Here is a 72089-nt window from a genome sequence, read left to right as displayed (position 1 = left end):
ATCTACTACCTGATATTAATACACTAATGTTAGTTTTTGGATCACCCATTGTTACGTATAGACTTACAACTTCAAAATAAAAGCATAAACTTAAAAGTAATATATATAGAACATGAAAAATTGCTAGTATGATTTATTTGTAAATACAGATATAGGGGGTTTACTGTTTTATAATGGTCTATGAATTTCTCACCTAAGAGACAATGACTACTGAGGGCAAGGATTTTTGCCTTATACATTTTTGTATCCCCAGCACCCAACACAGTTCACAGTATAATTTTTAAAATACGTTTAATTAGTATATACTTAATATGCTACTATTAATATATATGTAAGCATTTAATATCTTTCATATAGTATAATTCATATTCTATACAATATACATGTAGTGTATTTCATGTAAAATATGTTAAAACATATCTGTTGGGTTAATAAATGTAAAAATGACATGTTTCATGAATCAAACAAACAGTGGAGATGGAGGTATATGAAGTTCCAGGAACAGGTATGGACTCTATCTTCCCAGGACGACAAGGCTTGGTTCTCAGACATTCCCTGTCTCCAACCTCTCCTATCCTCTCGGAATTGCTTACCTTGCTCAACTCATCGCGCTAAGGCATTGAAAGCACAAGTCAAATGAGATCTGAGGGTGGTAGGACCCAAACCATCATTAACTGTTAGAAATTTACCCCTACTAAGTGAATGAATTAATGTAAAAATGAACAAGTGATCATGAAGGAATGTTCCCAGCAGCACTGTATCACTAACCAGTGACTTAACGTGGCTGGTACTAATTCTGGAGAAATTGCTATTGCTATGCGTTGAACTGTCATCCTCAAAATTTGTATGTTGAAGCCCTAACCTTCAATGTAATGGTATTTGGAAATGGGGGTCTTTAGGAGATAATTAGGTCTTGAGGATGCAGCCTTCAGGATGGGATTAGGGCCCTTATAAGAAAAAAAACACGAGAGATCTCTCACATGGCAGAGTGGCTCTGCAAGCCAGGAAGAGGGCTTCACCAGAAACCAGATTGGTCGGCGCTTGGATCTTAGACTGCTCCGCCTCCAGAACTGTGACAAATAAATGTGTGTTAATTAAGGTCCCCAGTCTAAGCTATTTTGTTAAAGTAGCCCAAGGAGACTAAGATAGATACCTAGCAGAACCCAGAGAGAATGACTAGTTTCGTTGAGGATGCAACTAGTTGAGGCCTAGATCTTGACATATGTTTCAAAGGAGGGGGGTGATCATATTTGGTCCTGAATATTCCACAATGAAAGAATGACATACAGAGAAATAGAGAAGGAGAATCTCAAAAAATAAAAGCAATGTGATTTATTGTTTATATATTATACACACATAGGTATGCATTTGTATGCATATGTGTATATTGTGTGTGTGCGCGTGTGTGTGTGTGTGTATGTAGGAGAAAATTTCTAGATGTAAGGTCAAATTTTGTTCATGCCTTACACAAAAGAAAAACAATGAGTTAATAAGAATGTAAAATGAATTTGGGTTAAGGATATAAACACAAACATATACATACTTAAAATAAGAATGATACAGGACTTCGTTAACTGAACAAAATGTAGAAAACACATAGTAGTATTTTAACTGGGCATTAGGCAGCCCCCTATAATCCACCCATAAGATTTCTAAAGAAAAGCGATCTTAACTGTGAGAGTCTGAAGGTCACATCTTGGAGTACTGTTAAGTGCTGAAATATGAAGTTCATTTTCTTCACCAGATGAAATAATACATGCAGATCTAATATTATTTTCAAGAATAATTGGGGTGTAAATATAGGTAAGCAGAGTTGCCGACAGATTCAGCATCTTAGGGAAATGTCACTTTCACTTGGTTTGACTAATGTCCCCAGTCAAGCTAGAGAAGCATTAATTTTAAACTATCACTATTAAAAAGACAGTGCAACAGTGGGAAAATAACAGTTGTTCCCACAGTCTCTTTGGAAATGCATTTGTAATATAGAGGGCAAGTATGAATTCAATCCAAAGACACCAAATCTCAATGGACAATAATAAAATCTTATGTTTTGATTTGGTGAAAATAACATTTTGTCACATAGAAGTATATGCATATTTTTTCAATATGGGGATTGGAAAAAGGGCATTTGCAAATACTTATACAGAGTTTATTGCTTTAGTGCCCGCAATAGCAAAACTATCTTTGGGAATGAATCAACCAGGACATATAGAAATATTTGATAAAATTTGAACAATTTCACACACATACACATGGCATTATCATTTCCAAGGTAAAATTCGTTCTCAAAATTTTCCTTAGGTACACAATCAAAAGAGTTATAAAAGATGTTTATCTCTGTTGTATAGGTGTTCAACATAATTGTAAAGGAAGGCAATATAGTTATGTTTACCCCGGTTTCTTTAGAAAATTCAATTTCTCCATCAGCATACTTAACACTTATCAAAAATTTTAATAATCAACTATTAACTAATCATTTAAATAGTCTGTGTAAATGTTAGGAATATTGATGAATACATGTGGGTGATCCTGTGAGTCTCTAAAAGATACCTGACTTCTGATTATACTTTAATCCCTTCACTTTGGAGTCTTAACATGACTACAAGATTCAATTTGGACAGTGTCTACCTAAATCCTTAAACAGCAAGCCACTTTGTCAAGACTTCGTGATCCCTCCATTGATGTCATCCCATGTAGTCATTTATAAAGCCTTCTTGATTTATATCGCATCTCGTAGTCTACACTCTCTGTAAATATATCCAAATAAGCACTACTGTTATTCCTGCTTCTACTCATTAGATCAATATTCACTTAACCCTAGAGGGAACACAAAGATACATGTAATATGTTCTAGTCTTGAAGGAGTTTCTAGTTGAATGCGACCACTTAGGCTATATATTATATCAATGGTAGGGATAAATACTTTACCTCTCCCGTTTCATAGATTGACTTTTTATTTTGTTGATTGTTTTTGCTGTCCATACATGTTTTCAGACTGATGTAGTTTATGTTTGCTTTTTTTTTTTTACTTATATTTGGTGTCAAATTTAAAAAAACAAAAATAATTTCCAAGACTGTCCAGAAGCTTACCTCCTATGTTTTCTTCTAGAATCTGTACTGTTTCAGGTCTTACATTCAAGTCTTTCATTTTTTTGAGTTGATTTTTGTTAAGTCTTTGCGGTCTAACATATGATCTATCCTGGAGAATGTTTCAGATGCATTTGAGAAGAAGGTGTGTTTTGCTGCTGTTGGATGGAATGTTCTATACATGTCTGCTAGGTCCATTTGGTCTAAAGTATAGGTCAGGTCCAATGTTTCTTTAATGATTTTCTTTCTGGATGATCTATTTATTTTTAAGAGTGGGGTATTGTAGTCCCTATTATTTTACTCTATTTCTCCCTTCAGATCAGTTAAAATTTTGCTTTATCTATTTAAGTGCTCTCACACTTTGCCACATATATATTTACTACTCTTATTTCATCTTGCTGAATTGACATCTTATCATTATGTAATCACCTTCCTTGTCTCTTATTACAGTTTTTGACTTAAAGTCTATTTTGTTTGATTTAAATAGAGGTACCTCTGCTCTCTCTTTAGTTTCCATTTGCATGGAACATCTTTTTCTATCCCTTCACTTTCAGTCAGTGTGTGTCTTTAAAGCTGAAGTGAGTCTCTTGAAGTCAGCATGTAATTGTTTTTTAATCTATTTATCCATTCTGTATCTCTCTCTCTCTTTTTCTTTAAAGATGTTATTTATTTATTTGACAGAGAGAGACACAGAGAGAGAGAGGGAACAAAAGCAGGGGGTGTAGGAGAGGGAGAAGCAGGCTGCCCGCTGAGCAGGGAGCCCGATGCAGGGCTTGATCCCAGGACCCTGGGATCATGACCTGAGCTGAAGGCAGACGCTTAACGTCTGAGCCACCCAGGTGCCCCCATTCTGTATCTCTTGATTGGAGAATTTAATCTATTTACATTTCAAGTAACTATGGATAGGGAAGGCCTTACTATTGCAATTTGTTACTTGTTTTCTGGGCATTTTGTAGATCCCTTCTTCCTGTCTTGGGATCTTCCTTTGATATTTGCAGGGGTTCTGTAGTGGAGAAGGCTGTACTGGCCACTGATTTCCTCAGCAGCAAATGCCACTATGAGCATTTCACATAGAGGGGTCCTCTATGGAGCGTCTGCTGGGGTCCATGATAGAGTCCTCAGTGAGAAAGCTGGGGGGAGGGTGGTCCATGGTGTCCACAAGGGAAATTGTGGTCATTTCTGGCAAAGGCTGCTAGGTTCTCTTGAAAGCAGTCCACTGGGACCCATGTTCACTCCTGCATGGCTGATATTGGTAGCCTTGCCCTTTTTCTTGTTCCTAGAGTCTCCAGATATCTCAGATACGCTGGTCTCTGAAACTGAAGTGGGTCCTTCAGGCAGTGCCCGGAAAGCCTGACAAATCTGTTTCCCTTTTCCCAGTGAGGGGAACTCTCTTGGACTGAAGAGTTCCTTCTTGCTTTTGAGCAGTGCTGGCCTGGGGCATGGGATACTACAGGCAAAATGGAACTGTTCATCTTACCCTTTGTTGTGTAATTATTCTCCAGTGTTTTGTTTTGTTTTGCTCCTCTGTGTTGCTGAAGCTTCGAAAGTGGACTCCTGAGCTCTCCCAGAGCTACTTGTGTTCATGGATAGCTGTCTCAAAAGTTGTTCTTCACTGGGGGGACAGAGGCTGGAGTCTCTTACAATGCCACCGTGCTGATGTCACTGGTTGTGAGATTCCAGTCTATTTAAATGAACTCTCAAAGTATGACAGGCAGAATTATTCTTTTTTAATTTCTGAGAGGGATGTGGGCTGATGTCAATGAACTAGGTGAGGCAGATAGTGTAACTTCAGAAAGAAAGAAAAATAGAAACCTCACCATAAAAGTCAAGAGTTCATTTTTAATGCTCTTCCAAACTCTTTTCTGGTAAAATTCGATTTGATATCAAAGTGCAAAGTGTAGCTTCTGTTTCGCTCTCTAAAGGTTTTGCATTTCAAACTACCACATGGGGTCACTATTTAGGATTTTGCATAAACTGGTTCCCCAATGAAAGACAGGCACCTAGTGAAATGTTATCTTCCTTCAGGCGAGAAGACTGGTTGGAAAGACTCTTAGAAGTGAGATTGTCTGCATCTGCCAAGATCATTGTAACAGTTGGCCCTTGTTTTCTCTACTGGAGGACTGAGTTTTAAAAAAAGGATTACATTTACATGAGGACTTTCAATCAGCAACATTAGAGGAACATAAGTGGACTAGAAACATCTTTTATGCCTCAAATCTCAGTTCTTTTCAGTCACTTTGTATTCTCATCTTAAGTATGTGCCATTTTAATGCCATCTCATTGTGCCCTACAAAAACTCTGCTTTATTATTTCCTTCTTTTTTTTTTTCTTTTATGATAATGTGCCTGAAGACAGGAAAGGGTTCTTTGAAAAATGGTATTTAATGACATTAGTTCTCAACCTCAGTGTCTTAAAAGGGAGGGTAACATAATGCCTTTTCAAAAATGAAATACTGTTACTTTGCAACAGTAAAGAGATGCTTCCTGTGTAGTATACTAGTGAAAATGAAGATCAAATTTAAAAACTCATACACTAAGAAGAGAAATAAATAGGAATGGCACAACAAGCAGATCCAATAAATGGTGTAGACAACATTTTGACTGAGTTGTTTCCCTATGTCTGTATGCTGACTTGCCAAGTTTCAAGAAGTAAAAGTGAACCCCAGCCCTACACTATTTAGAATACACAGGGTACATTTCCCTCAGCTTGTAGCTACTTGAGGCAGCAGGTTGATATAATCCCAGTAATTTTAACACAAGTAGCTAGCTAGCACATTTTTCTCTATGCCCAGTCATGGATAAGTCAAAGCACACATATGGCATCCAGGTCCAGAGCACCTCTAAATTCCTGACCTTTCTAAAGGAATTGTCTAAACAGTAGAGAGCCTTCAAAATTTTGTTGGATCAACAAGATGTAATCTCCTTGTCACACAACCATCGTGACAACTAACACTTGTCACAAACCATGTGTCAAACATTAAGTATTCCACAAGCTTATATTTTTGATTATCTCATTTAATCTCACAGCAACTCTATGGTAAAGGTACAAGTCTTAGCCCATTTTACAGATTAAAAAAATTGAAGCAGAAAATTAAATGAGAGGACCCAGCTCACCCAGCTAGCCAATGGCAGAGCAAAAATGCATACTCAGCAGTCTGTCTGTGGGTCTTTGTCTTCCTCATTCCTCTCTGCTCTGCTTACTAGACCAGAAGTTCCCTCTTTCAAGATAAAGTCATCTCCTCCATCTGCAGCAGAATGGAGCTCAGGGATGTTTAGAAAGGTCCTCCAGGAGACTCTACACTGATTTTAATTGTCCCATTAGTTGTTATGGGGGGTCTACAAGGGGGCAGCAAGGATCAAAATAAGTGGGGAGTTATGTCTTTCATTATTTAAGAAATCAACAAAGACTGCTCCTGCCACCAATCATAACCCTTCCTTCCAAATTTAAGATGTATTACTGTTCAACTTGGCTATGAGGAAAAAAAAAGTTATTTATAATCCTTTTATTCCTTAATTGCCAAAATGCAATCTAAAAAAAGGGATACATATAGACACACATTTACTTTACTACGGTTTCTCTGTTCTTCCGATGAAATTGTGTAGAACTCAAAAGTATAATTTGAGGAAGAGACACATTGCTAGTTCTGTAACTGCAAAGTTTTATCTTTTAAATGTGAAAACTGTTTGCTTATACCTGTTGAATGCTGCTTTTCTAGGGCCATTTGCATGGATTTATTCATTTATTTATTCATTTTTATGTTTATTTACTTTTAAACAGAGATAGCATTCAGTGGGAAAGGGGAAGAAAGGATTTCATTCTGCTCTTACTGTAATCATCTGAATTCTAGCCTGTTTATTTTTTTGTTTGTTTTGGATGCCCTCTCCTCATATATTTTGCTACACATGTAGAAAAAAAAATATCTGGAGGCAAATAAAACAACTCAATTCAGGCATAGTTATAAGGTCAAGACACAGTTCCAATAGCAATTAAAATATATTACCCTGAAAATGATGTTTTATATAAGGCAGGACTGGATCAACTGTTACGATAGTCATTGGAATTTTTCAAAAGCCAGAAGACAGATTTCATTTTTTTTAACTGTCTATGCAGTCATGGCACTTGCTTAGCTAAGTACATTTATAAGATTTATACCTACTGTGATTTATAGGCCATATCTTGATATTATCCCCATACTATTTAAATTTGCTGTTTCTGGGGCACCTGGGTGGTTCAGTTGGTTAAGCATCTGACTCTTGGTCTCAGCTCAGGTCTTGATCTCTGGGTTGTGAGCTCAAGCCCCACACTGGGCTCCACATTGGGCTCCACACTGTACATGGAGCCTACTTAAAATTTTTTTTTTTGAAATTTGCTGCTTCTATTTACTCAGATTCAATATTAGGTAACTAAGAAAAATTTCCAAAAAAAAAAAGGAAAAAAAAACCAGAATATGGTTCTTTTAGCAAATCTATGATAAAGATATTGATGATGATGATGGTGGTGGTGATGGTGGTGACAGTAACCATTTATTGAGTTTTGCTGTAGTAGGTAGCTATTTAAATACTCCCTTATTCATCTCCCTAAAAACCCTACAGATTAAGTAAAATTGTCCATTTTCACAGGTGAAGAAAATGAAGCTGAGAAAGATTAAGTCATCACCAAAGATGGCCCAGTAAAGAGTGGTTCAATCAGGATTCAAATCCAGGTCTTTACACCCCTAAAGCCCTTGGTCTTTACTATCACAAACTACCATTCATAATTTAAGATTCATGATATTAATTTCTCCAAAATAGGGTTTTTTAAAAAATAAAATCACTACCAAATGATAAATGAAAGATACAGGCTGTCATGGAAAACATTCTACCATATACTGAAATCAGGAATTGGAGATCCAATGATTTAGCTTCAATGTATTCAACAATGTTTTATAATGCCAAATAAACTTTTTAAAACTAAATTATAGTAACAAACTCATTTACAAAGTTACTGGATTATTTTCTACCAAACCTCATAGTACAAATAGGATACCCAAAATGCATTTCGTCTTTCTATATATAAAACAAGGCCTGTAAATTTTTCAATTCAAGATTGAAATTTTTGTACAAAACTTAAATATCTTTCAACATGCAAGGTATTATGGCTGCAAAACAAAACCTGCAGGCATGTCTGTCCTATTTTTCTATGTCTTTTTTCCTCTGAAATCAATTGCTTTGTTATGAATCAATTAATGTATGAATCAATCATCTCATTAAGATTTTATATTATTCATTAAAAAATTCATTTGCATTGCTCACACACAATATATTTCTTGCAATGTAATTCTTCTTTTCAACAAATATATTGGGATGGACGAGGGGAGTTTTATGTTATTTGACAATTCCAGAGGACTTCCATCCACTTCTATGGAACACGGCCACTGGTGGCCAAAGGTTTTCTGGAGTTTGGATGCAGAATTCTTAAACTTCACTCAAGCTTGCTTATATGTTTTAGATGCTGGCATGGAGCCATGTGCATCTCTGCAATTCACTCAGTTCTTTTCCCCCAAAAGGCATATATAAGCAAAATATTCTAATAAATCCAAGAACTATGCAGAGAGAGGGCAGTGTCAGGTTAATCAGAGCCGTGTCAATGTCAGCATGCAAAATATCCATAGTGAATGTAAAAGAAAGAACGAAATCGGCAAAAAAATTGCACATTGGCTTTATCTGTCAAGGGAAAATGGGACATTATTTTCTATGAATATATACTGTTTTAAAATCTGAATGAAAAAATAAACTGTAATATAATAGAAATTTCAGTAATCATGAAGTCTTAATTTTGACTAGTGATTTCTGTTTCTAAAATCATTTGAACAATTCTGTCAATATTCACAAAGAGTTTAAAATTTAAAGAAATAATTATTGTATCTATAAACTATTTCAATAGAATACATATTATGGCTTAAAAAGATAGTATTCATCTTGCTTTCCAATCTTATTTTTTTTTAATTTGAGAAAGGAAATAAAGACCTTGAGTTACATGAATTATTTTTGAACCCAGGAACCAATGTGAATCAATGAGTCCAGGGTTTTCTCCCTTCCTTAGAGGAAAATTTGTTTTCCATTCTGCTTAAGAAAAGGAATTATGGCAGTTCACAAAGAGTACGCAAACTACAGCAATCCATAATAGGTAAGACAGATAAATTGAAATAGGGGAGATAAAATAAGGTTAACAGTAAATACTCTGAAGTAAGAAACGCTGACTGTGATTAATGCATAAAGATGCATTATAGAATAAATAAAATATAAATAGTTTGGAAAACTCCAAACTTTATCACAATGTTATGTCCAGAATTTCCCCTATTTGGTAATATAGTCAAATACTTCCAGGGGCACCTGGGTGGCTCAGTTGGTTAAGCATCTGCCTTTGGTTCAAGATACGATCTCAGGGTCTTGGGATAGAGCCCCCCGCTGGGCTCCCCACTGAGCGGGGAGTCTGCTTCTCCTTTCCATCTGCCACTGCCCCCCCTCCATTCATGCTCTCTCTCTCTCTCAAATAAAAAAAAAAAATATATATATTTTTTATTTATTTGAGAGAGAGAATGAGATAGAGAGAGAGAGCACGAGAAGGGGGAGTCAGAGGGAGAAGCAGACTCCCTGCTGAGCAGGGAGCCCGATGCGGGACTCGATCCCGGGACTCCAGGATCATGACCTGAGCCGAAGGCAGTCGCTTAACCAACTGAGCCACCCAGGCTCCCATAAAAAAAAAAAAAAAAAAAAAAAAAAACTTAAAAAACAAATAAAAAACAACAAATACTTCCAAAGTACAAAGAAAAAACATTAGAACTTGATGAGATTCTCATGGCTGATTCCTGGCTACCAGTTGTTAGCATTACTGATCCTTTGACAGTCTTTCTAAAACACAACCTAAATCATGCCACATTTTCTTGCTAAAAATCCCTCTGTCTCCTGTCTAAAGAACAAAGTTAACATCAATGACAAGAACGGAACTTTATGATTCTGCTTCCTTCTCCATTATTCCTCATTTCAGAGTAACCACATGCCCCATAACTGTTGGGCACTTTTGTAAGAGGGCTAACTTTTCCTACCTTTTGTATTTTTATGCATTGTCCCTATTGTCCATTGTTCCCTCTTCCTGTTCTCTGTCCTTAGCGCATTCCCACCTAGTCCACCTGGAAGATCACCATTCTGTGTTTAAAAGCCAAATATCACCTGTTCTGAAAAGCCTTCTCTAGCATTTCCATGCTTTGGAGATGGAGGCTCATGTTTTTCCTTTCACATGTAAACACAGTGTTTGCAGGCAGGTGACCCCCTAGGCCATGGGCCTACATGGCAGGACCAGGTTCCATGCTTGTCAGAATCTCCAACACTAGGTGAATGCCTTACTCCTTGTAAGTTTTTAATAAATGATTGGTGATTGGTGAAAAGATGTAGGGAGCAAATGAGAGCACATTCCCACCACAATGCCTGCCAAACAGCGGGGGAGGAGCATCTGTGCTTATACAGGACTGGGGGTTTGCCTGGACCAATAAATTGTCACAAGATATACCTACAGAGTATTTCAGCCATATCCAAAACTCCCTTCCATATATGGAGGATCATCCACATCTTCCCTGAGCTTTATAAAACTAAAGGGTTTGTGCCTCGAAAAGAGTCATCTCCACACCCTTAAGACCGTAAGTCTTATAACACAAAATACGGTTTACACTGCATTCAAAAGGCACTACTGATCTTTCCTGGTAAATAGCATGTTTCAGTAATGACTTTCCAGACTATCGAATCAGACCAGGGCGGTCAAGGAAGGAAACATGTTTCCTATGAAATGAGGAAGGAAAATAAGGAGGGCCACAATTTCCATTAATATCTTTTCAACAATCTAATAAATAACTTTATACTTTTTTTTCCAGCAGAACTAGTTTCTGAAAAATGTCACTCCCATGATCAGATTTAGTATGCAGGTATCCTAATACATTAATTTCTACGTTTAACTTTATATTATAATATACATTAAAATGTGACAACATTCTGTACTTTGCATGAGGCATAATTTCCTGCTTCTGGATCAGAAATAAATACATTTTAAATCCTTCTTCCAGGACAAATGAAAGACGAGGGTTTTTATAATCTACATTTTTATCCATAGTGGCCCCTTGCATAGACAGAGATGGTAACTAAAAAATACATTCAGATGGTTACTGATCATAGCACATATTTTATTTTGCGCACATCTCTATAACTAGTTCAACAAGTCAGAATTTGATCCTTGAATAGCATGAGAGAAGGAATTTTTCTAAAGTCTCTCAGAATCATAACACCAAAAGATATGAGAAAATAAACAATCTGCTCAAATTTAGCAAAAAGCTCGTGTCAACAGCTTGTTTTCTAGTACTGATTGCTAATAGTCTCCTGCTAGGTCCTAATGCCCACGTTCAGTTTATGTCCTGAATCCTTGCCTGCTAGTTAATTGAAGTATGGCCCAGACATTGGCAAAAAGCTTTCTTAACACGTCCCCAATCACATAGTTAAGACACGCAATGTTTCTCTTAGACTGGAGTAAGGAATTTATTTCTGCCCCAGGAGTACATTTGATATACCAGTTTGTCTCTGATGGCATATTTCTGCCAAAATCATGTACTGACTACAATTCTTTGGATAATAATAATAAAAAAAAGCTAGTTGATCATAACACTCTGATCCCTCAAGTGGAGTTAATAGCAGTAGGCTGAATCCATAACTCACATCATAAGTTACATAGCAGCTGTGCTATGAATAAGGCACCATCTATACTCTGGTGAGAAGAGCTGACTTCTCATGCAGAAATACACTAGCACTTAAACATTGAAAAACTCCTTTCTGTACTCCTATGAACATTCTCGGGGCGGGGGGGAAAGACCTGATTATTTAGTTTTTTCCCAGGCAAAACTCCTAATGAACTCAATGAGAAGTTTCCCTTAGTAAATAGTGCCGAATTAGCTCATTTAATTTTTCTTGCGCTATTTTATGGTTATATAATAAAGTAGAATATATATGGCTCATAAAATTTGTTAAGAGTCAGCTAAGGGATCTGTACTTATTCTTTTATTGTGTACAAATAAATACTTGAAGTATAGATCTTTATTTCCTTAGTATTTATTGTTATTTCATATCTTGACATAAGAACTGTTCTACAAGGGCTTTAATAAATATAGTGAAACGAAACAGCCATTCAGTCTATGCCAGTAAATTTGCATCTGTGTTCTCCATGATGATGCTGCATTTTATACTCTTTCATATTTCAGAGTGGGTCTGTCACATCCATCAATAGTTGAGACTTGCACTACGAAGCAGAGCCCTAACACACAGAAGTGCCAAATTGATAATGAATTGAAAAGAAATGAAGCAAGTTCTAATGAACAGGAAAACATGACTTGTTTAGCGCTGAGAAATTGGTAAGGTGAAACCATTTCCCTCACCAAATGAATAAGTTGAAAATCAACCTATCACTGAACCCTGTAATTTCTCATCTTCATACCAACCACACACATGGTACCACTGTTCTAATGCATCTGATTTTTACCATCAAAAGGAAGATAGAGTATCGGGGTTTTTTTATCAGCTTCTGCTTATTCATTAACTCCTTGCATTTTGATTTTTTTCTCAAAGCCTCTCAGTAGTCAATAATGACCTTTCAGTTATCAAAACCAAACACCTTCCTTAAATGCCACAGTACTTAGAACAGCTATAGCATTTGAAACTCTTCCATCTTGGTTTCTGTGAAACTACTTTTTTTTTTTTTTTGAGAGAGAGAGAGAGCTCACAGGCATGGGTGGGAGGGGCGATGGGAGAGGGAAAGACAGAATCTTAAGCAGACTCCACATCCAGCGCAGAGCCCAGTGTGTGGGGCTTGGTCTCAGACCCTGAGATCACAAACCTGAGATCATGACCCTGAGCCAAAATCAAGAGTCTGAAGCTTAACCAGCTAAGCCATCCACGTGCCCCTCTGTGAGACTACATTCTTATTCTCTTTTCATCTGCTTAACAGTTTCTTCAAAATCATCTATAGTATTTGTTGTGGACTAAATGTTTGTACCTCTCCCAGCCAAAAGTAAATCAATTATTCAATCAATAAATCTTATGTTGAAATTCTAACCCCAGCATGATGATATTAGGAGGTGAAGACTTTAGAAGGTAGTAGCTCATGAGTGTGCAACCCTCAAGAACAGGATTACTATCCCTTGTCAGAGACCCAAGAGTTTGTTCTATCTCTGCTCTCTGCCTTGTGAGGACACAGGAACACAGCCATCTGTATACCATAAGCAGACCCTCCCCAGACGCTGACTCTGCTGATGGCATGACCTTGAACTTACAGCCTCTAGAACTGTGAGAAGGAAATGTTTGTTGTTTAAGTCACCCAGTCTGTGGTATTCTGTGATATATGGCAGCCCGAACCAAGTCAGTGCTTTTCCCCCTAATCTTCAACTCACCCATAAATGATAGAAATGTTCAAAGCTTCTACTCCCATCTTCCTCTCTTTTCTCTCTCCCTGATTTCTTTCTTACTGCTTATCTAGCACTTTCAGCATTTCAGCTATAATCCCTGTATAGCTGACTCCCAAAGATACATCTACAATTGTATTCCCCTTGCAAGCCCAGTCTGGAATTTGAACTTGTAGTAAGATACCTATGCAAATGTCTTATGGATAGTCTAACTGCTTGGCCTTAGGCTGGTTTTGTCATTCTTTGTTCATTCATTCCATAAATAGTGGTCCGCTATGAGGCAGACACTGTGTTCACCAACCAGGATACAAGAATGAGTAGAACACAACGACTGTCGTTGTGCAATTCACAATTGAGAAACATATAAATATATTTATGCTTCAGAGATATTGAAGGTTTGGCTCCAGACTACCACAATAAAGCAGTTATCATAATAAAACAAGCAGAATGGATGTTTTCATTTCCCAGTGCAAATAAAAATTATGTTTACATTATACTGTAGTTTATCGACTGTGCAATAGCATTATGTCTAAAAATACAATGCACATACCTTAATTTAAAAAAATACGTTATTACAAAAAATGCTAACCATCTAAGCTTTCAGTGAGTTGTAATCTTTTTGCTGGTGAAGGGTCCTGCCTCAATGTCTATGACTGTTGACTGATCAGGGTGGTGGTTGCTAAAGGCTGGGGTGGCCGTGGCAATTTCTTGAAAGAAGACAACAATGAAGTTTTCCACATCAACTGACTCCTCCTTTCATGAAGTATTTCACTGTAGTGTGTGATGCTGTTTGATATCATTTATCCATACTAGAAGTTCTTTCGAACTTGGAGTCAGTCCTCTCAAATCCTGTCATTGCTTAATCAACTAAGTTTGGGTAATAATCTAAATCCTTTGATGTCCTTTCAACAATCTTCACAGCATCTTCACCATGAGTAGATTCCATATCAAGAAACCACTTTCTTTACTCAGATATAAGAAGCAACTCCTCGAGCGCCTGGGTGGCTCAGTCGTTAAGCATCCGCCTTCGGCTCAGGTCAGGGTCCCAGGGTCCTGGGTTTGAGATCTGCATTGGGCTCCCTGCTCTGCAGGAGGCCTGCCTCTCCCTCTCCCACTCCTCCTGCTTGTGCTCCCTCTCGTGCTGTGTCTCTGTCAAATAAATAAATAAAATCTTAAAAAAAAATAGAAGCAACTCCTCATCCATTAAACTTTTATCATGAGATTACAGCAATCCAGTCCCATCTTCAGGCTCCACTTGTGATTCCAGTTCTCTTGCTATTTCTACCACATTTGTAGTTACTTCCTTCACTGAAGTCTCGAACTCTGAGTCAGAGTCATCCACAAGGCCTGGAATCCACTTCTTCCAAATGCCTGGTAATGTTCCTCTTTTGACCTCTTCATGTAAATCACTGATGTTCTTAATGGCATCTAAAATGGTGAATCCTTTTAGAAGATTTTCAATTTACTTTACCCAGATCCATCAGAGGAGTCTATCAGAGTTCCTGGATGACAAGGTGCATTGTCAATAAGCAGTCATATTTTCAAAGGAGTTTTTGTTTTTTGTTTTGTTTTGAGCAGATCTCAACAGTGGGCTTAAAATATTCAGTAAACCATGTTGTAAACAGATGTGATATCATCCAAACCTCATTGTTTCATTTACAGAGTACAGGCAGAGTAGATTTATCTTAGTTAAGAGCCTTTCGAGTTTCTGAAATGGTAAATGAACATTGGCTTCAAATTAAAGGCACCAACTGCTAACAAGAAAGTCAGCATTGACCGTTGAAGCGAGGCACTGACTTCGCCTCTCAAGCTATCAAAGTCGTAGATGTCATCTTATTCCAATAGAACACTGTTTTGTCTACACTGAAAACCTATTGTTCTGTGGAGCCACCACCTTCATTAATTCTCCTAGCTAGATCTTCTGGATAACTTGCTGTTACACCTTGCACTTTTATATTACGGAGACTGTGTCTCTCCTTAACCCTCACGAATGAACCAACCTCTACTAGCTTCAGACTTTTCTTCCACAGCTTCCTAATCTTTCTTAGTCTTCACAAAACTAAAAAGGGTTAAGAGCCTTGTTCTGCATTAGGCTTTGGCTTAAGGGAATGCTAAGGCTGCTTTGATCTTCTGTTTTGATCACAAAAACTTTCTCCACGTCATCAGTGAGTCTGTTTTGCTTTATCATGCATGTGTTCACTGGAGTAGCACTTTTAGTTTCCTTCAAGAACATTTCCTTTGCATGCACAACTTGGCTAACTGGTGCAAGAGGCTTAGCCTTTGCCCTATCATGCTTTCAACGGGTGTTGGTTCCTCACTCAGCTCAATCATTTCTAGCTTTTGACTTAAAGTGAGAGATGTGTAACCCTTCCTTTCACTTGCACATTTAGAGACTGGTGTAGTCTATAAATTGGCCCAATTTCAATATCTTTGTGTTTCAGGAAATGTGGAGGTCCAAGGAGAGGGAGAGAGATGGGGAATGGCCACTCTGTGGAGACGTCAGAACACACTCAACATCTATCAGTGAAGTTTGCCATCTACTTTTGGCACTGTTTGTGGTGCCCCAGAACAATTACAATTGTAACATCACAGAATACTAATCACAGATCATCAGAACAAATATAATAATCATGAAATGGTTTTGAAATACTGGGAGGATTACCAAAAGGTGACACAGAGACATGGAGTGAGCAAATGCTGTTGGCAAAAGGGTGCTGATAGACACCCACTGTTGTTAAGGTTTAGATCAAATCCCAATTGCCAAGTAATACTTACTAATGTTACCACTTAAACATATCCTCTATTCAGTGAATTCCCAGGGGCCTTTTGTTGCCTAACTTTCAAACTTGGAATATTCTGTTATGCACTACAATTCCATTCGTGCACATGCACACACACACATATGCACACACACCTTATGAGATGGGGAGACAGCAAGGTTATGTAATAAGACAGATCTTCCGCTTTACAAACTAATAGCTTGTTCAAATTACTTAACCTCTACGAGTCTTCCTTTTCCCATCCATAAAATTAAATTTGATAAATAATGTAAAGTACCTTGTAGAGTACATGGCATATTGCAAGTACTCAATAAAAGCTAGCTATAATAATGAATGATATAAGTAGAAACTTACCGTGGAAAAGAGTTATGCTCTTCCATTCCATTATTTTTGATAGGGTCCAACAGAGGCCTTTGCATGTACTTGACCCTCAATAAATACAATTTCTGTGAATGAACATATAGATGTGTTCTACTTCCTAACAATATAATTTTCTCTCTCAAAGTACCCTAATGCCACCTCAGATCTCAGAATGTGCAATTCACAAAATAGTTTCTATACACTTTACGTGCAAACCAAAAGTTTACCATATGCATGCTTCACCCCCCATGTTTCTATTCATGTTTTTGAAGTAATTTTGGGAATGAAATATTTGTACAGTTTTAAATATGTACAGGATTTACCTTGAAAATGAAGCATATGAATACAATACATACTAGAGGGATTTATTGTACAATGTTGTACATTGCCTATCATGTTGAAACGGTCTAGCTTTTTTCTATCACTAAATGTTATGTCAATATACTAAATATTTTATATAGTAAAGAATACCTCGAAATAACTTTTCAAAACACAGAGGTGGCTATTTTCTCCTACGTTTTGCAAATATATAATGATGCTTGATATTGCATTTCAAAATATTTTGGCAGGAGGGCTATCTTTCTGCCTATATTCAGGTAATATATAATTTTTCAAAAAAGACAAAATCATAACTCTCAGATGACTTTTAGAGGGAAAAGTGTAAACTTTCTCTTCAACTTCATTATTGATGAAACTAGCAGGATATTAAAATTGGCCCAAAGAGCATTTGAGAAATGAGGTATTCATAGGCAATGTTAGAATAGGTTTTCTGGGTTAGATAGGATACTTGATAATTTGCAACTGGGCCATAAACTGTAACCTTTGGGGTTATCTATTCCATTTGACAGAATTATCTGCATCTCTGCTAGACAACAATTTACAAGTTAACTTTTGCCTCTATAGAGCTGTAAAACAGTTCTTAACAAAATATTAAGTCAAGCTTAACACTGTTCAGAAAGAATACTCAGGAATATCTCTTCCCTTTTTCCAAGTGTTAGGCAATATTTTTGATAGAGCTATTTTGGATAATGAAGCAATACACAGTACAATACATTTGCATGTATTTAACAGGTATTGGCAACACTTACTCAAAATATTTATTCCTTTCGCTGGAAGCCTCTCTGTCTCCAACCACTGTGTTTGCTTTAATGAACTAAGGGCAAAGTTCCCACAGCAAACTACCCTAGAGAGCTCACTGCTAAAGAAATGCTAAAAGATCTGTAAGAATAGAAAACGACTGAAGAGCTGTGAAGAAGAAAACACAATTGAATATACTGGTGGAAGTGAATTAAAAGGAATGAAATGCACAAATTTTCACACATAACCCATTTCCACCTAATAATCCTTATTCCTGGCAGTTTTACAAACAATTCATCTGAATCTATCTGTATTTACATTTACTAATCATCACAGATTTTTGCTTTATAGGAAAACGGACATACACTTCAACAGCACTAAATTTTATCATAAAATGTAAAACAGCACAAATATAAAAACAATTGAAACTAGTAGCAGGTCTATTATCACACCTATTCATTATGATATAAGGCAAAGAACTACATTATCCTATTTATAAACATAACAAACTGCGGGTTCTAGAGGGGAGGGGGGTGGGGGATGGGTTAGCCTGGTGATGGGTATTAAAGAGGGCACGTTCTGCGTGGAGCACTGGGTGTTGTGCACAAACAATGAATCATGGAACACTACATCACAAACTAATGATGTAATGTATGGTGATTAACATAACAATAAAAATTAAAAAAAACATACTGTCTTTTGGATCTCAATTGATGTCCTATATTTCCAACAATTCCTGTCTTGAATAATATCTTAATTTACCCACTCCGACATTTAATAGGCACTTCAGATATAATCTGTTGAAAACACTCTTGACTTCCCCCATTCTTCTCTTCCTCCTGCCTTCTCTGGTTCAGTAAGAAGCCACGCCCGTTTGTCCAGTCGCATCAAGAACTAGGGATCAGGGCGCCTGGGTGGCTCAGTTGGTTAAGCGACTGCCTTCGGCTCAGGTCATGATCCCGGAGTCCCAGGATCGAGTCCCACATCGGGCTCCCTGCTCAGCAGGGAGCCTGCTTCTCCCTCTGACCCTCCCCCCTCTCATGTACTCTCTCTCTCTCATTCTCGCTCTCTCAAATAAATAAATAAATCTTTAAAAAAAAAAAAGAACTAGGGATCATTCTTTAGCCTTATCTGTTTTCCAACCCCAACACTGAATCCATGAGAAAGCGTTTTGTCTTTCTCACTTCTCCTAACCATTGCCATGGCTACCACCGCAGGGTCACTAACCATCATGAGCTCTTCCTGAGTTAGAGAAATACATCATCCCTTGCATCACTTTCTTCAAAGCCCATGTCTCTCACTAGCCTCCTTGTTCAATATCAAGAACTGTTCTTTTGAAGTCATAGTATATCATTCCTGTGCTTTGTACCTTCTAATGACTTCCCACCACCATAAGATACAGAATTTAAAACTTCACTAAGACCTACCAAGGTTCTACGTGGTCTGCTCTCTATGAGGCTTCTTCACCTCACCTTATACTCAACAGTCCCTTAAATCAGCAGGTCTTGTAAGTTTTGCAAAAATGCTTTTCTCCTTCCTTCTGAGCGTTCTTCTTCAACATTCTTCCATAGCTGGTTTTCCTTTTTTTTTTTTTACTTTATTCATATCATTTCTCAGAGAGGCTTTCTGACTGCCCTATCCAAAGATGCATACTCAACATTTTCTGTACTTTTAACCTACTTTATTTTTTCTTTGTATTGCTAACAACTTAATAACTTTCATTGTTTACTTATGGGTCTACTTGTTTACTGTCTGTTTCCCACTAGAACGAACGTTTCACAGAAGCAGGGTGTTTTTAACCCTCTCTTGTTTTTTCACAGTACCCCCAGTGCCAAGAAAAATACCCAGCATCCAGCAGGCACTAGATAAGTATATGTTGAATGGATTAATTATAAACAAGTGACTAAGGATAAAATAAAAAATATTAACATAAAGATTAATAAAAACCTTTTCATTTTCTGATACATATGATTAAAATGCTGAAGACAAACAATGCATATATTATTTTAAGAGCAACATGCTTACTTTCCTATATTTACATGACATAGTTGAAAATAGGACAATTTTATTCTATTAATACAGAAGGAAACCAGTATTCACATAAGTGAGCCATCCTATTTTCAGTTCAATGCTTGTTTGTTTTTTTTAAGATTTATCTATTTAGAGAGAGAGAGAGAGAGAGAGACACAGCATGAGCAGGAGGGGCAGAGGGGGAGAGAGAGAAAATTGCAAGCAGACTCCAAGGAGAGTGTGGACCCCCATATGGGGCTTGATCCCATGATCTTGAGATCACAACCTGAGCCGAAACCAAGAATTCACCAAGCAACAGACTGTGCCACCCAGCCACCCCACTTTCTATTCAATGTTAATGAAACAATGTTTGCTAGGACTTTGAGAAATATATACATTTTATTCAAAGTCATTTCTGTGTTGGGATACCTGGGTGACTCAGTCTGTTAAGCGTCTGCCTTCGGCTCAGGTCATGACCTCAGGGTCCTGGGATCGAGTCCCACATCGAGCTCCTTGCTCAGCGAGGAGCCTGCTTCTTCCTCTGCCTGCTTCTGCCTGCTTCTCCCCCTGCTTGTGCTCTGTCTCTCTCTCTGTCTGACAAATACATAAAAAAAAAATCTTCAAAATCATTTCTATGTCATTTGTCAACATGTAAAGCACAGCTCCCGTGCCTTTTCCTCTCTAATTCTACATTTATCAACATACTCTTCTGATAAAATTCTGCTAAAAATTCAGTCTTTAAGTTGCCTACAGTTTTAATTCTATGTATTCTGATGGTAGTCAGAAACTTTTACGGTCCTATGTATATCAAAACTGACTCCTCAAAATCACAGATTTTTTTTTTTTAAATGAGAGCTATTTTAAAAAAATCACAATATTTGTTCTGGAGGTTAGCAGAAAGAGCAGAGAACCCTAACTTTATAATTTGACAAATGGAAACGTTAATTATCCTAATGTTAAGCAATTATACCTTACAATAACGAATAATGAATACTATGCCTTATATTGTTTTTATTCATATGCAACCATATTATATTCTATTTCTGATTTTGTTACTCTTCTTGACAGAAAAGACTAAAAGGAACTTAATATAAAAATTGTATTAAGCATTTTGAGAAGTGTGATTAAGAAAAAAAAAAAACAACAAGGGCACTTGGGTGGCTCAGTCGGTTAAGCGACTGCCTTCGGCTCAGGTCATGATCCTGGAGTCCTGGGATCGAGTCCCACATCGGGCTCCCTGCTCGGCAGGGAGTCTGCTTCTCCCTCTGACCCTCTTCCGTCTCGTGCTCTCTGTCTCTCATTCTCTCTCTCTCAAATGAATAACTAAAATCTTTAAAAAATAAAGGAAAAAAAAACAACAACAGTAAAGTTTCAGTAGAATGCCATGCCATACTAACATTTCCTTTTTGATGGATTTACTCGACTACAAGAATAGGAATAGACTTGGCTGTAAGAAAAGGCTGAGCCAGACCATATTTATTTCTAGCATTCTCCATAAGTAAGAGAAGCTTGAGTAGGTGGGTGAGGCTACAGTTCTGGTTCATCATCTTCTGTAACAGAATGTCTACTTGCCACTTTTTACATTGATAACCAAAGCAGAAGTCTTAACCTTCACAGTTAAGAGAAATGACATGCAAGTCTGATAATCTGAAGGTTACAGTCTCCAATCCACTTCTTGGTTTTGTCTAAATCCTATCCTGACAACAAATAAGACTTCCTTACCTTAGTTCCCTGTAGGGCATGCCTTTACTGAGCTACGTTCTAATATACAGTCCTTCTTCAATTTCTGCAATGTGATGTATGAACACTTTTTTGTTTGTTTTTATGTCATCCAGAATTTCTTATATATAATCCAATGTAATAAAAATCTTTAAAACTTAGTTTGGTGCATGGACTCCTCTAACAATATAATTGGCATATTCTTTTTAATAATTGATAGTCCTATAAGCCCATTTTGTTTTAGATGCCAGGAAAGTCAGCTCTAAATAAAAAATGCAATACAATATAAATGTTTAGCTTATGTGGTTATTATGTTTGAAATCTCCTCCTTTAACATGGATTTAGGAACTCTGTTTCCATTTTAATATCTTTTTGCATAATTTAATTCAATATATATTCAGTTACCTCAAGCAATTTACTTTGGAGGCACAAAGGCTGTTAAAGTCAACAGATTTAGACAAATTTATCTCACAAGTAATATTGTGATGATCAAATAAGATGATGTATTATAAAATGCCTTCCAAACTGTAAATCTTATTTAAAATTCTTAATTTCTTATAATGAATAGCTTCTGTCAATTATGTATCTATTTTATTCAGGCACTGCATGACCTGTGGTCATTTTCTTTTCTTGTTTCAAATGTATTATAACATAGGAATCAGATGACCAATTCTACTTTACAAATAAGGCAATACAGACTCATGTTAGATGCCTTAAGTTGCTGAAGGTCATATATTTGGTAAATGAGCCAGAAACTGAATATAAGTCTAACTTCACCCCTGCATTCTATACACTGTACTCCCAGTGCATCTAGAAAAAAAGGGGGGGGGGAGAGGGTGGCTCAGTATGTGGTAATAGGTTTCAAAGATAAAAAGCCCTATTATTTAATAACTCTGCTGAGTCTGATGAGGTGTAGGGCAGATGATCCCATGGATGTATTTCATCCCTCTCTAATTTTCTTAAGGTTGGCACGGATATTATAGCTATTTTCTATTTGACATAGTACCTAAAATACTCTTTGAAAGTTTAATACCTTAATCACTGAGAGGATGTTGGGCTGCTCTCTTGGAATCTCTACCAGCAATGACAAATTCTTAGCAAAATTGTTAGGGAATGCCTACGATGTGCCAGGTACTGACTTAAGACCTTTGAGATGCATTAGAATATGCCCTTATGTGGCTCACAGTCTAGCTGGGACCGACACAAAAAACAAATAAAATAAGTAATATATGTCATGGTGGAGAGTAGTATTATGAAAAAATAGAACAAGTTAAGAAAGATTAGTAGTACAGGGGAAAGAGAAAGGGAGCAAGTTATCAGTTTAAACAGAAATGCTACAGAAGACTTTGTTGGTCAATGGCTGGAACAAAATGGGGACTAGTTTATACGAATTTAAGAGGGAAGACTTTGGCAGGCAGAAAGAAGACCCAGAGCACAGCATGGTCTCCTATATTGAAGTCACTAGTAAGAACCATGGTACTTTTTCCTTGAACTCTAATACAGCATAACGTCCTCTTCAATAAAGTACTCCTGGTAACCAGGGCACTAGATGAGGGAGCTATCTGCCATAACTTTGAGTTGCTGGTTGTTATCTGAAGCATTTACCAAGTACATCATGTAGATGCCCCTTGCTTTTATGGTTTTCTAAATATATGCATTTGAGGAACAGATTTATTTAAGACACATTATTTGCATCATTTTGATAGTGGGATATGGTCACTGTAAGAGTTACATTTCCTGTGAAAGCCCTTTTTTTTTACTCAGAATCATTAAGAACTTGGGATAGTCTGCCCAGTTTATAAGCCATAAAGTAAAAATTAACATAATAATCTGCCTTCTGCAACTCCATGAATTTCTGCATGGCTTGTTTAGCTAAAAAAACAAACAAAAAATACTTAAAGTTGACCTATTTTTGTTTCCTTTTATACTTTATGTAACATTTCTGATAAACTATAATTCTGGGTCAACATCTTGTTCTAACAGCATTTGAAGGTCAATAGTAACATGCATTATTTCTTTCAAACAGAGAGCTATTTCACAGAAAGTATTCTAACTTGATATATCTATGTTAATAGGGAGAAGAGGTTAAGTGAACCATCAAGCAGGTGATTTAGTAAATAAATAAGGGTAATATTCATAAAGTAGAAAGTGAGGAAAAAAAGAATTCATCTCTGTTTGTTGGTGGTGTTGTTTTAACAACCTTATCAACATAGGAACAGTAATTCCACATATAAGAAAGATGAAAAAATAAATATAACATCTAAGTGTCTTTAAGTTTCATGACAATTAATGCAGTGGATGAGGACTAGGAGTCAAAGATCGTGAGAAATACAGTGATGGGCAGAGAGGGACAAAAAGATACTTAAAATGGATAAATTAAATTCATAAAGAACTTTTATTTGAATGGGTACATAAGTTTGTGAAGGTATCCCAACATTTTTAAGATAAGAAAAAAATCTATAGTTTATAAAGGACAGAACCTGGACACCTGGGCTGTCAGTCCCTAGAAAACTACATATGTAGCATTGGCAATCAGCATAAGGTCCTGCTTTCATCACTCTCCTAGTGGTGGAAGTCAGGCTTGATCTCTAAATCTCTTTCCTTTCACATCTAAATATTTCCTTGAGCCCAGATACTGACTGACAGGAGGTCAGTAAAGGGATATGCCTAACCACTTCTCCAGCATTTAATCACCCAATAAAGCACAAGGTAATAAAATATGGAGAAATACATACATACTGCAGGTAACTTAAAAGGTGAGTTCTAATGCATCTATTTTCTGGGTCTTATAAAATTTTTCTGACATTGTCAGAATCCAATTCTGTATAACAGCAAACATAGGATTATATTCTTAGACAACAGTGCCTAATAGTTACTACTGACCTTTTTTGAAAATCCTTCTGTAGAATAGAAATCATATAATATCTGCTTTCAGGCCACAATGGGATTAACTAGAAATCAGTGACAGAAAGTAACCAGGACATCCCCAAATAACTGGAGATTAAACAATATAGTTCTCAACTGCACTTGAGTCAAAGAAGAAATCTCGAGAGAAATTTTAAAATGTTCTGAACTAAATGAAAGTGAAATTCCAACTTTTCAAAATTTGTGGGATGCAGCAAAAGTAGCGTTACACTGTTAGCATATATAATATATGTTATATATATATATATATATATATATATTTATCAGAAAATTAGGAAAATCTAAAATGAGTCATCTAAATTTATCCACCTTAAAAAACTAGGGAGAAAAAGAGCACATTAAATCAAAGTAAAAAAAAAAAAATAGATCAGAAATCAATGAAAATGAAAACTAGGAATAAATTAAGTCAAGTAAGCCAAAATGAAGTTCTTACAAAAGAACAATAAAATTGATAACCCTCTAGCCAGGCTAATTAAGAATGCAAAGGAGAGAACACAAATTAGAACACTAATATCAAAAATGAAAAATGGGACAGCACTACAGATGCCATGGAAATTAAAATAATAATAAAGGAATACTAGGAACAACTCTATGCTCACAAATTTGATAAACTAGATGAAATGGATTAATTCCTTGAAAGATATAATCCGCCAAAACACACAAGAGGAGATAGATGATCTGATTAGGCCTGTGTCTATTAAAGAAACTGAATCAATAATGAATAACCTTTGAAAATAGAAAACACAGGCCCAGATGGGTTCACTAGTGAATTTTTTTTTTTTTTTAAGATTTTATTTATTTGACAGAGAGAGACACACTGAGAGCGGGAACACAAGCAGGGGCAGTGGGAGAGGGAGAAGCATGCTCCCCGCTGAGCAGGGAGCCTGCTGCGGGGCCCGATCCCAGGACCCTGGCATCATGACCTGAGCTGAAGGCAGACGCTTAACGATTGAGCCACCCAGGCTCCCCTCACTAGTGAATTCTAACATTTAAGAAGAAAATTATACCAGTACTCCACAACCACTTTCAGAAGACAGATGTAAAGGGAGTATTTCCTAACTCATTCTATGGGGGGACATTAGCCTAATAACAAAATCTGACAAAGACATCATAAGAAAAGAAAATTACAAGCAAATATCTCTCATGAATATAGATGCAAAAATCCTCAGCAAAATATGAGCAAACCCAATCCAAAGAAATACAAATGAATTATACAGTGCAACCAGGTAGGGTTTATCCCAAATATGCAAGCTATTTCAACATTTGAAAGGTAAAGTGATTAATATAACTTCATTAGATCACATTATCATGTCAGTAGATGCAAAGAAATCATTTGACAAAATGTAACATCCATTTATGATAAAAACTCTTAAGCTGGAAATAGAGAACTTTCTCAAGTTGATTGAGGGTATCTATAAAATACCTACTTTTAACATCATACTTAATGGTGAGAAACTTGAAGCTTCCCTAAGGATACAATCTTGAAAGTGGAAGTTAAAAATAAAAACAAAGTATCATTTACATTAGCACCCCCAAAATAAAATACTTAGGTATAACCCAAACAAAATATGTACCAGTTCTGTATGAGGAAAACCATAAAACTGATGAATGGCATCAAAGAACTAACCAAATGGAGAGATAGTCTACGTTCATGGTTAGGAAGATACAATATTGTTAAGAAGTCAGTTCTTCCCAACTTGACCTACAGATTTAATGCAATCCCAATCAATACCCCGGGAATTATTTTATAGATAGTAACAAACTGATTTCTAAGTTTATGGAGGGTCAAAAGACCTACAGTAGCCAACACAATATTAAAGGAGAACAACACTGGAGAACTGAGACTTTCAACTTCAAGACAATTCAACTACAGTATTCAAGACAGTGTGTCAAAAACACAAGGAACAGCAAGTGGTGGTGAGGACGTGGAGAAACTGGAATGCTTGTGCACTGTTGGTGGGATTGTAAACTGGGACAGCCACTGTAGAAAACAGTATGGAGTTTACTTAAAAAATTAAAAACAAAACTACCCTATGATCCATTAGTCACACTACTGGGACTTTACCCAAAAAATACAAGAACACTAATTCATGGGGATACATGCACCCCTATGTTCCTTCCAGCATTATTTACTATATAGCCAAATTATAGGAGCAGCCCAAATGCTCATTGATGAATGGATAAAGAAGACATAATACATATATACACACACAAAATGGACTATTACTCAGCCGTAAAAAAGAATAAAATTGTGCCATTTGCAACAACATGGATGGAACTAGAGAGTATAATGTTAAGTGAAATAAGCCAGCCAGAGAACGACAAATGCCATGTGATTTAACTCATATGTAGAATTTAAGAAACAAAGCCAAGGAGCAAAGGGGGGATAAAACCAAAAAAACAGACTCTTAACTATAGAGAACAGATGGTTACAGAAGGGAGGTGGGGAGGGGGAGGGGTGAAATAGGTGAAGGGGATTAAGAGCACACTTCTCTTGATGAGCACTGAGCAATAGATGGAATTGTTGAATCACCATATGGTATACCTGAAATGGATATAACACTGTATGTTAACTACACTGTAATTAAAAAGAAAGGTCAGTGTGGTGTTGGTGGGAGAACAAACAGGTTGATGGAACAGAATGGAGAGTTCGGACATAGACCCCACCATCATAGTCAACTGATCTTTGAAGCGGAGCAAAGGCAGTCTTGTCAGTAACTGGTGCTGGAACAACTGGACGTCGGCATGAAAAAAACTGAATCCACACACATACTTTCCAACCTTCAAGGAACTTAAATGAAAATCGATCCCAGATCTATATGTGAGATGCATGAGTGCACAACTCCTGGAAGATAACGCAGGAGAAAACCAGGATCACCTTGGATGCGATGCCTTTTTAGATGCAAAATTGAAGTCATATTCCAGGAAGGAAGTAACTGGCAAGCTGGACTTCATCAAAATTAAACACTCTGCTTTATGAAAGGCAATAGCAGAGGATGAGAAGACAAGCCACAGACTGGGAGAAAATATCTGCAGAAGATGCATCTGATAATATTTTAATCTATTCTCCAGATCTTATTTTAAAAAATTAAGGTGCATCTTATTAAATATATAAAAAACCCACATAAACACAGGGTCCCTGAGCTGTGCAGTGACAATGCCTACCCCTTAGAGGGAAGGCAGGTAAGGTGGGGGAGGGCTGAATTGGGGGCTGGGCTCAAAGATGAGTCCAGAGTGGATGTGGGGAAAGGGACACAGGAATTCTCACAGGGTGGGATGGAGGAAGGCAGGCAGTCTTTGACTTTGACTTCTGAGGGAAAGATGTACATTGCCATAAACTCTCCCCTGAGCACACACGGTCTGTTTTCTTTTCCTGTGGCCACAGCCTGATACATCTGATTAATCCAAAATGATACAAATGACTCCTATACCTCAATAGGAAAACTAACAACCGATTTAAAAATAGGCCAACAAATTGTCCTTCAAATTAAGCTTAAAAGAGAAAGATAATGAATAAACGTTACATTACTTACCAAAAACAAACAAAGAAATAAATAAATAAAAATAGGCCAACAGGAGCACCGGAGTGGCTCAGTTGTTAAGTGTCTGCCTTCAGCTCAGGTCATGATCCCAGGGTCCTGGGATCGAGCCCCGCATCGGGCTCCCTGCTCAGGGGGAAGCCTGCTTCTCCCTCTCCTACTCCCCCTGCTTGTGTTCCTTCTCTTGCTGTCTCTCTCTCTGTCAAATAAATAAATAAAATCTTTAAAAAATTTAAAAAATATAGGTCAACAATCTTAAGCACCCCCCCAAAGAATATATACAGATGGCAAATAAGCATATGAAAATATGTTCCACATCATATGCCATCAGGGAAATGCAAATTAAAACAATGACATTCCACTACACACCTATTAGAATGGCCCAAATCTGGAATGCTGTCAACACCAAATGCTGGTGAGAATGCAAAATGGTGCAGCCACTTTGGAAGACAATCTGGAAGTTTCTTATAAAAGTAATCATACTCTTACCATACAATCCATTCACACTCCTTGGTATTTACTCAAAGGAGCTGAAAATGAATGTTCACATAAAAACCTGCACAAAGATGTTTAGAGAAGTTTTATCCATAATTGATAAAACCTGGAAGCAACTAAGAGAGCCTTCGGGAGGTGAGTTGATAAATTGTGATACATACAGACAATGGGCTATTATTCAGCACTAAAAAGAAATGAGCTCACAGGAAATGAAATGATATGGGAAAACATAAATGCAGATTACTAAGTGAAGAAAGTCAATCTGAAAAGGCTTCATATTGCATGATTCCAACTATATGACATTCTGAAAAAGATAAAAGTACAGAGACAATAAACAGATCAGTAGTTACCAGCGCTGTGGGAGAGATGAATAGGCAGAGTGCAGAGAAATTTTAGGGCAGTAAAAGTACTCAGAATGATATTTTAAGAATGTGCATGTCTCATCACACATTTGTCCAACCCCAGAGGGTAGACAACACCAAGAGTAAATCCTAAGGTAAACTATGGGCTTTGAGTGGTTATGATGTGTAGGTTCATCCTTGATAAATAATGTACTGGGAGTGACCATGCATGTGGGGGGTAGGGGGTGGATGGGAAATCTCTATGCCTTCCTCTCAGTTTTGTGGTAAACCTTAAAATGCTCTAAGAAAATAAAGCCTTTAGAAAATTCTATAATATTAAAACAACATACAAAACAATTTTCAAGATGTATTATTAATAAAAATTTAAAATTGCCCTAATGATTATTTCATCACCTTTTTTGTCTTCAAGGTCAATGAGTCTCATGCTTTTTCATTAGAAATGATTTTAAAAATTGTACCTCTTTTTACGTGCTACATTACACCTCACATTGCTTTTACTTACCATAAAACAACAACAACAAAAAAATCAAGCTCTAGGCAGCCCCCTACTGCAGTTGTATTTAACAGTAAAGAAAACAAAGACTCCATGTGAATAAACACTGCAGCTAAACAAGCCAGTTACTGGATAGCAGCAAGTAAAATTCCTCTGGGAACATGAGAGCATTGTTCCTTAGAAGCCAGGAAGATTTTATCAGCTTTCTGTTGACAGTGCAAATGCAGAATTAGCCATGGTAAAGTAAGCAGAAGAATCAATTAGTAGCCTTTGGCCTGCTGACCTTCTTAGAAACCCTGCCCATACCCTGCACGGGAACTGCTGAATTAGAATGTGATCTCAGGAACTTCCCATGAAGAGGCAAATAGACAGCTCTGTTGTGATCCTATGTCAAATTAATCATCAATATGCTAAATAACATCCACTATTTTGACAACCAATCTAGTATGGAGATCTAAAAAGCCTACCCAACAATGTCTTCACAGCACTCCAGTTTTCCCCTTTATTGCAGTAGAGAAGTGATAGATTTTTGTCTGAATCCAGAGTGGTTTATTCAACTGGGTCTTAAAAATCTAAATTTGCATCATTGTAGGCACACTGGCAAAACTGACTTACTCGAGATCAAGTTTTGATCCCAGATGCTTCCCTAGGGTAAAAAAGACTAGAAACGGAAATGCCTTCATGAAGCATAGTTTCTCTATTTTGCGTATGCTATTTCAGCCAGGTTAAGTCTGTGTGGAAATACTTTGTGCCATAAGGCAATGGAAAGGCATTATACATTTATAGAAGAATACAGGGATCCTCACCAGGACTAGCCCCAAAGTTCTCTGAAATCCTGCAGCTTCTGGAGTTCACAGGCGCCTCGCCACCAAGATAAATCACTTCCACAGGTCTTTTAGAAACAACCTGACATCCTAACACTGAACCTTACCAGTGTTCCCTCACATCTACTCAACCACTGGGGCAGAGGAGACTGGCTGTAGATAAATGTATCCACCAGGTAGCTGCATACTTTGAGTACAAACATCCCCACATCCTTTGAGCAACTGTTACGTATAAGTGGCACCATTCACAGAGAACACATATAGCTTGTGACCTTGAACCTGCCTGACCTAACCCTTTCCATCCCCCACTGGAAAACAGCAGTACTTTTGTAATTTTGCTATAACTGATATGGGACTGAAGCAATTAATTTCTTCAAGATAGAAACTTCATAAACACATTCTGCTGTAGGATACATAAACACTGGTTTCATGCAATTAATTTATCTGGTATTTTTCTGTCTTATTTTAATAAAAGTATCTCATATTTTCAGCACTTTGAGTATTATAAGTATCGTGTATTGAGTATGAGCCTAGTGCTACATAAATATGGACGCTAATTAATATTCAGTGAAAACCTAAATGGGAATGTTGTCATAGTGCTCCAATGTTTTTTTAAAAAGTACCACATATGAAACACGTGTCTTTCATTTGAACACACATAATTCCATGACGGTCTCTAAGGTCAAGTCTGTAGGCATGCTGCCATTGCTTTGCAATACCATTCTTCTACTTTTAATTTAGGGGCAATGTATTGACCTTCGCTGTAGGAATTCATCCCGCTATGATCAAAACAATGTTGTCACATGTAAAAGTTAAACACACAATCAGTACAAAATCTCTGATGTTTATTCTCTCAGTATATCCCAATCTCCTTTCAATGTAAAGGTTATTTGGTTTTCTATAATCTTTGAGTTTAAATTGCATATTATCATCTCCTTACAGATCCATATTTCATCATTTTCATGGTATCTTCTGGTATTCAAAGTATCTTTGAATTGCTTTTCAAACACCTGTCGTCAGATTTTGAAATTCACCTACAAGTCCAAAGTCTCCCTTCTCTGTGGATCCCAAAAGGATATCTGGAATTTGAAGGCAAAGGGAGTTCTTGAGGGATACTCATGTTTAAAAGAGAACCTATAAATTCAATGTGTTAACCACAAGATGGAATAGCTCCCTGAATTCTGTTCAACCTCCTTCATGTCTTCCCGAGGGCGGATCTTAAACCAAAAAATCACATTTCAAAATTTGTTGTATCTATGATGTACTTGCATCATACTTTCAAACTATTTCAAAAGTCATTTCACTTGGGATGGCTCTCTTTTTCCCCAAGCAGAGAAAATAATTGCCTGTCTCTGCTCTCATAGCACTGTGTACTTAAATCTGTCATAACTCATATTACTTGTGTTACAATTATGCATTTAAATATCTTTCTCCCTCATCAGACACCAAGCTTATTGTGGGCAGGAAATGAATCCTAGTGTATCTTACATAAAGACTGCTGGAAAATCTCCCTTCTGTAACTTACAATAAAACTCTAGGTGTATCCCTCCAATTTCTGGGCCTTGCGATATAAAGAGATACTTTTGAAATATCTGCCTTAAATGATTAGCTCCTCCCACAAATGGAAAGGGAGACTTTCATGGAGATTGTTTTTGAAATGGGATGCAAAACTTATTATGAAAAACAAAAGCAGACAGATTTCTGCTCTTTACTTGCAGTTCACCTATCCTAATTCTGGAGACCACTCATTGAGCTCTCTGACTTAATATGAACAAGATCATACAGGAAAATATGGGTGAACAAAAATTCTTCAAATATAATTGAAATTTTTATCTTAATGAAGTTCCAGCAAATGAATGTCTACTTTTTGCCAGTTCCAGCACCTACTTACCTCATATATAATTCCTATATAATCCTCATCATGACCACAGAAGTTAGAAATTGAGGCTCCACCTTTTAGGAGGCCATGTGACTGCCCAAGCGGAAAAAAATGGCAGCAAATCTTGTTGATATGCAAAGAGTATCTGTTATAAAGCATACTGGTATGCTTTACAATAGTCCCTTGTTTTAAATACCATTGGGATGACTACTGTCCTAATTATTTTAGGATGATACAAGGTGGGGGGGGCTGCCCGGGTGGTGCAGTTAAGTGACTGACTCTTGGTTTCAACTCAGGTCATGATTTCATGGTTATGAGGTTGAGCCCTGTGATGGGCTCCATGCTCAGTGTGGAATCTGCTTGAGATCCTCTCCCTTTTTCTCTGCATCCTTCTGCTTGTGAAGCATGCACACTCTCTGTCTCTCTGAAATAAATAAATCTTAAAAAAAAAGGAAAGGCCCATCATTTTACTCCAATAAATCACATTTCTTTTTTATAAGTACTCTCTAAACCCAAAATGGGGCTTGAACTGATAACCTCAAGATCAAGAGTCACGTGCTCTACTGACTGAGGCAGCTAGATTTCAATAAATCCAATTTCAGTTAGGAAAACTGAACACACTTCATGAAAAACTTCAAGAACTATGTGTAAATCAACATATCAAAAAGTGCAAATAGTTTATGTATTTAAATCATATTTTTTCAGTAATCAAAATGACCAAACTTTTTTTAATATTTTATTTATTTGAGAGAGAGAGAGAGAGAGAGAGCACAAGCAGAGGAAGGGCAGAGGGAGAGGGAGAAGCAGACTCCCCACTGAGCAGGAACCCCCCCCCCCCAACATGGAGCTCGATCCCAGGAACATGGGATCATGACCTGAGCCAAAGGCAGTCGCTTAACCAACTGAGCCACCCGCATGCCCCCAAACGGCCAAACTTTTAAAAAGTTTTCAAATCAGAAGACTCATGTATCCTTGTTTCCAAGTGAAATTTTATGAAAGATATCACAATATGTTAGTACCATTTTAATGAAATATTTAATAATTTTCAAAAAGGAAAATACAGTTCAATTACAAGCAATGGAATTTGATGTATTTTGAACAATTGAATTAGAATTTGGGGGAATATATATACATATATTTTTAAAATCCTAAACACATCAAAGGAGAGAGTATCCAAAAGAAGAGAGAAGCCAAGTGGGGAAACCTTCAGGAGAGAGCAAACACTCCAGTGGAAAAGCCACTGTCTAACACACCAGGAGAGCCAGGTTGGGGACCAGACTCTGGTACTTGCCTGAGCTCTAGCACCTTGAACAAATCATGCCACTGATAAATTGTTTCACAACATTTAAGCAAAAGGCTTGCTACTGATGAGAAAAATGAAAAGACTAACTTTTGAGGCTGTTTAATAGGATAATGGCCTTCTCTCTGCTAGTTAAATGTCAGAACCTGAACTCGATGGTGCATTAACCCTTTAAGTCACCTGAGAATATTGTATTGTTTACTTTTCCCATGGGCATCGGTTTCTGAGGTGATAGACATGAGTCCTGGATAGTAACGTGATTGAACAGAGGCAGGATATACCTAATTTATGAATTCAAGATTTGTATTTAAAATTCCTTTCATGAAACAAGTCAATCTTTACTTTAATAGGCTTTCCAAATTTAGCAATGAAGAAAATCAACTTTTTCCACACAAAATTTGAGAGATAATGACAGTTAGAGTTTAATGACAAACTTCCCTTTTTGAATGCACGTGCATACCCTGCAGATTTTGTGGACATGTCAAATCTGTGATTCAAAATGAAGCTATTTAAAAAGAAGACTGACAGGATCAAGCCAAATGATCCAGCATGGGCTTCCACACCCAAAACATTTCATAAAGCCCTGATGGTTTGGAAAATAGTTGCTTTGAGTTTACTTGGTTTATTTCTCTTTTAGCTTATTTCAGATTATTTCTCTGCCTCCGTATAAAGTCAAATGAAAACCACAACTCTGCTCTACATATACTGGCATTCTGAGTCAAGCCCTCCTCTTTTGAGAACCAGAAGAGGAGTAGGGCCCACAGAGTGCAGTCAAAACTCTGGGTACTGTTACCCCACTTACTAGACGTGGGCAAATTACTTACAACATGTAAGCCACAGTGTTCTCATGTATTACTTGATGAGAAAAGGAGTATCTATCTATTGGGTTCTTTTGTGGATAAGAGGAGTCAGTCCTTTAAAAACAGTAAGCACAGTGATCCCCAGGTAGTAAGTGCTCAAGACATGAAGACATGTTAGGTGTATCTGTTGGTGGTGGTGGTGGTGGTTTTTGCTCATGTTGTTGTTTTACCTGTAAAGCATAGCTTCCAGCTTATAAAACCAGCAGATGATGATGATGATGATGATAAAGAAGATAATAATGGCTACTAGTTATCTCAATTACAGTACCTTTTTGCTCCACGTTATTAATCAAAATGGATTAATCCTTTCCTTGTCTGGCAATCAGGCACAGTTCCTAAAACCCAAGGAACAAGCCAGTCCTTTACAGGTGAGTGGTGTCTGCCCTGCCAACTGGCCCAAAGGAAAAGAACGGCAGAGTGCTGAGTGCAGGGAATTCCTCTTGCTCTGTGGGCACAGCTCACACTGTGACCCTGATCGCAAACTCAACCATCTCCACTGTGCAAACCCTCCTGCTTTCTTCCACGGGAAGGATGTAAATTCTCAGGCTGTGTTATAAAGAAATAACTAAAAACACAAGGCAAAACACTAGCTTTGCAAACTCTTACTGTTCTGAATTACTTTGCATTTTCCTTATTTTCTTCTCTCTAGCCTTACAATTATCTAAGCTACTCATTTTCCTTCCAAAAATCTTTTTTTTCCTACAACTTCTTAAATACAATGAAGAATACCCCCTAAATGATAAGGCCTTGCTCCTATTTTCCAGAAGCTTAGAATTAAAATAAACAAAAAGATACACACTACACAAAACCGGCAATGATACTCTAGCTTCCTTTACCATTCTGCGGGATGGGGTGTCTGCATCACAGTTTAATTTGTAAAACTCTACAGGTCAAGGATTAGGTCCTTGCCAACATGGTAGCCACCAGATACATCTGGCCATTTAAGTTCAAATGAATGAAAATCAAATTAAATTCAAAAATCAGTTCTCTAATCATACCAGCAACCTCCCAAGTGCTCAATAGCCACGTGCAGCAAGGGGATAGCCTCTAAGACAGCTCAGGAGAATACTTCCATCACTGCAAAAAGTTCACCGCACAGAGTTGATTTACGGTACTTTGCCTTATGTCATGTTTTACCTCAAAGGTGATGCTTTATTTACCAAATTAATTTTCCTCCCACAAAATCCCTTTAAACTTTTCCTGAAATGAACCAGAACACAAACAAATCAAGTGATCATCTGAGGTATGTATGACTGGTCTATGCCAATAGAAATTCATAGGATATATTAGTCAAGGATTTGATTAGTAATTTGAGTCACCAAAAAAGGGATTTTCAGGGAGAAATACAACTGTACTTGTAGAAAAAACAATCATGTTTATATAAACATTGCCAGCTTTAGAAATTAATCACATGTGCCCAAGATAGTACAGGACATCTTCTAGTGAGAGAGAGAGCGGGAGGGAGAAAGAGAGATGACGCTTTCTTAGGTGGTGCATGAGCACTTTTCACCCAAAAGGATGTAACACGTCTGTTTAAAAACAAAATAGCAACAGCAAAGCTAAATAGCCACGCACATCTCAACAGATTCATTTGTTTGAACACTAATCTCACGTCTGAATACAGATCAAAGGGCAAGAATGAAGAATGGAGTGGTCAGAGCTGTCTAGGAAATGTGTAATTGTTCAACACAGAAATCAAATTATCTCATTTTCAAAAATTAAAAATGAAATCAAAAGAGTGGCATTTATTCTCTCCTGAACTTCCTCCAAATGCTGTGAACCACAGTAGACCTTTCCAGAATACATGTACGATGCAGCCTCTGATACCAGAAGGTTGCGAACATGTAACATTAAAATTGCTGCCCTTCTGCCAACACATGTCACTACAAAGGGCAGTGATAACACACCAAATGTGAATAAGCTGAGTGGACCACCAAGTGAATAAAACCTCCTTAAATTCTGACTTGGACTTGGTATTTACTTGAGTTGCCAGAGCTGAAGAAAACACAATTTTAAAACCATCTTTTGTGAAATGTTCACTGTCTCATTCCAACTCCCTTTCCACTCAGTCAGTAGGCAACCTCACAAAAGTAGTCTCAAAATGTTTACTGTAGAGTAGATTTGGCTTTCCGTGGATTTTAAAGACTGTAGGACCAACCCCTTCATTAGAAAATATTGGCTAGGGTGGGGGGATGGGTTAGCCTGGTGATGGGTATTAGGGAGGGCACGTTCTGCGTGGAGCACTGGGTGTTATGCACAAACAATGAATCATGGAACACTACATCAAAAACTAATGATGTAATGTATGGTGATTAACACAACAATAAAAAATTTAAAGAAAAAATAAAAAAAAGATCTAAAAAAAAAAAGAAAATATTGGCTAAAGTTCTTAATTCCCTGTTCAACCTCTCTATACCCAAAACCTTTCCATGGGATCTTCATGGTCTTCCCAAGGTTGAAAATCTTTCCTCCTGGACTGTCTCAGTAAATTGAAGTCACCTACACTATTATAGCTTGTTCAACTTTTATCCTTTGCGCCTAATTATTGCCAGATGCAATCTAATTAAACCCACCAGGTGTCTCCCCTCAGGTTAGAATACCTCATAGAATCCTTGCTACCGTTAAAATATGGAATGACAGATGCCAAATATGTAACGAACCCTTCATGGAGAGGTTGATAGGTAGGACTTAAAAAAATCATGACTATAATAGAAGACATGAGAATAACTTAACTAAAAATGTGTAGGTAGTGATGTACATGATAATTCTGTCATTCTACTGTTCACAAACATATTTGTTACCCCTAAGTTTTCTTTATCTAACTGAAAATGTTATTCATCATGCTAAATATAATAATAAAACTAAAATTACCATGTGGGATTTTTCAAGTGGACATGCTATTTTACTTTTACTTTCTCTTGCACTTAATACAAGTAAATATGATGAAGTAAATTTGAAAATTCTTTCAAACATAGGCTATTCCTTTTTAAACAACATAAGGTGATATTTTGATATAATATTCTGAAACCGAAGCAAAGCTAAAAAAAATTATTTTGAAATCATCCAATAGTCTGCAGCATTTAGAAGAAATTTTTGCTACTAAATCATTTACATATATTGGTAATTTCTGTGCTTGAGCGTGGGAAGATTTAAGCCAAATAACAGAATTTCCAGCTTCTTCAATGACATATCATAATTTTAAAGTAATTTGCACTCCGATTTTAATGTGTCTTCCATGCATGTGACTTGATTAGTTTAAGCAAATTATATAGCATTTCATTATTAAAAATAATTTAGTAACACTTTAAACAAAAATGGAAAATTAACTGCCATTTATAACTCAACATCAAAAAAGATTTTTCTATCCTTCATGTTTTTAACGAATACTTTTTTTATAAGTTATGAAGACATAAAAAGCTGAAAATTCTGAAACTCCCTCCTTCCATCAGCAAAAAGAAAAAAAAAAAGACAAATACACTTTACTGGTGAAATGCTGATCTTTAAATAACACTTATTACTGACTTATTTATTCAGTTGTGATAACTAAATACCCTGCTATCTCTATATTTCACTACTGTTTTGTAACTATATTTTTCTTAGAATTATTTGCTACTAAACATATGCTCATATTTATATAAGTGATGTAGTTTTGTCATTAGCAACTCACAACACAGTCCATAAAACTAGTCTTATATTTCGTCTCGTTATTTAGTGTTAACAGTTATATTTGATTTTAAATCTTCCATCTATGTGATTATCACATTATTGGCATACTAGGGTAAATTCTCAAAAGTTCAATCATGGCAGGCAATAATTAAATTCTGGTAAATTCTGAATATTATTTTATATTACGGAATACTACTTCTCAGATGAAAAGTCAACATATTCCAAAATAAACAATCGAATGAGGAATACATGTGGATGGTTTTTGCTATTCCTAGAAATTCTTAATAATCAGGCTAGGCCATGCTTTTGACATTTCTTCTCTCCACTTGCTAACATACACTTCAAGGCTGCAATAACTAGATTAAAGTAATAACACACCAAGTGTAGCTCCAGGCTACAGTTTTAGCTGACACAAATCATCTTTCACTGGACACACTAACATACTCTGTAACACAAGACGACTTTGCTGGAAAAGCTAGTATTTGCCAAGCTGGGGTTACATTTATATAGGGCCATAAATCTGCAGCTAGATAACACAAGTTTTTGAGAGTTTTTGATAAAATAAGTCTGCTGTAGTTAAAATATCTTAATTACATTTCTAAATTACATCAGCTTTAACCAGTATAACTTATGATTAAATGCTATCTAATCTTTTTTCCTACAGGTTTCTGAGAATTTTTGGCTGCAGGCTTAGTTAGTTTCATTGTTCATTCAAAATAGTACATTTGTCTTCAATTTGGGAAAAATCAAACCAGTAATTTCAATGCAAAATAAAGAAACATTTAGCATGTTTGCCTGGGTGAAAGTTAAGTTGTAACAAAATCTAACCACACGAAATTGTCTATACTAAGTGAAGAGAAAAATAGAGTTCACATAAAAATTAGTGTTTGATTTTGACTGATCTGCTTTTGGAAATGTCTATTTACAAATGTATTAACAAATAGGTCTGAATCATTGATTGCCTAGCTACACATCTTTAAGAAAACCAATTTAAGAAGTCTTATGTGGGGGGGGCGTTTATGATTTGGTTGGCAATGTTGGGTCTGGGAAGAAGTATGAAGAAAAAATTATGTTCTGAGGAGTGTCAAATCCTACGAGAGATGCTGCTAGAGCTATTTTTAATTTATGAAACTTAAAACACAATTTCCCTCACTTAGCCAAAAAGAAAAAAACATAATTAAAGAATTAGAATTAAACCAGTAATACTAACACAGTTTGCCTGAGTTTTCTGAAGAAAATAGGGTTCTGTACAACTACTTAAAAAATAGTTTTGTGAGAACATTCCAAACACGGCATCCCACCCCACCCCCACCATACTTGAACTCACATGCCCTTTAAAATATGGAAGAATTATGTTTATCTGACTTTAAAGCACATTTTACAAATAAAACATATTGAAATATATTGGAATGTGTGCAGTGAAATGGGATTACCAAGAACACATTATACCACATTTTATTACTCTTTCTTGAATCGCGTTGATCTACCAAAGCCAAACTGTTGGTATTGTGAAGCATCATATATCTGCAAAAGTAAATATTATATATTTACACAAAAAGAACAATGTAAAGGTATGCATACAAACATATTATTAGTTTGACAGTGGTGCAGTTTCTAAGATCTCATGTGTATAATAATAGATTATTGATGTGATTTCTTTGTCTTAGGAGACCATATGAGATTTCTCTTAAGGAACTATAAACTTAACAGGCCAACAGTCCGTATGTTTGGAGGATTCGCTTCCAGCAGTTATTTACATTATTTGAATCCTTGGAGTGATGCCTACTAATTAGGTATAAATTATTTTTAAATGAGTCCAAGTATATGCAGTTATAATTATTTACAAAGTATTACTGAAGAACACTAGAAGCTACACCACAAAATGGAATAGCTACCTTTTAAATTTGTTGCACAACAGACAACAATGTAGATGATTAACAGATATGATCATTTCCCGGGGAAATTCTGTTTTTTGTTTTTTGTTTTTTATGAAAACTGAGCAATAAAATTTTCAGTCCTTAAATCTAGGGAAGTTTTTTTTTTTTTTTTTTTTTTTTTTTTCCCTTAAGTTCCACTTGTTCCCAAAGTTATATGACTCTGGGTTAATCCTAATACGTGGTGCTAATATAAAACCCACACAGGTTAGCAATGCTGACTGGTCATGTTACCTGCCTGGAAAAATGGTCTAAAACTAGGTAAGGATTAATCATTTCCTTTTGAAAATGGGAGAAAATTAGGCTGTATTTCATGGAGAAATAAAATAGGCCCATTTTTCAATTCTGTTCCTAAGTAGAATAAAAAAGGTTATACCTAAGAATAGCTCAAGAACCAAGACTAAATCAGTGGAGAGACCTTTTTTATTACCATTTCAAACCAGAACCGGAGTTAGAGAAGTTCGAACCAAGGTACCTGTCTTCAAGAGGCTTGGCCACGTCTGATGTATTCAGACATTGTGTATTCGTGCTGTGTACGTCTGCATGTGTGTATGCATGCAACGTGCATGCCCGTGTGTCTGATGTGTGTATGCACACCGTGTGTGCCTGTATGTGTGATGCAGTGTGTTAGTCTGGTGCATATAATGTGCATGCTGCATGTATGAATGCAGTTAAGATTTCAGTCTGATTTTTCTTTGCATGAGGACAGCTACTTCCTCAGGTTTATCTCCTCTCTACAATTCTGCAAGAAAAATTAAAGACCCGGGATGATATATAACATACAAAATAATTTAGGAAAGAAGATCCAGTTCTTACAACAAAGGGATACCAGCTATGAGACAAATGTTTTACTTAAAATTGTCTGCTCTCATGTTATGAGGTTCTTTTTTTTTTTTTTTTTCCCAGCACTTCTTAGTCCTCTGGATTTGCTTTTCCAGACCCCTGTTAAAAGGACTTGCATTTGCCTTCCCTTACATCAATCCTTGCTCACCTATCCCGATTCTGTTTCTTGTATCGTTTCTCCTTACCTGTTTTCCCAAGAATTTCCCACCTTTGACACATTTCTCCTTTTCTAAGAACTCTGCTAATTTTAAGTGCTACACGAGACTAACCCATTACATTTGTAAACCCATGATGGTAATGAAAAGGTAAATGAGAAAACTATGATAAAACACTGTGTTCTCTAATTATTCATTGTTGATATCATGTGCTAATGTACAGAAAATGTGAGTGCACATTTCAGTTGAGGATATTCTCCTTAAGAAATCACATTAAGGCTACTGAAATAAGTTGCAGATAGGCTGCCACAGTTTGAGAAAAGTCGTTTTTGTGTCATTCGAAGGCATTAGTAGACTGTGATTATACTTTCAGTTAGCAGGTATCAGATTTTACAAGTTTCTTTTCTGCAAGTGATTTATTACTAGATTATGAATATATTTGCAATAAAATTGAATACTTGTCTTTCTCCCCTAAATTCTTTTTTTTAACTACCATAATGAAGAATTCCAAATGATCAATGGCCGTGGATTTGAAGCAATATTTGAAACTAAGAATTTCAGGGTTATTAAAATGCTGTCTTCCAAATTATGTGGACAGAGAACCAAACAAAACAAATAAAAAAAGGAGCAATGACACCCCTAAAAAATCAAAATAGCATTTGTTCCATATCTCTAAATTACATTTCAGGTTTTTCCCAGCTGACTTTTTTTTTGTGAAATATAATTATAATTTCGAGTGTTCAAAATAGGTGTGTTATTTAATAATATAATACTTTTAATGGCTTTAAAAATATCAAGTTAAAAATCACCTACCCTTCTGCAGTCTTGAGGATTGTGTCTTTCCCATTTCCCTCTGTTAAACTAAATTCGATCTTGCCTAAAGGTGAAAGAATACTTATATGTGCAGGGACTTCAATAATTCATATTTTTGACACCCAGATATTATATGACCCACTGAATATTCTTAATTAGTTGGAGAAGGAAGCATCTGTATGGATTCACAAATTATTTTAAACATGCCTTTAAATATTTTAAATTAGAGCTTCCAATTAAAATTGTACATGTCACATTGTCTCATTTAATTCCACTGTTCTTTTTAGGAGGCACAGCCTCAGCTGAACAAGCCTCATTGATGTGAGCTGAGCTCAATTAGTTTCTGATGTTCTGCCAAATTGCCTCATTACCTGTCATACAAACTACTGACACTTTTAAAGTTGAGCACTTTGCATCCATATTATTCTCTTTAGACCCAAAATAATTATTCTCATTAGAGTAGTAAAAATAAGCAATTTGCTAATAAAGAGTAAACCAATATGTTTGTAATATAAATAATAAGAAAAAAACAATGATGGGCTTATAAATCAAGTGTGCACACAGACACACGTAAACACACATGATTTTTAAGTTATAGAAACCGTGGGTCCTTCGTGAAATGCTTAGAGGTTTGTTATTATAATTGCTTTGTCCATTGGATTTTCCAAATTGCTTACAACATATTGATGATAAGAGAAACTAGGAGTTTTCCATTTTGTATATATTTGAATTTAAAATGTACTTCACCCTAGGATCATGAAACATACATCTGAAGGATTCCTAACTGCACAGAGGGCTTAAAATGGCTTAAAATACATTTATACTACATGCTAGAGGAGAAAGAATAATCAACTACTTCAAATAATCTTTATTTGTAAATCCTTCATTAATGCTGTTTACCACTTATCAAAATATTGACCTGCAGGTAAAGGTTTATATGGTTTTAACCCTTGAGTCCTCAGTCACCCAGATGATTTTTCTTTCTGCTTTGCCCTTTATCCATTGCCTTTTGCATGGGGAAAGAGAAGGACCGAAGGTTAGAATCTAATTAAGAGATAATGTTTTTCAAGGTTGGTCTATACAGATGACATGTATTGAAACAGAGACCTTTTTTTTTCCCTGAATGGCTGGCAGAAGATCATTAATGGAGCAAAAAAAAAAAAAAAAAGTACATTACATTAACAGTTTCATGATACTGTAAAATACTCTAGTTATAAAAGTTTCTTTCCACCTGAGGCTTCCCACCCCAGCTGCACATTATAATCACCCGGAGAGTTTTTAAAAAATACCCATGCCTCGGCTCCAGTAGAGACCAGTGAAATCAAAATCTTGGGGTATTGCTGGAGGCAGGAGTGTTTTGGAAATGCTTCCCAGGTGATTTTTCTGTTCGGCCCAGGGTTGAGAACCACGTAAGAAGGACATCCATCTTTATACATAAGAGATAATCACGAACAACAAGTGTAAGCACAGGACTTTCTTTGGACCTTTTATCTATTGCTTTGTTTTGTTTTGTTTTGTGTGAACTTCAAAGGACCCTTTAAAATTAACGAACATAATTTGATCTTGCTTTAAATACTAGAGTTTTATTTGCACGTCTTTGAGTTTTATTTTATTTGTAATGGAATCCAAATAATCTATGTAACTAGGTGTTTGTGTAACTGAAAAACATATTTTTAATTTCCAATTGAGAATGAAAGTATTCTTTTTCATTTCCATGATAGGATATTAAATGGAAGGAATCTTGCTATATTGCCTTGGACACAAACCTGGGGTAATTATTAGGAAACTGGACCATCTGAATCTCTTCCCCACTCAAGTTCTATGTTGATCTTATTATACATGCATTGTTATCAGTGTTCTTGGAAAATCTGCCTAACCTGGAGTCTGCAAATACCGAACAACAAGCCTTCCAGGAAAGCAAATCTGTTCTTGTGCTGTAGGGTTCGTGCCATCAGCAAATATCACTGCACAATTTGCTTTCGGCACCCTTCCCGCTTAGCAGGGGCAATCTCAAAACACGGAAGGAGATGGTAAGAACAGCACACTGACGGCTCACTCTGCTTCACTCAGCATGGCATGTAATCCTCTTGCCTGCTCTGCCCTTGTCAAAGTGACTCTCCAAGTGGGCCGTTTACCAAGGTCTCTGGAAGGGGGCTAGGAGGAACATGGAGCAACAAATAAATAAAGCAATGCCTTCCCCCCATTATTTTCATTTGGTTTAGTCACAATATCTAGCTGAATTTTTAACTCAGGAGGGCATACTATTTTACTTTAATTAAAGGTTCAGGGAATAAAATTGAAGATCGCTGCTATATATTAAATATGTTTATAATTGGCTGCTATAAATTGGTTTCATCCGAACAGCTTCTTTTAGCCTCTAGGCTACACAGTCAGACTTTCATATTATATATAGACTCTGTGGCACCAAAAGAGGGGATATGGAGTTCCACCTATTCAACTCCATCAAAGCAAAGCCAATATTTTCAGAGGAGTTTCTGTTAATGTGGAGTGAAATGTAAAATGTTAGAACCCCGTGCCTTAGGTATGAATCACATGCTACCTCTTCTAGGTGGCCTTGGCCTGGATTATTTAGGTTCTCCGTGAGATGTTAGGATGGTGAGGATGTAATCATTCCTTCTTTCTCTGCCTTCTCTGTGGCAAGAGCCAGATGGCATTTATGAGACGTGTTGTTAGAGGGGCACGTATGGAGTGGCAGACTATAATTTTTGTCTAGCTAAAGTTAAATGATCCAAAGAGTGATCAAATCCATGACTCTGACAAGATTGGAATTTTATGCTAGTCAGCCAAATAGCTGGTCCAGCCCAGAGTGCTCATCCTTTGATGGCTGTTCAACTTTGAGCACATGTCTGAGAGATGCAGAGCTACTATCCAGCTTTCATAAACCATTTTTATATTTTAAATAGTTATGGCACGTGACTCACAGTGTTTGATAATTTAATATTTGGAATCTTTCTGTAGGACCACTGACCATAACTTAAGGACCTCTCTGTACCTCTTTGATTCTCCTTCCGCATATTTATTGCCACTTTTCAGTACCATGAAAAATTCTTGGTACATAGTTAAGTGTCCAGTCTGGCAAAATACAGTGTTGCCCAAATGTTTACGTGCATTGCAATCAGACGGGGGCTTTTGAAAATGCAGATCATCGCTCCCCTTTGCTTGGCAAGATTCTGGTTCCCCAACTCAGGAGTGCTGAGTGGGGGACAGTGAACAGAGAATGTTCTGGTTTTCACTTTAGATCATTACGGTCAGTTCTAATCCCCTGTCCCGGGACCCCATTTTGAGGGAACGACAGGGAAAAATCTGAACTGGGGGCCAGAGGACTGCGTTTCATGTCATCATTTCACCTCCATGTTCTACATAACGTTTCAGTGCCTCAGTAGTTTCCCCAACTGTGATGAGGAATTAAAAAGGACTCATTCATTTGAACCAGCTCTCTTGGCTGGCTGATTTTGGAAGATTCTCCTAATGCAGGGTATCTTGACCTTGGTGCTCCTGAAATTTGGGGAAATATATTTCTTTCTGGATAGGGGTGATGTTGCAAACTGCGGGATGTCTGGCAGCATCCATGGCTTCTACCCACCAGATGCCGGTACCACCCTCCCAGTCATGATAACCATAAATGTCCCCATACGTTACCAAATGTCTGGGGGGTGGGGGTGCAAAATTGCACCTTCGCTTCCCATTGAAGACACTGTTAATTCATGTTTAGATATTAATTTAACTTATTACTCTAAGAATACCCTACGAATATGTTTTCCATTTCATTGTCAAATTATCTTCACAGCATTTCAGACAATGATAATTGGGTTATGCAATGAGTTTCAGGCTGGCATGCACCCCATAAGAAAGTCAACTTCATCACCTGTAACACTGGTCTATGAAGAGATCACTGACCACAGTTTTTTTCTTTGGATTGCTGGGAGCCACTTGTCCCCCATCCAGTCCTGCTGGTTTGACCCATCTCACTGATACCATGCCACGTTGCTAAATACTTTTCATGACCCATAGATGGCAAAAAAGTAAGATCAGTTATACACCTCACCATTCTTTCTTGTAGGGAGCCTCAGAGAGATGTCTCATTAGTTGTGAAAGATTTTTCCATTTCCAAACCTGAGAATAATGATAGCATCAGAAAACTTTAGAACCTTAGAGACCTCCTAATAAAGATATCCTTATATGTTAGAAGACAGAGGCCCAGGTAATTTCAATGGCTTCTCATTGTCTCGTATGACAAGTGAGTGTTAGAACCTAGATGAAACATTGCCAAGCCCTCCGACTCAGCCCACTTCACTTTATTGCAGTTTGATGTCTTCCCCAATGCTTTGAAAACCATATAACGTGTATTACTATAGTGATTGCTAAAGAAGAAGAAAAACTGACAGCAAATCCCAAATTTGCAATATCTATTACTTATGCTAGACGGTTAAGATGTTTTCCATGATGCTTCTATCTGTCTCTATTGGAATTTACACACAAAAATTAGCCTTGTGAATTGTTATTTATAGGCAGAATGTTGTTTATAAGCTCAATATACATTCAGATGGTTTACCTAGATGATTAAATACTTCAAACTCCTGCTCAATCTCCTACCAGTAGTTCAAAATTGAATTTTGTTTTGTTGTGATAAAGCTGAATAATGAAAATAATCATGATGGTAGTCATTCTTCAAAAAAGACTTACATTAACACTTTGGGATTTTACAAGGGTCTTGCTCTTTTTCCCCCCATGAGCATCTTAAATGCAGAGCCAAACTTCAGAGTTATTATCCATTTATTAATTAACAATGGCCCTCAACATTTTCCAACCCCATATCCTCTATTGCCTGTCCCAGAATAATTTCACTACACCTAAGCACATTTATTAGAGCAGACAGAGGGGGAGTAAAGAAAGAAACATTCGGTCCTACAAGATTTCATGGGATTTATGCTGCTTTGCACTCCATCTGTGATGGCTGAGCCTCTCAGTCCCTTGATATCAACCACAATGCCACTTAGCTTTAAGTTAGTTTCAGCAAGTTTTTGTTGCACACCTTCTTTTACCTAGTAAGCAATCACCTCACTGGGCTTCCCACATCACCCCATCTTTCTCTCTCTCTCTCTCTCTCTCTATATATATATATATATATATAGAAACACATGTATATTTATTTGACTGTGAAATTTATGTATATTGGCAAGAACCTTAATCCCACTCTAATAAGACCACTTGACCCACATCACATACTTCTCAACAACTTGCTAAATCAGGTTCATATAGGTGTTTGTAAATTGGCTGTTTTTAGCTCAGTATGCATTTTCCTATTGAAATAACATTCAATTGTGGTTATGCAGTTGCGTTTTTGAGAATATGACAAATGTCCTTATTGCATACATTACGAAACAAAGGCCCAAGTACTGTAAGTCCCCTTTATGATGAGGTTCAAAATTCTGCTCCACTTCTAATACTTCATTGCAGCCTTTTTATGGAGAAGGCTGCATTGTGAATAACCCAAGTTATAGGAGGCGGGCATGGCACTTCATTCAGGTTACTCCTAAGCCTAGACAACCTTCAAAACTATAACCCAGGGCGCCTGGGTGGCTCAGTTTGTTAAGCGACTGCCTTCGGCTCAGGTCATGATCCTGGAGTCCCGGGATCGAGTCCTGCATCGGGCTCCCTGCTCGGCGGGGAGTCTGCTTCTCCTTCTGACCCTCCTCCCTCTCATGCTCTCTGTCTCTCATTCTCTCTCTCTCAAATAAATAAATAAAATCTTTAAAAAAAAACTATAACCCATTAGGCAGCCTGGACATTGTATTCTACAAATATTCATAAATTAATATGTTTCAGAAATTAAACACACTGGAAGGAAAGCCTTCGAATTAACATATTGCACACCTCAAAACAGGCATAAAATACTAACAGAGAATAAGCTATTTAAAAAAGATTTTATGGGTGGCATTTGTTGATTTCCAGTGGTGAAAACATTCCCCCCCACAACCATCATTGAATTACCAATGCGATGTCACACTGTGTGGCATGGGGAAGAGAGATCCAGAATCAGCTCTGGATGAATAGTGTACATCCAAGAGACAGAGACCTCACCGATTGCTTAGGAAGGGCTGGTGCAGACTGTTCCCCAGGGGATCATCATCAGAAGTGCACAATTAAGGTAAATGCAACAGAGAAAGTTTCTCTGCGGACTTACAAATCAAAGTGTTCTTAGAGCATCGGCAGCTTAGGCTTTGTTATGTACTAACTGTGTTCCCCTAAAATCCTATGTTTAGATTCTAAACCCCACAGTGATGGCATTTGGAAGTGGAGCCTTCAGGAGATGATCAGGTCATCAGCATGGAGCCCAAGTGGATGGGAGCAGTGCCCTTATAAAAAGACATGAGATGGTGAGTCTGGGTGGCTCAGTCAGTTAAGCGTCTGCCTTCAGCTCAGGTCCTGAGGGTTGATCCCAGGGTCCTGAGATTGAGCCCCATGTTGGGGGGGCTTCCCTGCTCAGCAGGGAGCCTGCTTCTCCCTCTCCCTCTGCCTCATCCCCCCCCCCCCGCTCATGCTCTGTCTCTCTCTCAAACAAATAAGATCTTAAAAAAAGAAAAAAAAACTCAGTGGCTTAAAACTATAGTCATTTAAAATAAATAAATAAAAAAATATAGAAATAAATAAAAAGACACAAGAGCGCTCTGGGGTTCCTTCCACCACTTGAGGACACAGCAAGATGACAACCACCTGTGGACTGGGTCGGGGGCCCTCGCCAGACACCAAGTCTGCCAACATCCTGCCCTTGGACTTCCCAGCCGCCAGAACTATGAGAAATAAATGCTTAAGCCACCCAGAGTATGGTGCATTCTTATAGCGTCCCGACCGGGTAAGATACACATCATCTACAAAGTTGTTATAAATGCAAAATCTCAAGCATTGACTTCAGACTTAATTAGAATCTGTATTTTACAAGACTGCTAGGTGAATCGCATCGACTGTTGAGAAGCACTGGTCTGCAGTCTCATCCCCATTCTAACCTGCCCAGAAATTCTGCAGTAGAATGCCCAGTCACATCAGATGGCAGGCTCTCTGCTTCAGAAAGTCACCTGGCAACAGTGTGAGACTCACTGTGGCTACAGGCGATGTGTCCTCACCCCTCTTCCCAGGGCAACGCGTGCCTCCCTGCATTAGTGCCTTTGCCCGCTGAACAATATAGAGCTTAAGACCCAAATCTCTTAGATGAGAAAAGTCTCCTTTACTCATGATGCCACAGCAAAAGAAAAGGTTCTCACTGAATGATTTTCCCCTCTGTGTATTTTATTCACCTTTCTCGAAGTCAGCCAATATTTTTCTGCCGTCAGGCATACCCCATACAGAAATACCAGGCACAGATGAAACCCGATCTGAACTAGGCAGAGCAGATAGCTATTTCTGATGGGAGGGCGGGGGTGGTAGCCAGGACAGGGTCAGACAAGCAAAGCAGGGAGGACATAAAGGGTCTGCCACAGCAGAACACAGACAGAAGGATAGAGCACGTGGGTTAGATAGGTTTCTCTTTCCCCGTCTCCGAGGGCAGCTTTTGCCCTGCACTGGACATCAGCCATTTTGTGCTCCATTTTCCTAACTCTCAGAAAATGAAGCAACCCCTTTCTTCTTGAATGGCGATGTTCTTCCCCTGCACCCCTCCTCCCCCCCACTTCCTACCTCCTCCCCAGATACCTCTTTCCATCATTTTGATCACCTCTCTCTTAGATCTCCTGTCTCCTTATTTAATGATCCCCTAGCAAGTCAGAGGTAATGTTCAAAACCTTCCATTTGCATTTAAGTGGCTTGTAAATTCCTCGCAGTTCTGACCTTCACCAGGCTGTCTGGCTTTGGGTGATTCCTTTACCTCTCTTGAGTTTGTGTTCTCCTCTGTACAATGGTCCTGGTAATTCAGAGCCAAAAGGATCCATGAGGTCATAAGCTTTGAGCTCTAACAGCTTCTGGATTGTGGTTAGAACATAATTATAGCTCTTCTTATTATCACATTATTTAGCACATGTTAAACCCTCTACCAAAACTGTTCTCTTCAAAGTCACCAGGGATCTGCAATTGGTTAAGTTCATGGGCTCTTTGAGTGTGTTGGAAGCATTTTATTTTTTCGCTATACTTTCCACAGACACATGTTTCTGGTTTCACATTTAGTTTTATTGTTGATCATAGGGGCACCTGGGTGGCTCAGTCGGTTAGGCTCCTGACTCTCTCGATTTCAGCTCAGGTCATGATCTCAGGGTCCTGGGATCCAGCCCTGCAGCGGGCATTGCACTCAGCCGGGAGTCTGCTTGAGGACCCTCTCCCTCCCTCTCCAACTGCTCCCCTCTCCCAGCCCCACTCTAAGATAAATAAATAAACACATCTTTATCGTTGATTATAGTTTGTGCTTGCTACTTCTGACAAAGCATTTTGTTCCTTTCTAAAAGCTTAATGAAGGTGAATCTTAGATCAGGAGAACTTCACCCTTTCTCAGATTGTGACAATACTCCTGGTATCGATTTCTTAGAGCTTCACCAAGTACCAGAAAGATTATGAATCAGGGCATCCGGCAAATCCTGGCTTTGCCACTTACTACCTGTAATCTTGAGCAAGTTATTTAAACTCCCTGAGGTTCAGCTTCCCTTGATGAAAATTAGCTATTTGTAGGATCTTGAAGTTCAGAAGATAAAACTGATTATGTGCAAATACTAAGCATTACATATAGTGCTCATTCCATATATAGTGTTTTCCCCTTCTTCCTTCCTGCTTTTATAGCTCATGTATTAATTGTTTCGCCAAGGAAAAACAAAACAAAACAAAACTTGGATTCTACAAAGCCTACGTTCTTAATTTTAGTTCGGTAATGATCCTTTTTGCCACTTATTTATGCCACATTTCACCATGAGTTGCTGTTCCTAATGACATATCTGCCTTGTAGATTCATCAGGCTTAACATTTGAACACAAAATTTGTATCTCTGACTACTATGTACTGCTTTTATAAACGTCTCATCTTCCTTCATTCAAATCCCATAAAGTGCTAAACTTTGTGAAAATGCATTTGTTGATAATGTGCCTTCTGAAAGATAGCATTCGGGACAGTATTATAAAAATAGATATTGTTTGAGAGGAAACACTTCAGTAGATAATGGAAAATACCGAAACTCAAAATTATTTCATTCTGATCTTGAGTAGTGCAATGCACAAACTCACTTCAGAGCAGATCTACCAAAACATCTAAGAACAACCATTTATTCGCTGAGGTTTTTAATTAGGCTTAATTGTCTCATTAGAATCTTAAAGGTAAAGTCCACTTTCTTTGATGTATTTACTTTGACATACTACGTTAACAGGAACTCAGTATTTCTGATGAGAGCATTTTGTGTTCAGATGTGAAAAAAAAAAATTGCAGGCTTCATTTTCTTAACAACATCATTGGAAGAAAGCTGTTTTCCTATGTGCGTCCCCCCGACCCTGAAACACTCTGCTTTCTAGATGCACGGGGAGACTTGGAATGAGGAGCTGACTAGAAAGGTAGGCGACAGCAGCAAATGCTTTATAATCACTGTTCTGTGCATTCATTTTCTCAGTCAACAGTGTGCTTTCACGCCAGGGTCTGTGCTAGATACTTGAGAAGATATGTTCCCTGGACCCAAGAAATTCACAAGTCACACAACCCAAGGTCAAAATCACAAAGCAAAACATATGCACTTCAAATGCAACAGTTACGTCAATGATCTGGGGTCTGTGGGAATAAGGAGTCAGAGTGTGGATGTCTCAGACTCACACAGAAGACAATGCACTGGGTGACCTGTGTGTGCTGTTGAGTAAGTTGCAAAGGGCACACTTAGTTTGGCCATTTTAGGTTTGGAAATGCAAATAAAAGGGACTCTCAAATCTTGTCTATGACCCTGTAGATATGGAGAGATTAATCTGGGGACCAAACAAAGGCCTAACATTCTTCTTACACTTGGAATGACTCACAGAACAGAACTTCAAAATGCCCCATTCTCTCTGGCAGTTGCAATTAAAACTCTGTAATAAAAATCTAATGAAATTAAAGAATGCATGATCACTCCTAAAAAAAGGCAATGTGTGTATATGTGTGAACCATGTATATGAAGTAGCGTTTAGGTTGGAGAGCTGAAAATAGCCTGCCTGGGTTTCTTTATTAAAAAGGGGTGAGGTGGTGGGGCACCTGTGTGGCTGAGTCGTTGGGCATCTGCCTTCAGCTCAGGTCATGATCCCAGGGTCCTGGGATCGAGCCCCGCATCGGGCTCCCTGCTCAGTGGGAAGCCTGCTTCTCCCTCTCCCACTCCCCCTGCTTGTGTTCCCTCTCTCACTGTGTCTCTCTCTGTCAAAATAAAATAAAATAAAATCTTAAATAAAAGGGGGTGAGGTGGACTTAAAAACAGGTATTGGGAAGTAGACTGTAGAAGTTATTCTTAAAATGAAACAATACATTTATTTTCTAAGGTGAAAAAGTGAGTTCTCAATCAGCAGTCTCCATGTTGGAGAATTTGCTGAGAAGATCTAAATTAAAATACCATTTGGAACTCAATGGGCATTGCCCATTTGTGGGTTGAGTAGGAAGGCAATTAAGAAATTTAAAAACCAAACTTATACTTCTACCTTCTCCTACTATCCTCACTACTATGCCATAAAATGGCAAACTTTGTGTTGCAAAGCAGTACGAAGTATATGATCTTAAAATAAGGAAACTTTAATAAAATTATTTGATTTTATAAAAGCCTTCCTACATACATTCTTATTCTTGATATGCACCAACACGGGTCCATGAGGCAGCTTCTGAAACTGTCAGATTATTTATAGTTGGGATGAGTATGGAAGGGAATCAAGCTCTTAAGGAATGTGGACTCCCCTCCTCAGAGCCTGACCTGCTACTTAACCACAAGAGAGAAAACTATTTAATGCTACCCTTGTGAGCACACTGTGGAAAGCCTGCTAGAGTATAATGTACAAAGTACGGCATTTTCCATCACCCCAAGCTGTTGCTTCAAGTTCATTAGAAGAGCTACTGCTTTGTAAAGCAAGGACAGACTGGCTAGGTGTAGGTTAAGGAATCAAGGGCAGGGAGATTTTTTTTTTTTTTTTCTCTTAGCACCTTCAAAACTCTAATGATCTGGCTCCAAAAGAGATTCTGTTCTTGGGTGAAATGTTTAGATAAAGCCCAGGCAATAAAATGCCTTCAATTATCTTTGTAAAAGACTTAAAACATTCACCAGCATGAATATTGTAAACACTTTTTTTAAACATGCGCATTACTCTGCTTTAGTTCAACATGTCTCTGAGCATGCTTAACATAGTATTATGGGCACATAGTGGATTTTTGGAAGCTCTTTTAAATGTTCTGTGATGACTTTTTAGGCTGTAGATTTTTTGAGAATGAGAATTCACCCTGCCAAGCAGCATGTCTATTATGCGTCATTGATCTCTAAATGTAGTTTTTGACTTGAGATGGATAGCTGTTAACTTCTCAGAAGTCATCTAAATAACACTGAAAATCATTAGAATCACAAAGAAGCTGCTCAGAGGAAAATGTTTTACATTTCCTCTGTCCACATTTGCCAGCCCCACGGTGTTCTTGCTCAGTGCACAGAAAGAGCCCTGCGCAGCACTCTCACTCACACTGGCTCTCAAACCGATTCCCGTCAAAGTAAATTGAAACGGGGCCCAGGGAGGTGTTGCAACTTGGATCCACTCTCCACTGTCTCCTGCACGCGGTCTTTGAGCCCCTTTGTAGACATTAAGAGTTTTCAATCCCAGAATTGCTCACCACCTCATTAGACTCCCATTTCCAGATACACAGCTGTGGGGGTAAAACTGAGGATGTGATAATGGTGTCCCTGATCCTCCACGGAGAATCCTTCCTCTCCCTGGAGTCACTTCAGGGAGAAAAACAGGGTCTAAAAGGGCCCAGTGCGAGGGTCTGCTACTGTGTCTTCCTTTTTTAGGCTACATGATAGCAACATACTGCTTTAGATCCACCAAACTGATAAACTGTTAATTCTCAAGGCTTCCTGGCTTCTTGGGGCCAGCGGTAACCCCGTTCTCTGCATTGGAAATACAACGATCAAAGTAGGCGGACAGGAAGGGTTGCCTTGAGAATGGGGGCGAGAGAGTGGATAAACGCAGGGACAAACAGGAGATGTTTTCTGATGGTCGAGCGGGCAGTGAATGAGGGACCTGGGAGACGGGCCAGGCCAGAGAGAGACACTGGTGAAGTGGGTGTTAGAGAGAACAGGACAAGCTTTCCCCAGGGACTTCGGAAACTTCAGGTGAATCTGAGGAATGAGAAGTAAACTTAAGCAAGCAAATAAAAGCACCTGTGAAAGTCTTGAGGCAGGGAAGAGACAGTTTTTTTGGAGAAATCAGATTAAGGCAGTGTAGCCAGACCAAGGTCAAGATGACAACATTAAGAAATGAGAACAGGGATGCGGGCACAGCAAGAATCTAGCAGAATTTTGTGGGAAGTGGTGAGCAGCAGATACTTTACCTCCTCTTCCTTGGGGCACCACCACTGACAGGAATATGTAAACAGACATGCCAGGAAATCCATGGCTCATAAAGTCCAAAAGGAAATTCATTTATCTTTTTTCCCCCCTAAATATAGATAACAATTGTCTGCTGTAATTTGCAATCTTATAACACCATCAAAGAACATGAGTATTTATTTTTTCCTATCTTTTACTGTAAATTCTGTTAATATTAAGATTTTCTTTTCTTTATATACAGCTAAAGCATGAGAGAATGTAATTATTTCTTTCCATTGTTATTCTCACTAATGGGAAGTATGGCATTTTTGCTCAGATGTCTTTCCATATAGCTTATTTATTTGGAGACATTCATTTACTGCTGTCAGAGCCACCAAAATGGACAGTTAGGCCTTTTCTGATAAGCAAATACATCATTCACCCTATCCCTTCTGCTGTCCAGCCTGTTACGTGTTTTAAGAGGACATTAAATTAAAATTTTTACCAAAAGTGAAAGTCATCTATATTTAGCTCTGTATGCTGACAAATAATTTAGTACCAAAGAGTAATCAAAGATGTCAGCAGAGTTAAAAGCATATTTTTTTGTTAATAAATGTATAAAACAGAGTAAAAGATATCTGTTGCACTAAGCTTTTCACAGCAAATTTGAATTACTTTTCAGGCAGATAATCATCATGCTTTAAATAATTGTTTTTAGCTCTCTCTGTTAATTTTTTTTGGAAAAAAATAATTGAGTGATTATTTAAAAAAATTAAAAAAGACCCAATATTGCTGTATTTTAAAATCATCACCTTGGATTTCCTTCACACACACACACACACACACACACACACACACACACACACACACACACACACTTTCTCTCCGTATACATACACATACACATATATTTCTTTTTGCTTAAAAACATTTTTTTGGTTGTTTGTTTTAAGTATCTCTTTTAGAAATACAAGTGCTCAAATTGTTTCAAATGTTACCTGAGGGATTCCCTCCTTAGATTTGGGGAGAATTCAAAATGACATTGAGCAAATCTCCTTGGCTCTATCGGAAGCATGAAAATTTCCATTTTATTTTTAATATGCCTCAGTGCATTCAAAATAAAGCCTTTTACATTTCAAATGCATAAGTGATGGGAACATACTCTTTAGTATACTAAGTCCTAAACTATGACTTCAATCAATGTGTAAAAACTTGGATGACCCAAGAATTTTTAAATTCTCTGAAATGTTAACCCAGGCCACCAAGCACAAGAAAAATATATTGGATTTATATTTAAAACATTACTTTCCTGTAATTAAGCAAATGTAGTATGTTGCAAAATCTTTAAAGTGCTCTTAAAATGAAAAGAAAGTTTTTAAATTCATCCCATATTTTAAACACCAATATTTACAATTCTGTGGGTAGGTGAAAAGGGTATTTGAAATGAGTATTTCTGCAAAGGCTTTGGATTTGTCTTTTGTTAGGATTATTTTTTGTTTAAAGTATTAACGATCATTTATTTAGAAAAAGATCCCAATTTACACCTAATGCTATAATTTAAATTAATGTGTCTCAAAATGCGACTGACCTTTATCCAATAAATTACGAATGAGTTCATAACTACTGCCATGGTTCTTGGCCATTTAAAAAGGACAGAAGCAAGCTCTGGAGGAAAGCATGATTATTAACAGACTGCTTTGAGTCTGGACTATTTTAATGATTTGGGTTTCCTCGCCAAATGAATATTGCCAGAGATCGTTTATATTTTAAAATATATTTAAGATCTTCCTAAATTCAGTTATCCCCAGCACCCAGCATTACATGTCAAGCATGTAATAGTCACTCAGTAAATATTGGTGGAAGGTTTTGAAAGACATGTTCGAAATTAAATGCTTGAGTGTTCAATGAGTGGTCCTCTGCATGATATTCTCTACCTACTATCATATAAAGAAGCATGGTTTTTGAATCCCCAAACATACTGCACCACCTAAAGATTTTTGAAGCTCTGTTTGTGTTCAAATCCCACTCTGCCCACCCTCAACTCTGGAGATGCGAAAAGTATGCTATGTGTCACCTATTATATTTTTTTTCCAGAATGTTCTTTGTATCTTCCCTTGAAAAGAGACCAATCATACTGAGTGTTTGGTCTTAATACATTACGTTGAAAGCCTTGATTGTAGGTCACTCCTAATGAACATACACACTAGACCAAAAGCACCATGGGAAGGGGAGCTGGGTGAATTTATGGATCTGTGTGCATATAGCACCTGGACATAATTCCAGGCACAGATTGGAACCTGAATCTCTCTCATATGAATCAAATACCAAATACTGAACATACCAGGAAAAAAGAAGGCCTGGATCTTGGTACTTATGAAACTAGGTTTTCCTAGGTAGGTGAAGGCAGCTAAGCTAATGATAATTAAGTTCTCCACTCTTAGAAGCAGCACTCAGAGGGATGCCATTGAACATTGATCCCCTACTGCTGGTTTATTAGTCTTGGAATAGAGCATTCTGTACTTTAGAGACTAAAAGGAGTGTCAAGGGATGGAAGGAGTCATTATTAAAGGATGCCAGGGTCTCCCGACACAACTGTCAAAGTTAGCACATATTTCCTGGTGTCACGTCATCACAAGAGTCAATACAATACCTTTACATTTTTGGACAGTAGTCTTGCAGGGATCCAAAGTTGGTGAAAAAAAAAAAAAGATTTTTTTTCTTTTTTCAAAAATTTCATCACTCCTTCCATTCCCAAAGCAAGTAAACCTTTGTGCACACGGATTGGATATATGCTCCTTAAATACATCAACAAATAAGGATACACATTGTTGACCTCCTTAATCTAAGAACACGTAGGAGTAGAATTAAATAATGGTGCGGGCGGTTATTCTGACTGCTCAACACTTTGAAATATAATCACTCGCTGTAGATCTTTTTTTCCTCACATAAGGGCTATGAAGTGAGCTTCCTAACTCTCCCTCAGCTTAACACATTAACTTTCTTCAAGGCATGAGCACTACTTCAACTTAATTGGCATTGTTTATTTTCACAGTTGGTACTATCCCCTACTACCTTGACTTATGTGGATTCCATGAGAAGCAGATGTAAGGAAAGGGCTTTAAGCTGCGTGAGACAAGCAGAAACAGGTAGTAAATCTAAAATACAAAATTAGAAAGTCATTCTAGAAAAGAATAGGTCTTGCTGATTTTATCGCCACCTTCAAAGCAGATGGGGAAATGGTAAATTCCCTTTGACTAGCAAAGGGAAATAGTTGAGAGAAGAGAAGTTTCATTTTGGTAATTATTTTCTTTCACTTAAAAATAGCCCTCGTTTGAGCAGACAGGGACTTACAGAACAAACACCAAGTATAATAAACTTCTAATTATACGTTGATGCAGGCGATGTGGTCGGGAAAATACAAAGGGATTGACAAAGACATTAATCTCTTTGTTCAAGAATTATCAACCTTAGTGTGTTGGCCCACAGCAGGCACAGACTGACCTGCCCTGCGGGCAAGTTCACCTTCCAACCATCCAGGTCCGATGGCCAGTTGATTCGAGGAATCCAGCCAATACCAGGATTGGAGGATTTAAAAACTTGGAACATACACAAAAATATTCGTAAATTACCATTATTTAGGATCTGTCTTGTTTATTTTTTTTCTATGACGGCTGTTTAGAAACAAAGCTCATCATTTTTGGATTATGAGAAGGAGAAACTTGTTTCTATTTTTTTGTTTCCTTTTGGTTTTGAGTTAAAAAGGGTCAACAGCAGTTGGAGTCAGTCATTCTCCATTGCCAATATCATAAATGTTATACCATAAATACAAATGTCAAAGGATTTGTGGTGAGGGGGGTCCCTTTATAAACAGCCAATTCAAACAATCCCTTATTTTAATGCATATATAAAAATATGAGGATTTTAAATACAAACATATATCATTTACACTGGCAAAGATATTCTAAAGAAATTCAAATTCAGAAAACTTTCATGACCTTTCACATTGGCTTCTTGCAAACCTGAGGCTGTTTTTACTCACCCTGCTCTCTTCTGTTGTTAAACTTGAGCCCACACTCAAATCCTGAAATGTTCTCCAAGAACTAACTGAAGACTCAGATCCTCTACAGAGCCAACTCTGATTTATCTCACCTGAATAAAGATTTCCTCTTTGACTCTTCCAGCAAATGCATACCATGGCCTTTACCAAGATCATTAATACTGATGTACACTTCTTTCAGATTAGTTTCACTTTTTTCAAAAATATAATATTAATAAAATAGCTGCATATTATTGATACATAGGATTTTAGTTATATTTATCATGTCCCCCAAATTAGGTTGAGAGTTGGCATCACTTCTTTTTCCTCCCAATCACTAAATGACGTTGTATATATTTTTCTGTTTAGAGGATCTGTTTTCCTTCTTGGCCCAGCATATTCTTGTTCACTGTTATGGGCCAGAGCAAATCTAGCCTCTTTTTGAAACCTTTCCTGATTTGCACCCGTGGAACGAACATTCCTCCCCACTGAGCAAATCCAGTCCTCTGTTTATCTTTGGAAGACAGCACTGGGCATTTTGTATTGTAGTGATTTGTTCCCTGGCCTACCCATCAGTACCCACTGAGTTCCTTCAGAACAGGATTATTTATCTCTGAATCCTCAGTAGCTAACATAGTGTATACTCCATAACAAAAGCAACATTATAATTCATTAAAAGTATTATTAGAAGAATGCCAGTCATAGTGTAAACTCCTGTACAATGCTTCATCCATTTAACTGTTGGTTTTAAAGACCACAATAAATCAAAAGGATTACTTACCACTTTGGCCACCTTCAGCGGGGGAAAAAAAAAAAAAAGGTATTGTTTGGCTAAGTTCGAAGGACTTATGTTGTCCAGACTAGAGCTGAAGAAAGGACAAGGAAGAAACTAAAGAGGTAGGTCTCAGAAACAGAAATGAGTAAGGGGTACTGTTAAACGTTCCATCATTAGTGACAACTTCTGAAATGTTTCTACTTGAAAATGTTCTGAACAAGACTATGAAAAATTTTACCTCTTCTACCTTTGGTCTGAGAGAATGCACTATTTCTTCTGTATGGCATATGATGAATAATTAACGACGCAAAAAAAAATAATAAAATGATAAGAATGAAGTTAAGATAGAATTTATCCCCAAAACACAAAGAACACAGAAGGGTGGATTGTGGTAATCATCACGTCTATCATACCTTTGAGAATTAATGTTTTTTTAAGATGATGCAATGATGAATTTTAACACTGGGAAATTTGCAACTTTCTACTGGTTTACTATAAAATAAAAAGTCCTTAAATCTAGTAGTATGACAGTAAAGAAATTATTTAGTCAAGAATTATTGCAACCCCTTGTTTGAAATGAATTTTAAAACAATGGTTTCCAAAACGTGCTCCCCAGGCCAGCTAAACCATCACCTACGAACTTGTTACAAATGCAAAATCTCAGGCCTCTCCTAGACCTGCAGCTTGGCTTGGGGACAACATGAATGTGTTAATAAGGCCTCCAGATGATTCTAATGTATATTACAGTTTGAGAACCATTGTATTAGTTTCACCAAAATCTAAAAATTTGTCAACAAATACAGAAGTTGGAAATTCTAAAAACAAAAATTAAATGCTCTGGTCTGATATAAATGTTTAATCAGAAGACAGTCTTCTTATCTTTTTCTCTCTTCTGTCTCACCCAGCTCTGTTCTGCTTTATTTTCCAAGTTTGTCTTTGAGGCCTCTAAAAGCAAGGACTATCTTGTGTTCATTTCTTATAGTTGGCATCTGAGTCACACGACTATTAATTCGGTTAGAAATAACTCAGATGACAGTTATTTTGACTTGTGTGTCTTCAGCTTGAATAGTTCCTCAACAGATGGAACTTGCTTGCTTTTTTTTTTTTTTTTAATTTAAAGCTGAGATTACTTTCCTAATTCTTTTGCCCAGGTCTGGCTCTGAGAATGAGGAAAACCTAAGGAGGCCCATAACACTAGCTTGATCTTAAAAATGCTAGGTTAAATGAAACAGAATTCAGGAGAAACATAATCTATTCATCTCAAACTGCTACTTATCTCTCAAGCTTCTAAGTATTTACTTTTTTGTATTTATTTGGCCAGAATATCTGGCCAACTTTGGCCAGAAACTCTGGTATTTATGATATTCTTGAAGATTTCTTTAATGATAAAAACTTGTTTTAAAACAAATCAAACTGAACTTCTAATTTAATCCTTTAATCCTTTACATAAAATGAAACCAAAGTTAAATAGACATGTTAAATACAGTTATACATTATATACAGATGTATATATGTATGCATATGGACACATATATATTTTTCAGCAAATTGTTTCTGCCTTCAAGTAGATACAAGAAAATAACTTAAACTATTAACTTTGGTTTTATTTCCTATAAAATTAGATGGTTAAATTAGAAGTTGAATATTATTTATTGTTTTGCTTTTTCTTCTTCTCAAAATTTATAGAATTGTATGTGCTATATAACAACACATATGGGTATGCATGTGTGTATAAAAATGAATACATCAAAGGATTTTCTGTACACTTTTTTTGGAAGTTGTTTATAGGGTACTATTTTTAATCTTACAAATGCCTTTTCTGATAAAAATGCAAATAAATAGATGGAAATATGCTATTCCATCATCTCTTGAAAATCAGACACTGATAAAATTTTGACTTTATAATTTTTGCTCATAAATAAAATATGAATTATAAGGAGTTTTTTTTTTTTAAGTCCTAGATGTCATAAATTTAGTGCAGAGATGTAAAAAAAATAAAGACAGTGACCAGGCAATTTTAATAGCATTATTAATATGCTAGCCTTATTTTGAATAATACCATTAATACTTTTGTTCTATTCATCGAGAACCCTTAGCTGAAGCTTTGTTCAGAATGTTTTGGTTCATGACACCCTAATGAGTCTTTTATTTTCTGAGTTTTTCCCCTTTTTCTCTCCATCAGATGCTCACAGTACTTTGCCTACTTTCGATTACTCAAGTTCTGCTTCTGTTGAGATATCTGTCAATTTTATTGATTCAGAAGCCAGGTGACTTTATACAGACAGACCTGGTCAGAGGAAAAGATCTTCGAGAACCTGTTTGTGGAACCTCATTTTATAGCTAAGAAACTAAGCCCAGGATATGAGTTAGAATTAGAATTTTTTTCTGTACACAATTTGTTCTTATAATTAAAACACATAAAGTCACATAAAGAAAGTAATTTTCTTTATAGAGAGGCAATTTTTAGTATCCTGGTTAAAAACCCAGACTTCAGTTTCAGGCAGTCTTCGTTGGACTTCTGGTTATTCAACTTTACAGGGAATTTTTAGCAAGTGATGTAACTTCACTAAACTTGTTTTCTTATCTGTTAAGAATAGGAATAATAATGGCTCTTACCTCAACAGCTTCAACGAGGATTGAATAAAATGACTTTCAACACACTCAGTACAGTGCCTCACACTAACAAGCGTTCGGCTAACATGCTCTAGCCTAAGTACCTGCTGGATTTTGTGTTCACCTAGAGAGACGATAGGTGATGCTGGTGACTTCACAATAAAACAGGCCACGTGGAGCATGGTTCCATTATTCTAGTCATATGAGATTATGATAATGGAAGGCAAAATGAAGTTTAAAGTCTGTACATGTCAGGCTAACTTAAAATAACAGGCAAGATGTGAAGCAGGGATGGCACTTAGTTTCTTTCTTCGGTGCCAGTTCAAATCAGCTGGTGGTGGCTGGCTGGAGGAGAAGGTTGTGGAGGATTCTCAGACTGAGTCTCTGCACAACCGGGAAGATGCTCAGATAATTAGGTCATGGGCATGAGAATGACATGTCCATGGTTATATCTCAGGATTTCAGTGCCAGCTAAAGGCCAGCCACATTGCCTAGGTCACACAAAATATCACAATGTCCAACAGGAGAAACCTCAAAAGGTACCTGATTAGTTCTCCCTGATTTTATCCATGCTAATTATCCAAGTTTCAAATTTAACTTCTTCTATTAGAATCTAATTTTTCACTATTAAAATTATTACTGGCATTTTAAAAGCCCACTTCTAAAGTATATTACTTTATTACCTTCAATGAATGTGTCTGAATACAATGTAAAATAAATAAATAAAAGCCCACTGCTCCATCTGATTTACCTAAAGAATGATTCATGCAGTGTTATTTCCTATCTCTGTTTTCAGATAAAGTCACAATTCCCTTTTCCCCAAAAGTTACCTTTCAATGTTCTCTGGTTGGCTCAAGTGACAGATATGTAAGTAGACTTCTACATGGGCCAAATTTCTGATGGAAGGGTTTCAACCCATCCTCTGATAAACTGCCATGATCCCATGAATGTACTGGTGAAGAATAAATCATTTGAAAAGGAAAACTCTACATATAAGACAGGACATATAAAACTTACATCAAATGAAAGAGGTTTTTGGTATTTATTTTTTATTGCACCTTAATATAAAAATAGATTGTTAAATGTAGGTGATCCTAGGGAAGTCTGGGTGGCTCAGCTGGTTGAGCAACTGCCTTCAGCTCATGTCATGACCCCCGGATCCTGGGATCGAGCCCCACATCGGGCTCCCAGCTCAGCAGGGAGCCTGCTTCTCCCTCTGCCTGCCACTCCCCCTGCTTGTGCTCTCTCACGTGAGCTCTCTCTCTCTCTCTGACAAATAAAACCTTTAAAAAAAATAAAAGTAGGTGATCCTTGGAAAAGTAGGTGGATTCTGGAACGTAAAATGCTAAAAAAAGATTTCCCTAAATTTCTAACGTAACCTGACTTATCTTTAGGAAGAGGAACAAAGGTAGATTTTTGACAAATGAGTGAGTATATCATAAAATGTTTGAGCAGAGATAAATTTATGCCACATCTTAAATCGCTAATGACAAAGTTTTAAGAAATATTTTTATATTCTAGAAAAATCCCTTTATAAATTTTTACGACAATTTAGATACTGTTAAAAAACGTGACCACGAATGAAAATCTCCTTAACAGACATATATCTAAAAGGTACATTTGAATAGAATGTTATCCACAGTGGAATTCTGATGGTTTAAATAAATGAAATAGGCTTGCTTTCAAAACAGTTCAAAATTTCTCATTTTCATCAAATACTTTTCAGTGACTTATTTTCAATCCAATGATGCCAACAATTTCCTAAAAAGCTTATGTTCAGAGTGATCTGTGCACACGGTTTTCCCAGGTTTTAGCTTAGCTGGCTTCACCTCAGAGTGGCACCATCAAAGACTCCTTACCAGAGACAGACATTCAAGGTGCCAAGAGGATTTAATGCAAGTGGGTTTAATGCCTTTGCATCACTCTGGTATCCTATTAGTGTCATTAGAAAATAATTAAGTTAATTATGCTGGCCAAATAACATGACATTCTTGAATCTTAGCAAAAAAGTTAATTTTGTATTTTTGCTTGCAAAGCCTGCAGTCTGTAATGCCTGATGTGAATTTCTTTAAGAAAACTCCAGACACAATATTTTCTAAAAGTCAAATTCTAAGAAAGTCAAAATCAATAATCTGTGCATTACTAATTATTCAGAGGTCCTGTTATGAAGACTTTGTTTCAAGGTATACTTCGTTTTTAGCCTCAAAGATGGCTTTGTACAACGAGAGTGAGGGTTAGGACAAGCGAATGGCAACAGCCATTCTAACCCCTCCAGACCGAGGAAGGCTGAGAGTGGTGCACTTAAGAGCCCAGGAGCTGCCGAAAGCACTGCACATGAACCTTCTGAATGTAGGACTTTGGGTCTTAACGATATACTTGACACAAAGAATGGGTTCAACGCATGTTTGCTGAATCGGTGCAGAGATGGATACGTGAATGAGTGAACAAATGAACCTGTTCAGTCTGAGTGTGGGGGGAGGAAGCAGTACCTCCTAAGGTATCCCCCCACCTCCACCCACCATCAGCCACAGCCAAGGATGACATTCTCTCTCCACAACTGACAATATTAGAAAACCTGTCTCAGATCTCCAACCCTGAGCATAAAACCCTAACTTCCTGACACGCGCAAGGAAATTATTCAAGCAACAGATAGTGCAGGACACAATGTAGCACAGGTTACTATTAACACAGGTTACTATTGATTCATTTGGTTCTAGCAATAAAGTCATGAGATTGATAGAGTTAAGGCCTGAAAATTACAGTTTTTTGAGTTACATTTAAACTATGATTTATGTAGACAAAAATCTCTACTCGGCATCCTTTCCTATGAAGACTCATGTAAAGAGCAATAAACAATCCAACACACATAAATAACAAAACACACAGTTATTACTTAACAAGGAAATCTTATTTCCCTTATTTACAAATTACTGAGGTATAGCTCATGCTTAGCCCCCAAATCCACAAATTCGATATGCTCCAAATTCACCACTTTCCCGCAGATGATTATTTGGTCACTCCTTCCCCATTTGTTTTTATGCTCCCAGCTACTTAGTCGTGTGTAAAGATGCTTTCACTGCAACAATATTGACCACTCTCTCAAGTGTATAAAAAATAAACCCCGCTGGTGAAGGACTGAAATTGTGTCTCCTTTAATCACTGTGATGGGATCACTGCATTTGGCAACAATCAAATAAATACCCAGTTGCTTTTATTGTTTGCTAGAGCAAAGTCATATCTTTAAATGAGTGCATACTGTAGTTAAGGCATTAAATGATGGGCTATAAAACATGCATTGCCTGTCATTTATCCCTGCTATATTTTGTGTTTCCTAGGGTTACTTGTTTGATGCATGGAATGGTTTGATGGTTACTATTGATTCATTTGGTTCTAGCAATAAAGTCATGAGATTGGTAGAGTTAAGGCCTGAAAATTACAGTTTTTTGAGTTACACTTAAACTTCAAGTAGGAGGACGTTCAGAGAAACATGGGAGCAAGAACGCAGGTCTTTTTCTTATGAGTGCAATGGGCTTTCAAGGGACCATCTCTAAAATTCTTACAATGTGGAGCTTCAGGAGGGACTATCTGCATCTTTTTTTTTTTTTCCCACAGAACATGATACAGAGAAAGCTGTTAAAGCAATTTCCTCACACAGTTCTTGAACAGTATTCTAGGAGACTCTCTTAAATTGTTTTCTTTTTTTCCTAGTCACAAGGTACTAAAAGGTAAAAAAATAAAAATAAAAAATGGAAAAGCAACCTGTCATGGGTCCAATTTGAGAGAAACAAAATGCAGTGGGAAGTAATGGTGCTGGTGCGGGCAGGAGTCTATATTGTAAGTAAACAGTTCCTTTCTCTGGGCTGCAGGAGATCTCTGTTCCTACAGAGGAAGCTACCAAGTTCCCCTGGAATTATTCTCAAAAACCATGGGAACCCCAGTCCAGACTCATTTTAACCCTATCGATAATTCAAAGTTTTGGAGTGGTCATTGCCTACAACATAGGAAGACTCCCAGGAATTTTCAGTCATTTGATTTCATCGCCACTACAGCAAAAGCCGTGTTATGGTATTCCCTTTCACTGCTCCAGTTTTCCTAAGGAATGAAATCTGATACCCACAAAGAAGTGGATGACTTTTGTACAGAAACAGAAACAATCAACAAAATGAAAAGACAAACTACTGAATAGGAAAAAATATTTTCAAACCATATATCTGATAAGGAACTAATATCATATATATATATATGTCCTATAATTCAACAGAAAAAACAAAACAGAACAATCCAATTAAATAGGTAAAAGACCTGAAAAGACATTTTTCCAAAGATACACAAATGACCAACAGATACATAAGCATCTCTAATCTAATTAGGGAAATTCAAATCAAAACCACAATGAGATATCACCTCATGTCTATTAAAACGGTTTTTATAAAAAAAGGCAACAACAAATGTTGGTCAAGATGTAGAGGAAGAGGGATCCCTGAGCACTGCTGTTGGGTTTATAAATTAGTACAGCCACTTATGGAAAACAGTATGAAGGTTCCTTGAAAGATTAAAATGATTAAAAAATAGAACTAACACACCATGCAGCAATTCCACTTCTGGAAATACATCCAAAGGAAATGAAAACACTATACTGAAGGGATATCTGTTTCTCATGTTCACAGCAGCATTATTTGCAATAAACAAGACACAGAAACAACCTAATTGTCCACCAATGGATGAACGGGAAAGAAGATATGGTATATAAACAATGGAATATTATCCAGCCATAAAAAGGAAGGAAATCCTGCCATTTGAAATAACATGAATGGACCTCAAGGGCATTATGCTGAGTGAAATAAATCAGAGAATGACAAACACTGAATGATCTCACTTATGTATAGAATTAAAAAAAAAAAAGCCCTCAGAGAAAGATCAGATTTGTGGTTACCAGTGCTCATAATGACTATAAGCCAACACTAATGGAAAACAAAACAATACAAAACCAAAACATGAATCCTGTTTCCCAACCCCCAGAACTAATAATAGTCCTCCCACGTCAACTCGCTTTTCTACACCAAAGGCTTCTTATCTACACCTGCGTTCCCAGCCACAGTTGCCATTCTGGGAATAATTAAATGGCTCCTCTCATAGTGCATGTTAGTTTGACTTACACTGGCTTCATGCTCCAGATGAAAAGGTCTAATTAGCTGACAACTCTTGGGCATCCCTATTCCGGTTCCTCCCGCTTCTGAAAACAGTCCTAATTCTTATTTTGGTTTCTTTATTTTTAATTTCAGTTTTACTGATATGTAATTGACATACAAATTTGTAATATATCTGAAGTGTTCACTGCGGTGATGTAATAAATGTGTATTTTAGGAAAGGATTGCTCCCATCTAGTGAAGGAACACAACCATCACCAAACATTTAAGTTCTACTCTGTTAACAAACTTCAGTTATATTATACATCATTATCAACTATAGTTACCATGTTTTACTTTAGATCCTCAGTCTTTTTTCATTTTTAAGTTATATTCCTTACCAAGCACCTAGAAGGAAACAATGCTCTTTCTTTAGTGTTGGAATGGTATGCATATAATGTAGATGTATAAAATCAGAAATATGCCTTTTAAGCACATGCTTTAACTAACCAATGACTGATAACAATGATATATTTTAATTATACACACAGGCTAGGGCTACTCAACACCCAGTGAATTAGAAGCCAAAAATACAATTATCAATCATACAAAATACCAGGAAATAGTGTAACTTGTACTAAAGTGTAAAGTATCAGATACTTAATAGCATCTTTCATAAAGAGGAATAATGGAAGTGGCAAGGACCTAAGCTACTAGAATGCAAAATCTAAACAGGAGCATGTTGACATATTGTGCAAACGCTTTGCCCAGGTGAGGTAAAGCCTTAATACAGTAGTTTCCTTCATCCCACTCCATATCCATGGTTCTGCTTTCCACTGTTTTTTTATTTTTTTGTTAAAGATTTTATTTACTTATTTGAGAGAGAGAGAGGGAAAGAGAGAGCACAAGCAGGGGGAGCGGCAGGCAGAGGGAGAAGCAGGCTCCCCGCTGAGCAGGGAGCCCGACGTGGGACTCGATCCCAGGACCCTGGGAACATGACTTGAGCCGAAGGCAGATGCTTAACGACTGGGCCACCCAGGCACCCTTGCTTTCTACTGTTTTAGTTACCTGTGCTCAATGCCAGTGTGGAAACAGATCCTCCTCGTGACTTACCAGAAGGTCCATAGTAGCCTAATGCTACATCACAATGCGTACCTCCTTGACCTCACTTCATTTCATCCAGCAGGCATCTTACTATCTCAGAGAATCACGAGGGTAAACACAGTGCATGAAGGTATTTTCAGAGACCACACATGGCACACATCTTTTATTACGGCAGATTGTTCAAATCATTCTTATTGTTGTAAATCCCTTACTGTGCCTAATACATAAATTAAACTTCACTGTACACATGTATAGAAAAAGCATCGTATACATAGGGTTTGGTACTATCTGCCATCTCAGGCATCCAGAATGGTCTTGGAACGTATGCCCGAGGCTCAGGGGTAGTTCCACGTGCTGTTTGCATTCGTAGACTGAGGGTACCCTACAAAGTCCACTGGCTCCTGCGGAAACAAAAATTTCACTGACCTTCACTCATTATTTGTTTGTCCCCTATGCTCACCTTGCTACAGGGCTTGCCTGAAACTACAAAACTGGCTAAAAGTTGGAGCAGTCTCTTTGTCCTTACCTCCTTGCTAGGGCTATCTAGAGAAAATAGTGTCTGCCTGTCAAGAATGCTATAGAAAGAAGCATCTTTTAGGTCTCTCAAGCAAGAAATGAATATGGCAATTTCTTTATTACTACAAATGGTCATGTACTGTGGCACGGTGTCAATCAACAGTCAGCCAAATGAGGCACAAATCCAGAATTCTGGGTGTGCAAGATGATCCATGGAGTACAGTAAGAAAAGTAGAATTTCAGTTTATATATTTTTAGTCTTATCCTTTTTCACTTTATTTTTATGCATGTTTTATAAGGCACACAATATATTAGTATAAAATACATGTGAGGGATTTATAAATATTTATATTGGGCACGCATTCTTAAAATATTTTTACTAATAGAATTCCGGAAAAGCTCGGTAACCACTGTTGACACATATGCAGATAATATGGTTTATACACACATGTTACCCAGCACTGTGGCCAGGCTGAGAAATCTAACTACCATTCGTAATAGTAATTGGGGGAACACTGTAAATATATCATTAGAATTGTGGCTAAATATGAACTCCTGTTATTAGCTGGTGTGAGTATTAGGAACTCTGTTTGAAGGCTTAATATGAAGAAAATGTAAATTCTTACTAACAATCCTGGACTTTTGCTTTCCTTGTTACCCTCTCTCAGCTTCAGCTGCCATTATCCGAGTGGTGGTTGGATCTTATAACCTCTACCTCCTCAGGCTAACTCATACATCACTCTCCAAAGGGCTGGCCAGAAAACTGTAGATTTCTTTCTAGGGAGCCACATAATGATTCTATCTCATATTTTTACCTCACCTGGCAGTTTACAGAACATTTTCATATCCATTATCTCATATGATATATTGCTCACAAGTCTCTGGCTTCCTGGGATTTCTATTATCCAAACCCCTCAACAGTGACTTTCAAGCACTGTACCTTCCGTTAATGTTGTTGGGTTTTCTTTTATCTTGTCTTTCTCTGTGGATTTTACATTTCTGAAGGGTTATGACTACCCTCCCTAATCTTAAAAATTTCTCTCTCCTGTACCCAGACCTCTTCCCAGCACATGGTAGACAGTTAATCGCCTTGTTGACAATTTGCTTCACACTCTTTAATCAACCTTCCCTCCTGTCAGGCAAGATCTGAGCTTGCATGGGCTACTCTGTTTCTTGCACAGAATCTTCTTACTTGAATCAAATAGCCCCTGAAACCCCACAGATATTTTTCCCAGAATTTCTTCCTCCTCCATCTACCTATTTGTAGATTCCATTTTCTACAAAGGAATTAGTTGCTTACCATTATTTGTATTTACTACTCATAGTTAATTCATATCCACATATCCAGCTTTTCTGAATAAGTTTATCTGCATGCCTGAAGTATAGTTAATTTAAGAAGTTATTATGGGATGTGTAGGCCCATGGTTTATGTTGGTAGTGAATTCTATTTGGCAATAATTACTTATTCAACCACTATTTATTGTATATCAGACAAGAACAAGCAAGCTAGTTGGTACAGAGCTTAGGTGGTTGGGGGCCATACGGTAAGGAAAGGCTATACCAGAATAACAGTAATACTCAGTAGATCGAAGTAAGGGCCACAGGAGACACTTTTAATGTGCTTTCAAGTTCAAAGGAAGAAAAAGTACATTTAACTAATGCTCACAAGTTTAATAACAATCAAAATGATTCATGAAGTTCCTACTTGGGCAAAACACTTATTAAAAATTAAATTAAAAAATTCAGTCCCTGTGCTTTACGACCATATAATGTTTTAGTAAAAACATTAAAGGCATAAAGAGACATGAGTATTAAGCACAAAAACAAATTAAATGTTAAAAGTAGTAGCAGAGAAGTGGAAGTGATGAAAATTGAATATTTCTCGAGCTGTCTCTCATTACCTACAAATGATTTGTAGATGCGAATGCTGCAGACACACTAGTAGAGTTGAGAGTCATTGAAAAAAAACAACAGCAAGAAACAAAAAAATAATATGGGAATTCTATTGCACTGAAACAGCCTTAGCATTTTGTTCAAGGAGATGTTACAGCTTTGAAAGTAATGCTATTGGTTCCCATTAGCAAGATGTGACTTCAACATCCATAATTCAACTTACCTGTTCATTCAATTATAGTGATTCTGCTGAGAGGTGTGGCAAACACATTCTCCACAGGAAAACATAATGACAACAAAGAGAATGTTTTGAAAAAAAAATTGCTTGGCAGCTTTCAACACTGTCTCAAAGACTGACTTCAGCAATGCGAGTTATATTAATTTTAACTACTTCTCTCTATTTTTTTAAAAGCCACTAACCCAAATTTAAGAGACTCAGGTAATTTGCACACCCTCCTTTATATTTCAACTATTTAACCTAAGATGGTTAACCAGAATTTATACCTATTTAACATTTCATGATTGAATAGAAATGCCTATTATAGCTTCCAAGCACAAGTGAGACTTTGAGAAATGAGTTCTTGAAAGTGTCTCGCAGATACTTGTTCCTTTCACAAATGTGCAGAGAAAAAAAATCATAAGTGCACAGGAATTGAAATGCTCTGGTATATAATATTTATGCCTTTAGGGTACAGAAAAATTGGCCAAAAGCCAGTTCCTAAATAAATATTCATTGCTTCTGTCCTACAGGCACTTCCATCATATTTTACTAATAAGAATGTTGTTTGGAGGCAGAATTACAAAGGTCAGAGCCTAATGAAATAGTACTTTTATCTTTGGATTCTCCTGAAGAAGCAAGCGAGAAATTAAGAATGTGCATTTTGTTGCCTAAATGAAATGAAAGAGCCCCCAACATGCAAAACAAATAAATATGTGTTAATTACACTACGGTTGAATCCTAAGAATGTTGATACTCTAGATTTTCTAGGGCTACATCTAATTATAAAGGCCAGCATCTTTTTGAAATTGTATTTACTCCTATGTAAATCATCTGCTTAAAATGCTATCACAATATGCATAAAAGCTTTCTTGAAATTTTCTATTTGAAAAAAAAATTTCAAACTGTCATTCTTTAAAAGCTTCTGATCTAATTGCATACAAACTTTACTTTTGTTCTAGCTCGTTTTTTGAGCAACATTGTTTTCATTCTGTTTCACTATCATTTAGTAGTGAGACTCCTTAGGTCCCAGCTTCCACAAATATTTACATCATGACAGGAACAGCAACCCCAAGCTCTCAGAAATAAAAGTGTATTGAGTATTTATAAAGTATTATACCATCTGCCTTGCTGTTCTCCAAAACCAGGCAAATCAGTGACTCTCTGCAGCAGACATTGCAATGGTTTTGTTAAGGGAACAAGCCTTTTTGACATTATAGTGGGCCATTATACTCTTCTACTCACCACCAAAGACAATATTCTGGATGCACCCCGACTGGACCACAGTTCTATGTCTGATATTTTTTATATCCCCAAACAGACAGAGGTGAGGCCTGAATAAATTTCAGGGAGCTCTGAAGTTTTCCCCTCAGACAAAAAGAGTAATCTATTATATCAAGATTTTGATATACGTTTTGTATAATATGTATGAAGTCGGTTTGTTTTTGTTTTTGTTTGTTTTGAATGTAGACTCCACACCCAGCACGGGGCTTGAATTTACGACCCTTAGATGGAGACCTGAGCTGAGATCAAGGGTCAGACACTTAACCGACTAAGCCACCCAGGTGCCTCCAAAGTTGTCTTGATTTACATCTACAAAAACTAAATTGTATGTTGAAGAAAGATAAATGGTACTAAAAAACTTACCTGTTTTAATGACTCTCTATATATAGTCAGGTATTTTTAGTTTTGCAAAATATGTATTTCCATGTTTGTACATT

The sequence above is a fragment of the Eumetopias jubatus genome, unplaced genomic scaffold, assembly GCF_037043125.1.
Source record: "Eumetopias jubatus isolate StellerSeaLion01/CBP00866 unplaced genomic scaffold, mEumJub1_p1.0 scaffold_2, whole genome shotgun sequence".
NCBI classification, from domain to species: domain Eukaryota; kingdom Metazoa; phylum Chordata; class Mammalia; order Carnivora; family Otariidae; genus Eumetopias; species Eumetopias jubatus.
The sequence above is the reverse complement of the archived record's forward strand: the minus strand, read 5'-3'. Positions refer to the sequence as shown.